The sequence below is a fragment of the Gossypium raimondii genome, chromosome 5, assembly GCF_025698545.1.
Source record: "Gossypium raimondii isolate GPD5lz chromosome 5, ASM2569854v1, whole genome shotgun sequence".
Classification (NCBI taxonomy): Eukaryota; Viridiplantae; Streptophyta; class Magnoliopsida; order Malvales; family Malvaceae; genus Gossypium; species Gossypium raimondii.
The window spans coordinates 34639897-34711985 of NC_068569.1; the positions used below are offsets into that span (position 1 = coordinate 34639897).

Consider the following 72089-nt stretch of genomic DNA (forward strand, 5'->3'; position numbering starts at 1 on the left):
TTTCCATAGATTTATATCACAATGAAGACAAACCGAATCAGGAGATTAGAGGATGCGATTGTAAGATTCACAAGTATAGAGAATGAGATAGAGGCTATTGCTCAGAATTATTTCGAAAATCTCTTTTCTTATAAATGAGAGGGAAACATGGAACATATTTTATTGGGGGTGGAGTGAAGAATTACGGACGACATGAATCAAAAGCTTTTAGCCAAGTATTCTACTGATCTAAAAGGGATGGGTCCAACAAAAACAATTGGGAATGACAGTTTTCCAGCGATTTTTTACTAGCAGTTCTAACATATTATCGGACTTGATGTGGGTGAATTCTATCTCAAAATTTTGACTAAAGGCATGTCATTAGAACCCTTAAATTCTACAAACATAGTGTTGATTCCAAAAGTTTCACAGCCTACGAATCTAACTAATTTTAAACTTATATGTCTTTGTAATGTGCTCTATAAAATTGTTTCTAAAACTGTTGCAAATCGTCTTCAGCATGTTTTGGATATTTGTATAGATAAGGCCCAGAGTGCTTTTGTATCGGGCAGGCTGATTATAGACAACGTACTTCTTGCTTAGAAGGTCCTTCATGCATATAACCAAAAGAGATTAGGACGAAAGGGTTTTCTGGCGTTGAAGCTAAATATGAGTGGATTTTACCTCACCGTATTAATTCAGTGTCTTATTCAATTTTCATAAATAGGAGAGAAAGGAAGCAGTTTAGTCCATCAAGAGGATTGAAACAGTGAGACACGTTGAACCCTTATTTATTTCTAGTGTGTAAAGAAGGGCTTTCGATGTTGATGCGATTGTCCAATGTGGAAAGGTTAATTGGAGGAGTTAAAGTAATTCGCAAAGGACAACAAATTTCCCATCTCCTGTTTACCGATGATTGCGTTATATTTGGGGAGGCTACTCTAAGGGGGCAAAATTAATTAAAAGGATATTAAAGGAATACGAAGAGGCATTTGGTCAATTATGAGAAAATATATAACTTTTTATAACTCTAACACGACTGATTAGATGAGAGAGTTGGTAACGCAAGTATTGAGCGTACAACTTAACCAAATTTATCAACACACAACATGACATTATCATAAATGTACAACTTAACCAATAATAGCCAACATCAATAGTCTTATACAAAATGAACTATCAAATAACATAGGCCAACATTTTAGGTCAAATCAATTAAGACACATAACTAAATAGCCAAGTCCTCTATACATGCCATAATTCATAATTTCTTTCAAAATACCAAAAGAGTGTTGATAGTGGATGGATCTGCAACGATCTTCGTACCCCGAGCTAGCTTGGTGACACTAAAACTGTAATAGCCCGATTTCGACTCTAATTGGACATAGTGGTTTCGAGACCACAAGTCCGAGTCAAAAAATATTTTAATATTATTTTGTGTGTTTATTATGTGTGAATTTAATTGTGTGAAATTTTCGTGTTTTAATTTCGTCATTTGAGTGTCCGATTAAATAAAAGGATTAAATCGCGTAAAATAAAAATTTAATGGTTAAATATGAAAGTGTCTATTTGTTGTTGTCTTTTTAAGTGAGAGGTCTAAAGGTGTAATTAGACCAAAATATAGTTAGTGGGTGACATATGACAACATTGTCCTTTATATATATGTTTTATATATTTATTATATAAGGTTAATTTAGTAATTTATTAAATTATGTCATATAATTAAAATAAGTAAAGAAAGCATAAAAAAAAACAACAAAACATTCTTACCTTGGCCGAATGTCTTGGGAGAATTCATCAATGGCTTTTAGGGTTTCGACAATTCCCATTGAAAATTAAGGTGTGTTTTAGTTTCGGTTTTTGATAATTTTTATGTTTTTGAGATCGTTGCTTTGTATACTACAAGACTCATGCTTGAATTTTTGAAATTGTTGATTATTTTGTGTTTTTCCATTGATGATAACTTGTGATATGTGATGTTAGTTGATGAAATATGAAATATAGGTGTTAGATTAAAATGTTTTGTCTTTGAATTTTTAGTGAAATTGAGTAAATAGGGCTAAATTTTGAAATTAAATTTTTGGGGGACTAAAATGTGAAATAAATGAAATGTGTGGACTTGTATGAGAACCATGAATATTCGGCCCTTGTGTGGTATGGGCAAATTTTGTGTAATTTGTGTTTTATGCAATAGGGAGTAAATTGCAAAAAGTGTAAATATTAGGGGCAAAATAGTAATTTTCCAAATTATGTGTTTTTGGACTAAATTGAATGTGTTAATAAATAAATTATCTCATTTTGAATATATTTAGATCGAGAACCAAAGAAATCGGAGTTAGATCGGGGAAAAGCCAAAATAGTCGAATAATCGTCCGACTTCAATTTTCCATCGTCCGAGGTAAGTCTACTAGCTTATAAATAGAACTAAATTAGTATATAAATGTGTGTACGAATCTATATTGAATTATTATTGATTTATAATCAAGTATACTTTGGTTGAATAGATTTGAAATATGGATAGAAATTGTGTATAAGCTATGTCCTATAAATGGATATATGCCTATATAAGTTTTGGAATTTAATATAATTACTGAATGGTATATAGATAAATATATATATATACATTTTTGAATATTTAAATATATATCTATATCTATATGTTTATGTTTTTATTTGAAAATATTTGATGATATGAGAAATGTAAATGTAAACATAAGATTCAACATATACATGTACATTCATGTATAACTTTTGGGATGGATTAAAAGTGTGTATATTGCATATGCATAGGTAAATTTCGAATAAGTGTTTAAATGTGAGTTGAAACATATATGTATACATTCGAATAGGTCTTAAACATATCTCAAGATATGGATGTTAAGTTTACATACATATATATATGGGTAGTATTGAATACGCATAAATATATATGTATAGTTAGTTTCGAATAGGTGAATATATATATATGTAAAATTCTTGTATTGAAATTAGTTAAGTAGTAAGGTATATGAATATATGTAAAGCATACAATTTTAGAAATTTGAATTGAATTGAAGATAGGATTTTATAAATTCTCTTAGGTTTGAATATGATCTTTTACAATTATGTGTTTTATTTAATGAATTACTTTAGGAGTATTTTGTATATGTGAAATTGAAATTTTAGGTTTAAAACCTAGCAGTGCTTAAGGTAGGTGAAATAATTCAGACTTTAAGTCTAGCAGGCTAAGTCTTTGGTGATCTGAATCAAAGTTATAAACCTAGCGGTGCTAAGTGCTAGTGATCCTAATCAAAGTTATAAACCTAGCAGGCTAAGCGCATGAATGGAATCAGGCTATAAGCCTAGCAGGCTAAATGCCAGTGAATATGTTAAATTAACAGATTATATGCATTTGATATATATATATAAATGATTATGGGATATATATAATGAATAATTACATGAGCATTTGTTTATATGTGTTTGAAGGATCATATATATGCATTCGTTGAAATGCAAATGATAAGTATATTAGAAATTAGTATATGCAATTAATGATTATGTCTGTAATTTGATTATAAGCATATAATTTTTATACATATGTTCGTTTATATGTATTTTAGATATGTTATAAACTTATTAAGCTATAAAAGCTTATTTCGATTGTTTTATCCATTTGTTTTATAGATAAAAACCAAGCTGTAGACTCGGGGATCGTTAGTGAAGATCATCACTCTATCTACTATCTCGGTATTAAAACGTTTAAATTTTAACTTATGGCATGTATAGGCTAGATAATATTTTGGGAGTCGTACTTTAATATCTTTCATATATATATATATATATATATAATTAATAGCCATACTAAATTAGCTTATTTTTCTTATGGTTTAACTGAACTGAAATGTTATGTTTTGTTATAAAAATCTAAATTAAAATTATTAAAGTAGAATTTATAATTATACTTACTTCATATTTAACTAATTTAACATAGATGTAAAATTTTTGAATTCTACTGAATGTCTGTGTTAAGTTGCGTTTTGTCCGATAACGCCTCGTAACCCTAATTTATTTACATATACTGGTTAGGGGTGCTACATTTTATTGGTATCAGAGCTACGGCTTAGTCGATTCTAGGACTAACGTAGCGTGTATGAGTCTAGCTATACATGCCATAAATTTATACTGAGATAGTGTGATGATTTCTGACATCTATAAAAATGTGTTTTCGTATAGTAATGGATCCCGATCGAGCCGTAGCTGATGATGTTGAGAGTATAGCGCCTACTCCCGCACAAGGGACAGAGCCGGTAGATTCTCGACCGACCTCGAGTAACCAGGAGGGAGAGGCTAAACAAACCTTTTACCAAATGATGAATGACTATTTTACTCAATATGTCTGACCTAATCCGATTGCACAACAACCTCCACCCCCGACTAATCCATATTCGGTTCCTGTTATACCTCAAGTAAGTGATCTGATGAGATTACTTAAGCCTCCTGTTGATAAAATTCGAAAACACGGGGCCGAAGAGTTCAGAGCTACTGATGATGATGCTAAACGAGCTGAATTCTGGCTCGATAATACTATTCGAGTATTTGATGAGTTATCTTGCACCCCTGATGAGTGCTTGAAATGTGCCATATCTTTGCTACGGGACATTGCATATCACTGGTGGAATACACTAGTATTGGTGGTTCCGAAAGAGCGAGTGACCTGGGAATTCTTTCAGACTGAGTTCCGTAAGAAATACATCAGTCAGAGATTCATTGATCAGAAACGCAAGGAATTTCTTGAATTGAAACAGGGTCAGATGACAGTGACAGAATATGAACGGAAATTTGTGAGACTCAATAGATATGCTCGAGAGTGTGTTTCGACTGAAGCTATTATGTGTAAAAGATTTGAAGATGGACTGAATGAAGATATTAAACTGTTAGTTGGCATACTTGAGATAAAAGAGTTCGTAGTACTTTTTGAACGAGCTTGTAAAGTCGAGGAGCTCGGGAAAGAGAAGAGGAAAGCTGACTATGAAGCTTGAGATTCCCGTAAAATATCATTTAGTAAATCGTTCCAGTCGGCCTCAAGGAAATCCAGAGAGGATCATAGCTGATCTAAAGCTACTAAGGGTTTCCTAAACATGATCGAGATCGACCCCCTGTGAGTTCACGGGCTACTTCTGTTGCTAGCGTTGGTAGTGCTCGACAAAATAGATCAGAGTGCAAGCATTGTGGGAAATGGCATCTTGGAGATTGCAGATTTCATGATCGGTCTTGCTTTAAGTGTGGTTCAAAGGATCATTTCATTCGAGACTGTCCGATGGTAGCTGAGCAAAATACTGTACAGAGTACCAGACCGAGTAATGTGTCAGTACGAGGTAGACCACCCAGGCATACGAGTAATGTTAGTGGTAGTCAGAGAGGGACAAAGGACACAACAGTTCGATTTGAGGCTGTGCACCTGCCAGAGCATATGCCATCCGTGCTCGAGAGGAGGCTTCTTCTCCAGATGTTATTACTGGTACTTTCACTTTTTATGATACTAATGTTATTGCATTGATTGATCCTGGTTCGACTCATTCTTATGTGTGTGAGACTTTAGTATTCAGTAAGACTTTGCCTATTGAGTCTACTGAGTTTGTAATTAAAGTATCGAACCCCCTGAGCCAGTGTGTTTTGGTTGACAAAGTGTGCAAGAATTGTCTGTTGATGATTCGAGATTTATGTTTTCCCGTTGATTTGATGTTGTTGCCATTCAACAAGTTTAATATAATTCTAGGTATGGATTGGTTAACTCTGCATGATGCTATTATAAACTGCAAACGGAAAACTATTGATCTACGGTGTCGGGATGATGAGATTATTCGGATTGAATCTAATGATCTGAATGGTTTACCAGCAATAATATCCTCGATGTCGGCTCAGAAGTATGTGAGAAAAGGTTGTGGAGCTTATCTTGCATTTGTTCTTGATAATAAAGTGATCGAAAAGAAGATTGAATCCGTGCCAGTAGTGTGTGAGTATTCAGACGTGTCTCCCGAAGAATTACCGGGTTTGCCACCTATTCGAGAGGTAGAGTTTGGTATTGAGTTAGTACCAGGGGTGACTCCAATTTCGATAGCTCCGTACCGTATGGCACCGACCGAATTAAAAGATTTGAAAGTACAGTAACAAGAGTTGACTGATAAAGGTTTCGCACGACCGAGTTTCTCTCCTTGGGGTGCACCAGTTCTATTTGTAAGAAAGAAAGACGGAACGATGAGAATGTGTATTGATTACCGGCAGCTCAATAAGGTGACTATAAAGAATAAATATCCGTTGCCACGTATTGATGATTTGTTCGATCAGCTAAAAGGGGCTTCAGTGTTTTCGAAAATAGATTTGAGATCGGGCTACTATCGGTTGCGAGTTAAAGACTCTGATGTGCCAAAAACAGCTTTCCGAATGAGGTACGGACATTACGAGTTCCTGGTTATGCCTTTCGGACTTACTAATGCACGTGTTGTTTTCATGGATTTGATGAATCGGATCTTTAGACCGTATCTGGATCGGTTTGTGGTAGTATTTATAGATGAAATTTTGATCTACTCTCATGATGAAACTGAGCATGTCGAACATCTGAGACTTGTGTTACAAACTTTGTGAGATAAACAGTTGTATGCAAAGTTTAGTAAATGTGAGTTCTGGTTACATGAAGTCAGTTTTTTGGGCCATGTTGTGTCAGCATCGGGTATTCGGGTTGATCCGAGTAAAATTTTAGCTATACTTGATTGGAAACCTCCGAGAAATGTCTCAGAAGTTCGAAGCTTTCTGGGGCTCGCTGGTTATTATAGACGGTTCGTGAAAGGGTTCTCTATGATTGCGACCCCGATGACAAAGTTACTACAAAATGACGTTAAGTTCGAGTGGTCAGAAAAGTGTCAGAAAAGTTTTGATCAGTTGAAAGTTCTTTTGACCGAAGCTCCAGTCTTAGTTCAGCCAGAATCGGGTAAAGAGTTTGTTATTTATAGCGATGCATCCTTAAATGGTTTGGGCTATGTTTTGATGCAGGAAGGCAAAGTTGTAGCCTATGCCTCAAGACAGTTAAAGCCGCACGAAAAGAACTATCCGACTCACGATCTGGAATTGGCCGCTATTGTATTTGCGTTGAAAATATGGCGCCAGTATCTGTTTGGCGAAAAATGTCATGTTTATTCCGATCACAAAAGCCTGAAGTATTTGATGACTCAGAAAGATTTGAATTTGAGACAGCGCCGATGGTTAGAATTACTAAAAGATTACGCTTGTGATTGACTATCATCCGGGAAAGGCTAATGTTGTTGCTAATGCCTTAAGTCAAAAATCATTGTTTGCTTTGCGTGCAATGAACGCGCATATGGCTATGTCTAATGATGGTACGATAGTAGCTGAGTTGAAAGCAAAACCGTTATTTGTTCAACAGATTTGTGAAGCTCAGAAAGCCGATGATGATTTAATTACAAAACGAATTCAGTGTGACTTAAAATGTGGATTCAGAGTTTCTAGAAGATGCTGAGGATTGTTTGAGATTCAGAAACCGATTATGTGTTCTGAAAAATCCAGAGTTAATTTAGATGATTTTGAATGAAGCCCATAATAGTCTATTTTCTGTTCATCCGGGTAGCACGAAAATGTATAACGATCTGAAACAACACTATTGGTGGCATGGTATAAAACGAGACATTTCTGACTTTGTTTCGAAATGTTTAATATGTCAGCAAGTAAAAGCCGAGCATCAGGTACCTTCTGGATTGCTTCAGCCGATCATGATACCTGAATGGAAATGGGATAGAGTTACGATGGATTTTGTATCCGGTTTACCGTTGACACCGAGCAAGAAAGATGCAATTTGGGTTATTGTTGATAGGTTGACAAAATCGGCACTCTTTATTCCGATTCGCACAGATTTCCCGCTCGATAAACTTGCTGAATTGTACGTTTCTCAAATTGTGAGATTGCATGGTGTGCCTATTTCTATTGTTTCGGATAGAGACCCGAGATTCACATCACGATTTTGGAAGAAACTACAATATGCTTTAGGTACGAAACTACATTTTAGCACAGCTTTTCATCCACAAACAGATGGTCAATCCAAGAGAATCATTCAGATACTTGAGGATATGTTGAGATGTTGCATTCTCGAGTTTGGAGGTACGTGGGAACGATACTTACCTTTGATTGAATTTGCTTATAATAATAGCTTTCAATCTAGTATCAAAATGGCACCTTACGAGGCTTTGTACGGTCGTAAATGTCGTACACCATTGTATTGGACTGAACTCAGTGAAAATAAGATACACGGGGTTGAATTGATTAAAGAGACTGAACAGAAGGTGAAAGTGATTTGGGATAGTCTAAAATCAGCATCGGACCGTCAGAAATCTTATGCGGATTTGAAAAGAAAGAATATAGAATTTCAGATCGGGGATAAAGTGTTTTTGAAAGTCTCACTGTGGAAGAAAATACTCAGATTTGGTCGTAAAGGCAAATTGAGTCCGAGATTCATTGGACCGTATGAGATTATAGACCGTGTTGGACCGGTTGCTTATAGATTGATTTTACCGCCTGAGTTAGAAAAGATTCATAATGTATTCCATGTTTCGATGCTCCGTAGATACCGATCTGATCCTTCACATGTGATTAGTCCGACGGAGATTGAAATTAACTCTGATATGACATATGAAGAAGAACCGATTAGCATTTTGGCTCGTGAGATCAAAGAATTACGAAATAAGAAAATTTCGTTAGTTAAAGTATTGTGGCATAAACACGGAGTCGAAGAAACAACTTGGGAGTCAGAAGATATGATGAAAGAGCGTTATCCAGACCTATTCACCGGTAAGATTTTCGGGGACGAAAATCCCTAAAGGGGGGAGAGTTGTAACAGCCCGATTTCGAATCTAATTGGACATAGTGGTTTCGGGACCACAAGTCTGAGTCAAAAAAATATTTTAATATTATTTTGTGTGTTTATTATGTGTGAATTTAATTGTGTGAAATTTTCGTGTTTTAATTTCGTCGTTTGAGTGTCCGATTAAATAAAAGGATTAAATCACGCAAAATAAAAATTTAATGGTTAAATATGAAAATGTCTATTTGTTGTTGTCTTTTTAAGTGAGAGGTCTAAAGGTGTAATTAGACCAAAATATAGTTAGTGGGTGACATATGACAACATTGTCCTTTATATATATGTTTTATATATTTATTATATAAGGTTAATTTAGTAATTTATTAAATTATGTCATATAATTAAAATAAGTAAAGAAAGCATAAAAAAAACAACAAAACATTCTTACCTTGGCCGAATGTTAAGCTTGGGAGAATTTATCAATGGCTTTTAGGGTTTCGGCAATTCCCATTGAAAATTAAGGTGTGTTTTAGTTTCGGTTTTTGATAATTTTTATGTTTTTGATATCGTTGCTTTGTATACTACAAGACCCATGCTTGAATTTTTGAAATTGTTGATTATTTTGTGTTTTTCCATTGATGATAACTTGTGATATGTGATGTTAGTTGATGAAATATGAAATATAGGTGTTAGATTAAAATGTTTTGTCTTTGAATTTTTAGTGAAATTGAGTAAATAGGGCTAAATTGTGAAATTAAATTTTTGGGGGACTAAAATGTGAAATAAATGAAATGTGTGGACTTGTATGAGAACCATGAATATCCGGCCCTTGTGTGGTATGGTCAAATTTTGTGTAATTTGTGTTTTATGCAATAGAGTAAATTGCAAAAAGTGTAAATATTATGGGCAAAATAGTAATTTTCCAAATTATGCGTTTTTGGACTAAATTGAATGTGTTAATAAATAAATTATCTCATTTTGAATATATTTAGATCGAGAACCAAAGAAATCGGAGTTAGATCGGGGAAAAGCCAAAATAGTCGAATAATCGTCCGACTTCGATTTTCCATCGTCCGAGGTAAGTCTACTAGCTTATAAATAGAACTAAATTAGTATATAAATGTGTGTAAGAATCTATATTGAATTATTATTGATTTATAATAAGTATACTTTGGTTGAATAGATTTGAAATATGGATAGAAATTGTGTATAAGCTAGGTCCGACTAAATGGATATATGCCTATATAAGTTTTGGAATTTAATATAGTTACTGAATGGTATATAGATAAATATATATATACATTGTTTGAATATTTAAATATATATCTATATGTTTATGTTTTTATTTGAAAATATTTGATGATATGAAAATGTAAATGTAAACATAAGATTCGAACATATACATGTACATTCATGTATAACTTTTGGGATGGATTAAAAGTGTGTATATTGCATATGCATAGGTAAATTTCGAATAAGTGTTTAAATGTGAGTTGAAACATATATGTATACATTCGAATAGGTCTTAAACATATCTCAAGATATGGATGTTAAGTTTACATACATATATATATGGGTAGTATTGAATACGTACAAATATATATGTATAGTTAGTTTCGAATAGGTGAATATATATATGTAAAATTCTTGTATTGAAATTAGTTAAGTAGTAAGGTATATGAATATATGTGTGCACATACAATTTTTAGAAATTTGAATTGAATTGAAGATAGGATTTTATAAATTCTCTTAGGTTTGAATATGATCTTTTACAATTATGTGTTTTATATAATGAATTACTTGAGGAGTATTTTGTATATGTGAAATTGAAATTTTCAGGTTTAAAACCTAGCAGGCTTAAGGCCGGTGAAATAATTCGGACTTTAAGTCTAGCAGGCTAAGTGCCGGTGATCTGAATCAGGTTATAACCTAGCAGGCTAAGTGCCGGTGATCTGAATCAGGTTATAAACCTAGCAGACTAAGTGCCGGTGATCTGAATCAGGTTATAAACCTTGCAGGCTAAGTGTCGGTGATTGGAATCAGGCTATAAGCCTAGCAGGCTAAGTGCCGGTGATATGTTAAATTAAGTGATTATATGCATTTGATATATATATATATAAATGATTATGGGATATATATAATGAATAATTACATGAGCATTTGTTTATATGTGTTTGAAGGATCATATATATGCATTCGTTGAAATGCAAATGATAAGTATATTAGAAATCAGTATATGCAATTAATGATTATGTCTGTAATTTGATTATAAGCATATAATGTTTATACATATGTTCGTTTATATGTATTTTAGATATGTTATAAACTTATTAAGCTATAAAAAGCTTATTTCGATTGTTTTTATCCTTTTGTTTTATAGATAAAAACCAAGCTGCAGACTCGGGGATCGTTAGCGAAGATCATCACTCTATCTACTATCTCGGTATTAAAACGTTTAAGTTTTAACTTATGGCATGTATAGGCTAGATAATATTTTGGGAGTCGTACTTTAATATGCTGTATATATATATATATAATTAATAGCCATACTAAATTAGCTTATTTTTCTTATGGTTTAACTGAATTGAAATGTTATGTTTTGTTATAAAAATCTAAATTAAAATTATTAAAGTAGAATTTATAATTATACTTACTTCATATTTGACTAATTTAACATAGATGTAAAATTTTTGAATTCTACTGAATGTCTGTGTTAAGTTGCGTTTTGTCCGATAACCCCTCGTAACCCTAATTTATTTACGTATACGGGTTAGGGGTGTTACAAAAAGACAAGGGAAAGAAAAGGGAGTAAGCATATAGCTTAGCAAGTTGGTATGTAAATAATAAACAATTTATTAACATGCTTTTATTAATCCTCATAATGTGTTTTCAAGATAATACAACCACATTTGCACATAGTTGTCAACGCGAGTCATAGTCATTAAATCATTTATATCTTGAGCTACGAAACTTCGAATTAAGATCTGCTAAATTTCTCTCAAATTATACTCACATATCTTCCTACCATAAAATTTTCATAATTTATGGTTTAGCCAATAAGTACAGTTTACTCATTAAAGTATCCCTATTTTGCTATCTACAAGTTTCGACCCTTCTTCACTAAAATTAATTATCTCTTCAATGCGAGATTTGGATGATGTTCCTATTTGTTTTTATTGAAAATAGACTCATTAAGAATTTTAAAATATAAATTCTAACCCATAATTATTTTTATACAATTTTAATGATTTTCCAAAGTCAAAATAGGGATTTCAAAATCACTCGACCTGTCTCATAAAAATTCAAATATCTCATAATATGAAATTGTCTTGCTTACACTATTTCTCTATGTAAAACTAGACTCAATAAAATTTAATTTCATATCTTATTCTACCTCTAATTCAATTTTCACAATTTTTGGTGATTTTTCAAAGTTATACAACGGCTGCTGTCCAAAACTATTTTATTACAATTATACTCTTTCATTTTTTTTTTGTATTAACTTCCATTTACACACAAATAACACCAAGCATGTCCATAGCCAACCATTCCAATAGCTAGTAATTATCATATTTACAAGTCTTCATAGTCGTACTTACTCCACATCAACCTTACCAAAATTCGATCACATATCAAGAACACTGCTCATGAATATATATGTACACACATGTACCTGCACTCATTCATCACATAATCACAATCATTTACACTTAGTCATTTCCCGTTGAATACATCGGAATATTGCACATAGTGCCACACTTGTAGCCAAAGCTACTACACATCACTTATCACACATAAGCTCGTTCTTGAGCTATTCATATTTGCAGGTTTGCGCCTTTAACCCGGTCAGGGTCAATTTCTCGTCTTTCTTAATCTATAATAATACATTTAACTCATTTAGTACACACATTTTCAATTTAGTCCTAAAAACACCTTATGAAAAAATGTAAAATTATATTTTTGCCCCTAACTTTTCACATATTTTCACTCCTACAGTAGCCTACAATTTTCACTAAATCATATATTTTTACACATATTTTACAAATAGGTCCTTTTGTGCAATTTCACTAAAAATCACTTAGTAAAATTTGTTTATTACACTTTAAACTTTCATATTCTACCAAAAAACAACAAAACACATTCAAGTCATCCATGGGTAAATTTTTAAATACAAACTCTAGCTCAAAATAATGGTAGAAATAGCTAAATCGAGCTACGAGGGTCTCAAAAATGTAAAGAACATTAAAAACGGGGCTAAAACAAACTTACAATCGAGCTTGAAAGCTTGAAAAACCCTAGCTATGTCTTCCTCATGTGAAATTCGGTAGTTACATTTAGTGGTATCAAAGTAATGGTTTAGTCGGTTCTCGGACTAACATAGCGTGTGTGAGAGTCTAGCTATACATGCCATAAATATACTGTGATAGTGTGATGGCTCCTGACAATTTAAATTGTGTTTTTATATAGTAAATGGATCCCGACCGAGCTATAGCTGATGACGTAGAGAGTAACGCGTTGGCTCCCGCGCAAGGGACCGTGCCAGTTGAAAGTAAATTTAAAACACAGTCAGAGAGATAGGGCTCAGGAAGCCTTCCTCCATATGATTAATAATTGGTACACAGAATTTATTCGGGTGAATTTGAACGCCCAACCTCCTCTACCTCCTCCTATTCCTCAACCGGTTCTTGTAGTTCCTCAAGGTTGTTAAGATCCGAAAGGAAGGGGCTGAAGAGTTCAGGGCTAATATAGATAATGATCTTGAGAAAGCAGAGTTTTAGCTTTAGAATTCTATTCGGGTATTTGATGATCCCGGAGGCTTAGTCAGTCTTACCATTTTTGTACCTTGAGGAACTACAGGAATCAGTTGGGGAATAGGAGGGGGTGGAGGAGGTTGGGCATTTGGATTCACCCAAATAAATTCTATGTACCAATTATTCATCATATGGAGGAAGGCTTCCCGAGCCCCATCTCCCTAACTATGTGTTTCAGATCTACTTTCAACTGGCACAGTCCCTTACGAGGGAGCCGGCGTGTTACTTTCTACGCCATCAGTAACAGCTCGGTCGGAATCCATTTACTATATAAAAAAAGAATTTAAATTGTCAAGAGCCATCACACTATCACAGTATATTTATGGCATGTATAACTAGACTCACACACACGCTATGTTAGTCCTAGAATCGACTAAACCATGACTTTGATACCACTAAATGTAATGGCCAAATTTCACATGAGGAAGACATAGCTAGGGTTTTTCAAGCTTCCAAGCTCGATTGTAAGCCTGTTTTAGCCCCGTTTTTAATGTTCTTTACATTTTTGAGATCATCGTAGCTCGGTTTAGTTATTTCTATCATTATTTTGAGATAGGGTTTGTGTTTAAAAACCCATGGATGACTTGAATGTGTTTTGATGATTTATGGTAGAATATAAAAGTTTAAAGTGTAATAAACAACTTTTACTAAGTGATTTTTAGTAAAATTGCACAAAAGGACCTATTTGTAAAAGTTGTAAAATATATATAAAAATATATGATTTAGTGAAAATTGTGGGCTACTGTAAGAGGGAATATTAATCTGCTAGGCTTGGGTAATGAGAAAAATGAATATTTCTCATTTTACGAGCCCAAGAGCAAAATTGTAAATATGTGAAAAGTTAGGGGCAAAAATGTAATTTTACATTTTTTCCATAAGGTGTTTTTAGGACTGAATTGAAAATATGTGTATTAAATGAGTTAAATGTGTTATTATAGATCAAGAAAGACGAGAAATTGACCTTGATCGGGGAAAAGACAAGGTTGTGGACTAAAACGCAAACATTTGATATTTTGGACCGAGGTAGGTTTGTATGTAAATAATGCATCGTTTTTACTTACGCTTTCATGTTTTGATATATTTTGTGAAATGTGGACAAATATTTGATGTATTTGACAAAATATCGACAAGTGAGAAATTTCCCGGTTGAACCTTAAGAAAAAAATAGAATACAAGTGACATGTCACTAGGAACCTATGTGAAATTGTGACTAAGTGAATCCGGGTGCTGGTCTTATAAGTTCTACAAGTGACTGGGTAATCCGACATGTGTTGCGGATACCTGACAGCTTGTGTGAGCAACACTGAGTAGTTACGAATGACCGACAGCTTGTGTGAGCAGACCTGCAAATGTGAATAGCTCAAGAACGAGCCTATGTGTGATAAGTGATGTGAAGTAGCTTTGGCTACAAGTGTGGCACTATGTGCAATATTCCGATATATTTAACGACAAATGACTAAGTGTAAATGATTATGATTATGTGATGAATGAGTGCAGGTACATCTGTATATATATTAATGAGCAGTGTGCTTAATATGTTATCGAATTTTGGTAAGGTTGATGTGGAGTAAGTATGACTATGAAGACTTGTAAATAGGATAATGACTAGCTATTAGAATGACTAGCTATAGACATGCTTGGTGTTATATGTGTGTAAATGGAAGTTAATATAAAAAAAACATGAAAGAGTAAAATTGTAATAAAACAGTTTTAGACAGCAGCCGTTATATAACTTTGAAAAATCACCAAAAATTGTGAAAATTGAATTAGAGGTTGAATAAGATATGAAATTAAATTTTATTGAGTCTAGTTTTACATAGAAGAAACAGTGTAAGCAAGACAATTTCATATTATGAGCTATTTGAATTTTTATGAGACAAGGTCAGAGTGATTTCGAAATCTCCTATTTTGAATTTGGAAAATCATTAAAATTTGTAAAAAAAAAAATTATGTGTTAGAATTTATATGTTTAAAATTCTTAATGAGTTTATTTTCAATAGAAACAAACGGGAATATCATCCGAATCCCGTATGAAGAGATAATTAATTTTTAGTGAAGAAGGGTCGAAACTATCAGATAGCAAAACAGGTATGACTTTAATGAATAAACTGTACTTACTGGCAAAACCATAAATTCTGAAAATTTTATGTTAAGAAGATATGTTAGTCTAGTTTCAGAGAAATTTAGTGGATCTTAATTCGGAGTTCCGTATCTCAAGATATAAATGATTTAATGACTATAACTCGCGTAGACAACTTGATATGAACATGAGTGAATGGTGAAACTATATACAAATATGATTGTATTATCTTGAGAACACATTATGAGGATTGATAAAAGCATGTTAATAAATTGTTTATTATTTACATACCAACTTACTAAGTTATATGCTTACTCCCTTTTCTTTCCCTTGTCTTTTAGTGTCACCAAGCTAACTCGGGATACAGAGATCGTCAGAGATCCATCTACACTATCAACACTCTTTTGGTATTTTGAAAGCAATATTATGAATTATGGCATGTATAGAAGACTTTGTTATTTTGTTATGTGTCATAATTGATTTAGCCTAAAATGTTGGCCTATGTTATTTGATAGTTCATTTTGTATAAGGTAATTGATGTTGATTATTATTGGTTAAGTTGTACGTTTATGATAATGTCATGTTGTGTGTTGATAAATTTGGTATAAGTGTGTAAATGTTTGGATGGAAAAAGGCTTGGTAAATAGCCTAACTTTCATCCACACGGCTGACCAAATGGTCATGTGCTCAGGGCGTGTGCCCCTGTTTTTCAAAAAAAAAATTTTAAGTTTTCAAAAGTTCTCAGTTTGGTCTCGAACCACTTTCAAAGTATGTATTGGGTCTCGTAAGCCCATATTGGTACTTTATGATGAAATATGAAAAGTTTTAATTTGGATGAAATTTCATGACTCGGTTTTGTATGATTGGTTATGTTTAAGTCCAGCATTTTATTCAAATATATATATATATATATATTAAAAATGGGAGATTGGTATAAAGATTGGATTTGGTTTCTATTAGAGTATTAGATCAGTAGAGTTGGTAAGATGGTTAAGGTTTTGTTAAGATGGTTATTATCATTAGTTGACTTTATTTGCATGCATAAAAACCCTAGTTGCATTCATACGAGATGAGTTTTATTTTTAACAGTATTACTTTCAATGCATATATTACTCTTGCTTTGATTCTTTGCTATAGTTTAACAGTTTACATCCTATTTCAGAATAATTTGGACACGTTCTTTCATACCCAATAATTCTTTTTAACTAAGCAAAAAAAAAAAAAAAAACACCGAGTTTTGACATTCCATTCATATTCGTTGGCCAAAATTAGTCAAAGAAACAAGCTTAAAGCAACCTAGGTGTGATCTCTTTATATGAATCTCCTAAAATAATAATTATTAATTAAATTACTAGTATTTTGTGTTGAAATTCAAACTTTTGTTGAAATTTTTGTCAAAATAAATTACAAACAAAAAGGATTAGAGACCACCCAATAAAAAAAAGTTTAAGGATTTTTTCTTAATTTTAATAGATTGAAAGAGTTTTAATCACATATATTTAAGTTTTAGTAAAGAAATCGTTGAAACTAATAGAGTAAACATAAAATTAAAAGATTAAAAAATAACTAAATTAAAATTAAGGACTTATTAGGTAAAATATAATAGTTTAAAACTTATTTAACTACAAAAATAAATATAAAAGCTTGTTTAAACATAGTATTGTATTCGAGGGATTTTTATATATATATTATTATTTGAGAATAAACCTTTATTTTACATTAAATTAATGTTTTGAGGTTAAAAACCTAAAATTTATCATTTCTTTTTTTAGCGTAAAAAATATTGAACTATCTGAGATTTGAATCGAAATTGAAAAGATTGGTTCCACTTCTGGTACTATTTGCTAACTTTGAGAAGATTAAAGTTGGATTCACAACAAATTTTATGATCAACGTGGATTAGGCTTCTCATTTGATTATGATTAGTGGGTCTCATCTTCATCATCCCACAATACCTACATTTCCTGACCATATTTTATTTCTGTTAAATCCTTTTAATGAAATTAAATTTGTTCAAGAATTGATTTTCTTGTCAAAGCCATAACATCTGTCTTGGGTAAAAATAAAAAATTCAAAAAAAATTAATAGAAAAATAAAATTATTTAAAATATGGGTTAAATTGAGTTTAAATATTTAAGGGTTAAATTTAACCCGACTTGACTCATGTTCTATGTTTATAATATATTATGTTATTTTATATATTATATAATTTATAACACTTAAAATTAAATATATATAATGTAAACATTAAAAAAAATTTAATTGTCTATGTAAAAAGATTTAATGAATGACAATATATAGACAATTATTAAATAATAAGGGCAAGCTAAAATAAGTTTGGATTAGTCATTTATTAATATAATTAAACCTAAAATGAGTTTGAATTAGCCATTTACAAATATAGTTTGAGATGGATGATTGACCTTGTGCTTGGGGTTTGCCAATATCATAGTTAAATTTAAATAAATTGAATTGGGATCGAGCCACCCATGCACATGTTTACTTCAGTGCGCTCGATATCAGATTTGTTCCGTCTACATATAAACCAATAACCCTCTTTTTCCCTTCTCTTATCCTCTCCACCTTTTAAATAATTTTACTTCATTAACCCACAATAGGGAGGTATGTAATTCATTTGTGAATTGTAACATAAATTTAGTCATTTTATTATACTATGGTCTTCCAAATGCAGAATCAAAGTCCTGAAATAAACTTACAAGAGCTATATACAATATCCCCGCATTCAACTTACAGTATGGTTCTTTCCTCTCTACTATTAACCAAAAAAAAAAACTAGTTATGAAGAACAGAATCAAGTAAGAGTATCAATCGACAGCATGGATCGGACAATTAACAAAAGTCAATGCAGTATGTCAAATGTGATCAAACGGCAATCGTAAGTACAATATATATATATATATCATTTCTTTCTCAAAATCAAAACCATGTTAAATATTATAGCACCAAAACAATATTTCAGGATGAGCTTCATGAAAGAACAGAACTGTTAAAGAATGGGACCTCAAGTGGGACTGTTGATAAAGGGCTGAAACCGGATTTCTTCTTCAAGCTCGAGCTCATCAGACCAGGCATCTTAAAGGTTGTATATTTTCTGTTGTCTAAGTAAATCTTAGTTCCAGCTCCTCCTTGGCCTGAAAAGTGGTGCAAATGAGAATGTTACAATTCTAAGCATCAAAGCTACAACTGTTCCGTACCATTTTAGCCCTTTCTAATGCTTATAATACGATATGAAAGTACTTGTATCATCATATGTTCTTTAAATAGTATGGTTGATGGTAATACTTTCTACTCTTCTGCCGTGACCGCCAGTAGCAAGCAAGTGCTCCGAACATACAGCTAGCAATGGCAATAGCAAATGCAGCCCCGATAGGCACCACAACTGCGTTCGTTGAGGTCACCAAATCATCCAGGGTAGCATTGGTCCTACCATCAGCAAGAACGCCCTTTCCTTTGTACAAAGATATAAGTGTATTTCCATAATAACTCATTAAGAACTTGAACACTTCATTCTGGTCCCAATCAATCTGATTGGTTCCTTTATCTTTGGGACCTACCAAGTGATAACATGAAGGACAAAGTTGCTTTGGAGGCCAAATTATCTTAGGGAACTTTGGATCTCCGGTTTTTAGAGATGCTTCTTCCTTCATTAATCTCTCATTAACCTCATTATGAGCACTCCACAACCAAAGGGCAAAATCACGTGATTTCTTGAAAGGACTAGTAACTCTGCAAATCGGATGTTTGCAAATCAGATGAAGTAAACTTGGAGTGCTCAAGAAAATAACCTGCTCTGAAGTCGAAGTTACCTTGAACACATTTCATAAAAATGTTGACGGCACTCCTCACAGATAAAGAAGTTGTGAATAAAATCACATATTGATGTAAACGCAAACTGGCTTTCTCCATCCTCAATCCTCACTGAAAGTGAATGCATCAAAACCCACAATCCACAACTGTAAAGAAATATGAGTAATTATTGGCATCTGATCAGATCAATTAGAAGAGAAGGCATCTCTTTTATGATTGACCTTGTGTGTGTTAAATTTTAGAATGGATATCCAATCTAAAACCAGTTGACAATAGGCTCTGGAGAGGGTCTTTTCATATTACGTGCCTAGGTTGTCCCAATTTAACAAATATGAGATTTACTTCATTTCAGCTTCACTACTCCCCCCCATAGCCCAATCACGGATGAGCTAACAAAGGGGACAAAGCTTGCTTTGACACCATGTTAGATTTTAGAATAGACTATCATAAAACCAATTGGCAATAAGTGGAGAGGTCCTTGTTCTATTTATACCTGGGTTGCCCCTGACTCAACAAATGGGGATTAACTATATCTCCAGTTTAATAGTATGGGAGAAGGTTTAACAAAGGAAAATAATTTTGATAACATGGTTATCATTTTTTTTTTTGACTGAATCAAGAATGCCCCTGATTAAATGAGTCAAAATTTTTGTTCAAAAATGTATGAGCTAAAAATTAAGGATTCCCCATCATTACCTAAAGCCCCTGGTTTCGTTCCTGCTGCCACGACAAAACATCTGCAAAAATGAACATCCAAGTGCAATAAGCAACCAATAAAAAGGAAAACTTCAAATAATATTACCAAAAGAATATTGGACGAAAAACAAAAGGGGATAAATATTTTATAGAGCTTAAGCTAGAAGGAAGAGCAATCAACTGACAATCTCACAGCTGAAAAATATCAGTCAAAAATTGATCCTTTTTTAGGAGCTAAACGGAAAGGCATCAAATCAAATGAAATAGGTGTAGCCTATGTTGCTCTGACACTTTATTTTTCTTTAAGCATACATGTCTGATACTGCTAGACACATATGCAGACATGGGTAAGGGGATACAACCTTCCAAGTACCCTCCAAATACATCAAAAAACTAAGGGGGGAAAAATTAAACACACCCTTGTCTGATGCTCAAGTCTGAGTAACATAGGGAGTAGCAACTACTTATATGGAACTAACAATCATCAAGTGTAATATTAGAGATTCGAGGTAACAGCAAGCAATTGAACTAATGCCAGCCATCAAGAAGTTTCATCTAATACAAATAAACGACATTAAGCCCAGCCTACATGATAATATTTGATGTTAACATTTTCAAATATATGCATGGAAAGAAAATAAAAAACCAACTTTTCCTTTTAGTACCTACCCAATATCCACGGGGAACTTCCTTTCCACAAATCTGGAAATCATGTAGCACCTCTTTCAGGTTACTGGTGGGAACATCATGTTTATCAGATGACCACATATCTAACGGGCAGAACTCATCAAAGTTCACAAGTACTTCTGCACTTCCTTTTCGGCACCTAATACAAAAATACTAATAGCACAATGAAGGAAACACCATATAAATCGAAACCAAGGTCATAATGAAAAGTAGCATTTTTACCTCTGGGAAGGATGATGAGCGACTAAAAGCTGAAGAAATTTTATAAGTGAAGCTCGAGTTTTTGATTTAATCATCTGCAGGATATCATATTTAGCAACTTTAAGAAGACATGGGAAGAAAACACATTCCTAGCTTCAGAAACATAAACATACACATTTGAGCATAGAGGAAAAATCTACATTAGAGATCCCTACCTTCTGTTCTAAAATGATGTCAAATGCAATTGCGGTTGCCTCCTCCACATCAAAAATGGCTTGAGCAGTCTTTCACAAGTCAAATTACAAAGAAGTTAAAATCCTAAGCAAATTGGAAATCTCAAATACACATTGTTCAAGAAGCAAACTAGAAATGCACAAAAATACCTGTCCAGGATCTGATTTATTGGATGGAAGTTGCTCGTTTTCAAACTTTTCATCATCCAAGCCATATGAACTGAAAGGGAATAATGCATACATGACCAAAGCTGATGTAAAAGTTTAATAGATAAGTGCAATTCTTTGGCATTAACTTCAGCTGCAGATCAATCAAGCACCCTCTTTTTTACAAGTACATGTGAAAACAGGAACATACACACTCCAAAACCTCCCCACTACCAATAGCTGTCATACCCCACCTCCAAAAGGTGGTCTAAAGTTCCACAATGATTGCCATTTTCTAGAACTAACATAATAATCGATTCCATCAGGTGTGATAGCAAAAGCATCAACAATCACTTTGCATTTTTTACCCATAAATTATAAGTCTTAACTGTTCAGAAATCGGGTAGAGGTTTGAGTCCCATAAATGCATCCCATACACAAGAATGAATTCTAAAATTAATCTTATATTCTGTTAACTATCAGAACATCCTTCTGCATGTCATGTCATTAGTTATTAAGAAGATTCTTATATATATAAAATTCTTTTACCAAACGATTATTGAGCAATTCCCAAATGTACCAATACACATAAACAATTTTTGTGGAAAATCTTAGCCTCGTTCAGAATTATGGATAGTAAATGCCTCATAATTGCATGTAGTTTAGAATTCTATAATTTCAAGAGATCACTAGTTCAGACTATAAAGATGTTGTATATCAAATAAGTGGTTGATGAAGATACCTCATACCTGCCTATTTGCTTATTGATCCAATTAAGCAAGAGTTCTGCTGTTCGCCAATTATCAATTTCACGTATTTCACTTTTTTCTTGATTGGGTTTCCAGCCAGTGGAAAACTTTGTAGGAGGACCCCAAAACAGCATAGGATAGTGACTAACAGAAAACTTATCACAAAGACCGGTATTTATCTGTGCTGCCAAAGAAATCAAAGATCCAAATTTACATTAACAAGACAGTTTTTCAACAACTGAAAACAAGAGTAAGAAAGAAGTGAATCTCAAAAGGAATGCAATATTTTGTATAGTGGTTACTTAGAAGAACAAGGCTAAATAAGTAAACCAAATTACATGGACTAAAAAGAACAACCATGTTACATGGAAACATTCCAACTCTTCAAAACTCATAAAATAATTGAAAACAGAAAACTAATAAAGTGCTACTTCTATTTAATTTTTATATTAACAACTTTACGCTTAACTGGAGAAGGCCAGAAAGCCAGATAAAATTTTCAACGGCATCTTAAATTCCAGAATTATGCTAGCGATACAAATATATGCCATTACAGGGGTTTTAAAAGTACTATTTCTAAGAAGCTGCAATTTGAAGGTATTCAGAAGGAAAAATAAATACCTTTAATGCACAGTCAACCCTGGTCATCAATATGATACCAGGATGCACTGCATCAGGTCCATTGAAAAGCCTAGCAACTTTTTCATAGTGGGGCTGCAAAAATCATAAGAAAGTGAAGACATGAAAAATGCTGAGTGCAAAATAGACTGCGGTATACCTTGTAATTTCTGCAAGCAGGACACCTGAAAAGCAATAATCACACAAAAGAGAGTCGTTTAACAACTGGCATGAAGCATGCAACTAACTTTTTAGCTATGTAAAACTTAACCTAGGCAGCATGGCAGTTCTATGGAAACAAGCAAGTTCACTGCATGCAAGCACATGCACTTGAGCATAAAATGTCCCATTTTCATGAGAAAGGAAAAGCTTTTGCAGTTAAAAATTACATAAAATTGAGCAAAAACGGAAACTATTAGGAAATAAATTATATTAAGGGTAACTGGATTCTGGATATGTTCATTAGTGAATCAAAGCAATACATCAATCTAGCTATGAAATATGAACAACCGTGATCATTCATTGGTTTGCCAACTCATTTCCTATTTGGATGGACAAAACATACCCTCATATTTACGTTTATCAGAAAGTGTCAAATTTCAAAACAATTCAGGAAGGTTAGGAGGGGAAATGGCACAAGTTTGTTATAGAAATAAACAAAAAGAACCAGTGTTGAATTCTGAAAAGTCATTCCTCATATCTCACGCATTATGATATTTAAGAAAACGAACATGAACTTTAAAACACCAATTCTCTATCTAGTATAAAAATGTGAAAAGCCATCCCTCTAATTCTTAAATTCCAGCAATTATATATTATAATACAAATGCATTCAATTATATACAAAGAAAACTGAAAAAGGTTAAAATAACCGACTTTGTTCGGTGAACTAAAAGGGACATTCAATTTCCTACAAAGTGATCCATCTTATTCTTAAAATCCAGCAATTATACGTTATAATATGATGCATTCAATTATATGGAAAGGAAACTCATAAAGATTCAATATATCCATGTCTACACTTTTAAACGTTTATTAACTTAAAAAAAGTCCTCAATTTTAGGGTGTACTTGGTTGGGTGGAGAAGTGGAGGAATGGAAGCATGGAGTGGAAAAGTGAAAAGAATATAAATTTTGAGTGTACTTAGCAGGAAAGAAAATAGGAGAGATGATCATTTCTATCCTAATGGATAATACCCAATCCTTCCAAATTGGAATGTGATGAGAGAAAATGAGAGCAGGTGTATGTTAGTTCAAAATTATACATTTTTCAAATATTTTATTTTCTTTTCATGGAAAGAATTCTTTCAAATTTTCCTTTACTATTCCTTTCGTAACAATCACACTTATGGAAAGAAATATTATATTTTCTATCTTTCTATTTTTTCTACTCTTCAATTTCTCATCTTTCCAATTTTCTTTACATCCTAACAGGCAAAATCTTAGGAACCAAACCAAAATCCATTTATAATGAACCTAGCCAAACTGAACCAAACTGCAATTGTTTGGATCGGCTTGATTCATCTTTTTCCAAAATTTTAAAAATTGCATTAAATTTTATTTTCCACTAACTTAAAAATAAAATAAAATATTCAATAAAAAATTGAATTAGGCTTTGAGTACGTTTTTGTTTTTTACTTTCGAAACTAAGACGAACTTAACCGAATAGGTTTAAATTAGTATCTGAACGAAATCGAATGGAACTAATAAAAGCCAAACCAAAACTGTTCCTAACACTACGGTTCAAAATCGGTTTCGGTTTGTTTGCTCATGCTCAGCTGTACCGGTCTTCACCACGACAACCAAATTTCAGGCTAATTTTCATCATATTAAGTTTTGATCAAGTAAATAAATAAAATAATAAAAAAAATTTCTTCCACAGTCAACACGGTCAACTACAAAGAACTATGAAAATTGAGCATATTCTTCGTTTCTAAAAGCTCAAGATTTAGAACAGTTGGTTAGCTAAGAATGGATGATTACTAAAAAAAGTACCAACCAGTGAGCGAAGAATTCGACTATGGCATAAGTAGCAGGAGTGTCCTTGAGAACTCCATCGAAATTCGTGGCGTTCAGTTCAACGCCATAATCCTTCGGATCACTACCGCCGCTGCCAATCTCTCGAAGCACCGTCCTCGACCCCGGTTGCAACGACGTCGCTTTTAAGATCCAAAGGTTCAAAATCAGAATCCAATATACATGAGACATCACAAATAGGGAGAAAAAGAAAAGTGAATATGTTGTATGTTTTCTTTCCCTTATTAGTTTTTAAAGCTTCATCTGAATCGAAATGAAAAGCCCTTTCTTTACGACGTTTTTGACCTTTTTGTAGGATATAAGCTATAAATGTGTTCCACTCCCTGTACTATTATGCCTCTTGAAAATTAGTCTCTTTAATTTTAATTCCAAATATTTAACCTGAAGTCCAATTTATCAATTATACTTTAATTTTAAATTTAATTAAAATTTTAAGATAAAAAAAAACAAATAAGGAAAGATCTAAGTTGAAGAGTTCGGTGTTTAGGAGATAAGGTACGGTTGAGCTGAATTAAATTTTTGTAGGTAATTTGTTTTTTTTCGTAATTCAATTAACTGGATAATATAATTTCTGCCCCTAAACTTGGCAACTAAGTCCATTTTGGTATTTATACTTTTTTAGTCAACTTTTGTCTTTGAACTTAACAACTAGATCCATTTTGATCCATAAACTTGGATTCTGTCAAAATTTGATGATGTTACTAGTGTTATCAGATCAGATGGATAGAGAACTAACCGATGTAATGATCCCAACAAAGGGGTTGAACCGATTGACTTGGAAACTGCTTGAAATTGATAAAATTTAAAAGTTGTGTATGAGTATTGAATTTTTTATTTAATTATTGTTGATCTCACATTCAAACCGTTCAAACTGGTTGAATTGGGAACCAGTTGTTTGATCTATTCGATGATCAGTCCGGTTGTTAAAACACTAAATGTAGCGTTCAGATTGTACCACATCATCACTTGATCATCAAAACTTTTATATTTTTCAAATTTAGAGATCAAAACTAACCTAATTGTCAAGTTTAAATGCCAAAGTGGACAAAAAAAGTACAGGCACCAGAGTGAACTTAGTTGCCAAGTTCAAGAGCCAAAGATTATATTATCCTTTAATATATCTTTTTGTTGAAACTCGTGCTTAGTTAATAAAAAAAGATAAATTATACCATTAGTCAATTAATTATGGGTAAGTTTTCATTTCGATCAATTAACTTTGAAAAATTACAATTTGGTCACTAATGTTTTCAAATTTTTTGTCACCCAGCTATTATATTAAGTGATTAATGATGACACTTTTTAGTTGGTATAATAACAATTTTAGTCCTCGACTTTGATACTTTCTATCAATTCTATATAAAATGATAAAATTGAAATTGTTTTAAAATTTTGAAAAATTCTAAAATTAAATAAAAATATATATATAAATGAGGGAAATTGTTTTTCATTATAAGAAAAGAAAAAGAAAAATATTTGAAATATAAATTGTTTCGTACAATTTAGGTTTTGAAAATAATTAAATGAATTAAAATTTTGAATTGAATTTGAAAATGGAATTTTGTGGTATATTTTTATTTTTTATTAAAAGTTGATATCAGAATCAATCTCATAAGTCTCTATAATATTAATCCTAGAAATTCTTTAACAACAAGGAATTCGACTTGAAAATAATACTAGGTAGTGTGTTTACCGGTGTGATGCACCATAAGATTATGTATATCAAATAAAATATATTAAAATATTTTTAGATTGAAGCATTTTGCTTAGAATTGTATAAAATAAAAATTATAATAACATAAAAGCTTCGTTAGTTAGTTTGGATATATTATATTAAAATGATTTTAAAAATAAATATAAATTCATAAAAATATGTTATTGATACAAGCATGGATAATACACGCATAAATTCTAAACCCAAACACTAAATCAAAATATTAGGTAAAAATATATTAATGAAATATAAACATATTACGCGTCTAAAAATAAAATAAAATAAAATAATATATATCATAAATAATAATGAAAATTATGTTTAGTTAATTAACAAATGTTTAATAAAGTAATTTTGAAGACATATTAAATTTTTACCTTCCTGAAATATTATTTTCATATTTATTATAATAGTTATTATTAAAGTCAAATATAATTTCAAGTAGATTAATAAAATGTGTAATTCAGATTTGCACATGTCAATTCTTTTGAAATGTGAATACAAATGTTTATTACCTAATCCTATATATATGGTTTGAATGTTTCCTTACTTGCATATAGAGGTGCTCATGGTCTGGTCGACCGGGTTGAATTTAAACATAATATTAACATATTTTATATTTACTCAAGTTTGGCCTAATTCGAAATCTGGGTCTAAAGTTTTATCCAAAACTATCCATATTTGTAAAAAATTAACCCAATCCATTTTAGGTCCGCCCATATTATTGTTCAATTTTTTTTAAAATATTTATATTACTTTATTTTAATATTTAATAATTTAGTATATTTTTTATTTATTAAAATTTTTTATATAGTCATCTTAACATTACATTAGAGTAATATTATATACTTAGTATAAGTTTATTTTTTTAATGTGTTTTAAATTACATAATATATAAAAATAATATAATATAAAATATTACAAACTTAAAACGGGTCGGGTCTTGAATGTTCAAGCCCGAGCCCAGCTCATATTTTAAACGGGCCTAATTTTTTTTCTAAGCCCATTTTTCGGGCTTAATATTTTTTCCAAAACCCTCCCAAATTTCAGATGGGCCTTCGGGCCAAGGTGGGTAACCCGACCCATGAACAGGTCTACTTGCATACCCATATAATGTACAATTTATAATACTTAATATCTAAAATATATTTAATAAATTCATATTTGTTTATATAAAAAAATTTACACATAATATAATTTTGAAATGAAAAACAATAATTGATAACTAAGATTTTAAAGAAATAAAAATTTCATAATTTTTTAATAATATTTAAAATTATTTTAATTTTTATGTTAAACAAATTTAATTTAGTAGGAAATATATTTATTTTTATATTATATTTTAAAAATATTTTTACAAAAAATTAATTTAAATGTTCATTTTTATATTTTTTAATTTTAATTTTGAAACAATTTTTTAAATTTTACTTTTAATTTTGATTGCAAAGAGTGTAATTTGGTTAATATTTACCAATTTGAATTTTAAAAGAGTATTACAATTTAAAACAAATATAAAATATTAGTATTTAAAATAATTTTAATATTTAAACATTATAGAAATAATGTTTTTAACATTTTGTTTTGGAAAATAGTTTTTAATTTTTTAATATTTTAAATAGTTTTTAAAATACATTTAAATGATAATTAAATGTTTTATTAAAATTTTAATTTCAAAGATATTGTAATTATTTAAAATATATAATCGAAATAATATAATTAACTATTTTATTTAAAAAACTGTACTAAAGATTACATTGAGTTATAGTCAATAAATTTCACCGTTTTCAATCAACATTAAACAATTTTAATGGGCTAATGGTAAATAAAACATAAAGTCTAGTATTAAATGGAGGTGTCCATAAGTCAAGTAGTCTATCAAGACAGCTTTCAGTTAGGCTTAGGTTTGGTATTTTCATCATTTGGATTCAACTCAATTTACTATTTAATAATTAAAAATATATAATATTTTATATTAATATTTATAATTAAATTTAAATAAAAAAATATTTTTACTATTTTAGTCGAGCTTTTCGTTAGCTCATTCAACAACTTATATGCCATTTAGGACTTATTTGCTAACTTTTTAAACTTCAAGGACAAATAACATTTTATCTCAAATATTTTATAATGTACAAAACTAGATCCAAAGAAGTCAAGTATCGATGTCCTCTATATGGTATTGGTACCTGGACTCGAGTATCAATATCCCTTCCTAGTATCAATACCAGTTTAAGCTTCAATGTTTAGAATTTAATCATAAGTATCGATACCCTGCTTGAAGTACCGATACCTTCCTCAAAGTATCGATACTATGCCCCTGATATCGATACCAAAATATGGTTTGATGTTTTGATTTTAAGAGAAAATTCATTTTAGGCCAATTTGCATCTTACACTCTTAACTTCTCATAATTATTACAATTAATCCAATATAAATTAAATTTGTTATCAAAGTCATTACTCATTAACTTATTTTTTAAACATATTATATTGTCTTAAAGAATCCTGTGTACAGCTTATATCAAAGTTTATAAAATTATCACAATAATTAAAGTTTTACAAATAAGTCTATTAGTAGATTCGCACTTTACAAAAATAGTTTACTCTTTCTACATATTGTCACTATTGCCAACCTTTACCAATCAATTTATCAATTAGGTCTCTCTTAATGTATTTTATAACAATCACTCACTTAGTATTTCAACAATTCATTTGAGATTCATTCATGTATTAATAAACCCGTCATTTGCAACAATTTCTTAATGTTATAACTCTTCTATTTTTTTCTCCTCCTTCTCCTCTCCATTCCACATCCTATATAAACATGTATTTATATAAAATCTTTGACTTTTAGTAACATTAATTATTCTGTCATTATTTACATATATACTTTAACAAAGTTGTCTTCTTGAGTAGCAATTACTAAATCATTTATATCTTGACCTCAGAATTCAAATTGAGATCTGCTTTTAAAACTAGACTCAATGAGGTTTTTACCATAAAAATTTCAAAATTTCTAAATAAGCCAATAAATACAATTTTTTCTTCAAATTTTCTCATGTTCTGCTGCTAGGAAGCTTCAATTCTTCTTCACTAAAAATTAATTATATTTCCATACAAGACTCATAATATATTTCCATTTGTTTACATTGAAAATAGAATTATCAAGCTTTTAGTCATATAAATTTCATCACCTAAATATTTTTGTACAATTTATAATGATTTTTCAAAATTAGAACAGGGGACCCAAAATTATTCTGACCTTGTCTCACAAAAATTATTATATCTCACAATCTACAATTCCATTTCTTGCACCATTTCTTCAATGCAAAATTAGACTCTTTAAACTTTAATTCCGTGTTTTTTTCAACCTTTTACTCAATTTCTATAATTTTTGATAAATTTTCAAATTCAAGTCACTATTGCTGTCCAGAAATTGTTTTAGTTGAAACATTTCCTTTCCCATGGTTCTTTTGCACTAACTTCAATCTAATCACATATATTTGTTATACTTTTATTATTATTAAATTTAATCCCTAAATCTCACATACCATTAATATATAGTTTTACCATAATTTCTCTTATTTCAATTATAAATTTCATAACATTACAATTTAATCCTTAGCATCATGAAAGTTCATCATTTAATATAATTTCATTTAATATCACTTTGTAATTTATCCTCTAACACCTAACATGTAATAGCCCGATTTTCAGTGATGTCGGAAACAGTGGTTCAAGGCCACCAAATTCGGTGAGTAAGCTCGTAAATTTTATTATTTAATATTAACGAGTCAAATATGGTTTAAATTTTTTTTGAATTAGTAATTTATGTCTTATAATGAATTATTAGATTCGAGTGATAAAACCCTAGTTCAAGTGGTTTTAGAAAACGAGGTATCGGGACTTTGTTTCTATAAACTAAGCCGTAAATATTTTTATAAATATTTACGGAGTGTCATTAAGGTAGTACTAAAGTTTCATTGAAAAATTTTAACGTTTTGACAGTTAATGAATTTAAAAGGACTAACTGAAAAAGGTGCAAAACTTGCTAATTATAATAATAAAGTGACTAAATGGCTTGATTAATAAATAAAGAACGACCTAAATAGAAATTATGCCTAAATGAAAAGATGAGGCGTCATAACATGAAAAAAATAATAAAATAAAGCCATTAATGACAAAATTGTAATAAATTGAAATTAAAATAAAATAAAAGTGAAATTAGAAAGCTTCTAGGCAATTCTTTATTCTTCTCCCAATTTTTAGTTCAAAAACCAACATGGGAGAGCTCCTTGAGCTGGCTCTTCAATTTTACTTCATGTGAGTTCAATTCTTACTTGTTTCTTGTAATTTTTATATTTTTGAGATTGTTACAATTAGATCCAATTAAATCTTACTCTAGTTTTTTATTTTGTTAAAGATTTTAAATGTTTCCATTGATGAATATATATAATTTTAGTTATTAAATGATGAGTTTGAGATGTTGGTTGATATTTAAAAGTATTTTATTAAGTAATTTTGATGAATTTTTGATTATGGACTAATTTGTTGAAATAGTAAAAATATAAGGGTTTGTTGTGAAATTATTGCAAAATTGGGCTGTATTGAATGCCATGAATATTCTAATAGCATGTGTTTCCATTAAAAATGGTTAATGTGCATGATTTGGGCTCAGGGACTAAATTGAACAAAAGTAAAATTTTAAGGGTAATTTTGTAAAAATGTCAAAAATGACCAAATTGCATGAAATGAATTGTTTTATTATTTAAATCAATAAATTGAATGAAATATTAATTTAGATCAAGATTAGGTGGAAAATCAAGGGAAATGGAAAATTACCAAAATGCTCCTATATCTTGGTATTTCTGCAATTTAGCCTGGTAAGTTCGTACGAATTATATTATATATACTTTTGATTAAAGTGACTGTTATTTGGAGATGGATTTTATATATATGTGTGTGTGTGTGTGTGTGTGTGTGTGTGTGTGTGTGTGTGTGTGTGTGTGTGTGTGTTCTATTGTTAGAATTGAATTATTATTGGAAATATATTATCGAATTTAATATTCAGTTCGGATTAAACGCGGGATTGAGTACAATCATTCTCTGGCAAAGGATGAATTGACGAATAAGACCATAACTGGGTTATGGCACTATGAATGTATGACCATGGTTGGACCATGACAGTGTTTATATGTAAGACCATAGTTAGGCTATGGCATTCTGATGATAAGACCATAACTGGGTTATGGCACTATGAACGTAAGACCATGGTTGGACCATGACAGTGTTTATATGTAAGACCATAGCTGGGCTATGGCATTCTGATGATAAGGCCATAATTGGGTTATGGCACTACGAATGTAAAGGATGAAAAGACAGAAAATGTAAAGAATGAATTGACGGTAAATTACCCAAGTAAACTGAGGTTCAACATTTGTTGCGAACTTTCGTGTTTACTTTCTGTTTAGCTCTCATTAGCTTCTGTTCAGCCTTTAGGCTTCTAAAAATGATGTACTCATATCCGTAAGTCGTTCTTTGAATGGTAAAATAACAGGAGTTATTTTGGATGATATATGTATATGAAGAAACAGTAAGAGAATGATATGTGTCATGATATGTATATATATCAATATCTTGATATGTTGATACATGGAAATTATGTAAGTTGTGATGAGTAATAAACTCAAGTGTGATATGTTGAATTTATATGAAATATGTTCAAGTATGCTAACAAGTGTTGTTGTTGACGCTTAGACAAGTGCCAAGTTACTAGTTAAATGGTAATATGTTTATTATATGATGAGTTGAAAAGGTCAGTGCTCAAATAAAAATATACTTGTGCTCATGAAAGAGTGGTAAGTTTTTAGTTATGCAATTTCTTATAAAATGAGTTATCGTGTGATTAATTCAAAAAAAGGTCTATGTTTAAATGCACTAGCTTGTATCTATGGTTGAATGATATGCTTATGACTGGTGTGTTATGCATATGGAATGAGTGTGGAAAGTAAAGAAGCGAAAATGAAAATAAAGAAATTTTGGAAGAGTTAAAGTTGTTTAAAATCCTACTATGCTAGGAATATTATGTATAAGTGATACTGTAGATTTATTCACTTAGTGAGTTGTTAAATATAACTTTATGAGAATGGTGGTAGCAACATTAGATTATTCTTGATAAGTATAAATTTCATATTTGAAAAAGAAGTATTATGATTAAAGTTTATACGAGCTTACTAAGCATTCATTGCTTATATATTTGGTTTCTTCTACTTTTCAGATTATCGAAAGCTCGATTGGGTTGGAAGCTTATCGGAGATATATCACACTATCTTTTGGTTCTAACAGTATTTTCGAATGTTTTGATTTTGGTTATAATGACATGTAAATGTATTTTGTTTAACGATGGCTTATATGTAATGTGTTGAGTTTAGCCACTTATTTTGGCTTGTTTTGAATGTCTAATTATGGCTTGTTGATATATGTAATGTAGATTTTAGATAGACACAAAATTGGGTGAGAAATATGGCTTGTAAAATAGCCTATTTTCGTTCACACGGGCAGTGACACAGGCATGTGTTCCCTACTTCTAAGAAAATTTTTAAAAATTTGGGAAAAATTCCTGAGTACCCGGTTTAGTCCTGATTCACTTCTAAGGTGAATATTGGGCCTCGAAGGTCCATTTAAGGGACAATATGAGTGTTATATAATTGATTCCTGATATGTGTAACAAAAGTTGGGAAATGTCCATATTTAATTCGTAGAGTTTGGTAATGCTCCATAACACCCTATTCTGGTAATGGATGAGGGTTAGGGGTATTACATAACATGTCATTTAAACTCTTTATCATAATACTTTATTTAAAACATAAACTTTTGTACACTTTAAAATTTAGTCCTTATTTTCACAAATGCAAGTAACTTGGAAATTTCATCACACCATCACTTTTGGTGTAATCACTATATCATCACACTTTATTTATATTCTCTTTTCAACATTCCATTCCACATTTCTTATTTTTTTTTTACTTTACAATTTAGTCATTTTTATACTATTTTCATGTACTAATATAATTTCATTCATTATATTTGCACATTCATAATTAATTCAACTATTTACACCTAGACTAAAACTAAATAAAGTAAAATCCTTAAAGTACACACCTTGTCTCTTTAATCTCTTCACTTTCTTCTCAAATTTTTTCACCTCCAACTCCAATTTCTTACTTCCAAGATGGTATCCTAACTCTCTAGTATCTCTACTTCACTTCTCTTTTTGGGTGGCTATGAAAATTATCAAGGAATTTGTAAGAAAAAGTGGGATTTTATGATAAGGACCAAATTGTAAGAAAATAAAAACCCCTTTATCCTTATATAGCCAACGTGAGATAAATGGAAGGATTTCAAGAATTTTCAACATTCTTCTTCTTCTTCTTTTTTATTTAACCTATTCTGCAACTTTTTTTCAATTGAAAAAAAATAAAATAATTTAGAAAAGAAAAAAAAAACCCTAAGAAACAAAGACCAACCTCGAGTCCAAAAGCAATCAAAAGTAAAACCCTAAGCCCAACTCCTAAAGGAACAAAATGAAATCGTAACACAATTAAAAAACCCTAATCTTAAAATTTCTGCAGCCAGATACTCCGTTTTGGTGCCTCTATGCCTTCTCTTCAAACAGATCATTATTTCGGTACTCCGAAGGATGCCAAATCCTTCTGTATGTTTTCAAAGAATATTACCCCTTCAGATAAGTTTTTTAACTTGCAATTTCCAGATCCTAGCAACAAGATCCCGTGAATCTGAGGTATCTATCTACTCCATTTGATTCATTTACTAGTTCTTATGTACTCTTATGCTCTATTTTCATATCAGCATTCTCTAGTTTTTCCAAACTCACATCAGATTTCGTGGGTGCAAGACAAGACCTATACGCTCCCTACTGTCTCACAATTTCATTCTTCCGTGATGATCTGTACCATAGTATTTGAGGAGTCCAAACCCAGAAAATTCTCATTCCTATCTTTAAGCCCTTCCTTGGCCAAGGTATGCGCTTCTGTATTTGCTTGTCATCCTATATGTTTGAAACGACATGAGACAAAATACTTTTGTAGTCTTTTTTCATCTATAATGTAAGCCTGTAATTCATATTTGTCTTCTTCTTGGTTTTGAAGCTTTTTGATAATAGTTAGAGCATCACCTTCAATTTCAACCTTTAAGAAATCAGATTATGCCCCAAATCTAATCATCTGGACGCAGGCAAGAGCCTCCGCTGCAAATGGTATTGGGATGTGGGTATTGATGAAAATTTTAGATTTTGAAACAGTACCTATCTAGTCTTGAATTATAATTCTAAAGCATGATGTCATACACTGTTTGTCAAATGTAACATCAAAATATATATTCACTAAGGTATCTCTTGGGGAGTTCCAACATTCTTCACATGCTACGCCGACAGGTCTTTTTCCTCTTACTCCTTCAATTTCCCGAATGTAATTTTTGACAAATTGGACTAAATCAGTAGCATGTTGAATTTTTCTTTCATGCACCAGTTTATTAGGCGTCGTCCATAATCCCCAAAAATTACCCATAACTAATCTAATATGTTGGCTTGATTCTTTCTTAAATAGCATCATCACCCATTCTTCAATTTGTAATTGATTTTGCTCTAGGGTCCATCTAATGCCTAATCTGGTCCAAACATCAACAGCAAAAGGCCAATCCCTAAAGGCATGTTTAGAGGTTTCTGAGAATTAGTTCAATTAAGTGTCATTGTTTGAATTTGGATAATGCATACTCATTTTTCTACATAATGTTTTGGTTTTAAACATGTGAAACAGGTTATTTGATTAAATATGAGTAGACGAATTAGAGCCGTTATTTATTACGAGGGTCAAATTTATGACACCAAAATTGAGGTCATTTTTGCATCAACCAAATATACAAAATTAGATTTCAACCAAAGCATAAAATTGCACGAGCTTTAGTAAAAAATTAGAAGGAAAGTGGCGAGTTCAAGCTGGAGAAGAATTTTGAGTTTGAAATATAGATATCTAACATCACTAAACTCTATTAGATATGATATATTTGAGCTCACAGGCGATGTGGAGGCCAATACAATGCTTTATTCGTATTTCTCTAGTGGATCAACTATACCAGAATTATATGTCCAATTTTTCCAGGTCAATGAAGGTGCTCCGAGTTTAACAATAGTTCCAATTAATGACTATCAGGAATAAGAAACAGATAGTTGAACCACGTGGTTGTATGGTGGGTTCATAGCATTGTTACAAAGCTCCTATTAGGAAATGCAAAAATCATCAATGGGAACACATTCATCAATTTCAATCCTCGATTTCAACTTTGGCGCACATTCCATCCAACAGTAGAGGTTAGTTGGTAACTTAAACTTCAACACCCCGGTATGACATTCTGTGAGTGCTTTTGATTTCAACTTTCGAACGCCAATATTCTATGCTAGAAACACTTATACGGGTATGCTAGTAAGTTATATTGTGGGTAATCCAAAAGTTATTTTGGTTTTAATGTAGGGTTTACAAGTTATTACAACCAGCATCGGTGAAGGGACATCCAACCCTGGACATGCAACTGGGTTGATAACAAACAAAGAGCTGAGAATGAAGATGGATCTGAAATCGGTAATGATCCAATTTGAGAGTCCAGGCTAGATGGCTCGAAGATTTCATTATTTTTTGAACTAGAGGTTGTTCCTACAGAACCAGAAGAGAATGGCTCTAATGGTGAAGGCCCAAACAATGCTAGAGGAATCCATCCGGATTTCATGACATATGCACCTCCACCCTACATGGTTAATGTTGACCTTCAAGCTGAAGGTGGTTTAGAATTTTCAAAACTTCCTCATAGAAGACTAGGCCATGTAAGTTCTTCATTAAATGTCAGCTATTTACAAGTTGGAATGGAGTTTTTCTCGAAAGATGCTTTTGTTGTTGTAATGAAGCGGTATAACATAAAGCATGGGGTCAACTTCCTTGTTACAAAATCACGATAAAAAAATTTGAGGCCAAGTGCACAATGCGTGACAACAAATGTCCATGAAAAATCATGACATCTATAAGAAAAAAGACGAGGTTTTGGACAATTAAGAAATATAACACTCCACATACTTGTGTTGTTGTAGGTATGACATAAGATCATCTGAAATTGAATTCTGACCGAATCTTTAACATGATTTTACTTATTTTGAAATACTTGTGTTGTTGCAGGTATGTCATAGGATCATCCTATGGTGAAAGCGAGTCCTAGGATTCCTCATACCAGTTTTGATTTCCAATATTTGTAGCCAGTATGATTACACCATGTCGTGCTACAAGGCATAGGTTGCAAAATAAAAAGCTATGGAAAAGATACATAATGAGTGGGATAAATCATATAATAATTCATAGCAATGGTGTCATGTACTGAATTAGTACGTCCAGGTACCGTAATCAATCTGCAAACAGAACCTGCGTATAATGGTGATCAATTGGTCCAAAGGAAAAGAGTTTTCCATAGTTTTTTTTGGACATTCAAGCAAAGCTTTGAAACATCTTGGTACTGTGAGGCATTAGTCCAAATTGACAACACATTCATATACGGGAGATACAAGTATTGGTTGTTGTTAGCCGTTGCATAGGATGGTAACCGAAAAATCCAGCCAATAGTGATAATTGCCAAAAGTAACATATTTTAGCCTCATTCTTAGTGTATTTTTGGGTGATTATGTGGTATTAATTATGAATTATATACTCATAATCTTTTATATTTATGTTTTGATACTTAATAAAGCACTTGGGAGCAATAGGAGTGAAAAATGAGTAGAAATTAGAATACTAGAGCATTCCGAAAGTTGCACACATACAACAGAGTTTCACACGAGTACACCACACATCCATATGATTCACACGGGCGTGTGGATTTCAGGAACCATGTGTACTAATAGCTTAAAGTTGCAATTTTTAGGATTTTTGACACTACAATAAAGTATAAATAAGGAAATAAAAGAGTAAGGAAGTAACCGTCATAGGATAGTACGAAAATTACTTAAAGAACACCATTGAAGCCAATTTCCAAGAAATTTTCCATCAAGATTCCAGAGTCCAAGCTTATTTCCAATGGAGTCATCACAACTCCCCCATACTTAAACTATTGATCGTCCCTGAGCAATCAAGTCGAAAAGAATCAAGAAGGCTTTCAAGAAATCAAGTTTTAATCAAGAGCTGTTGCATCGTTCATGCTTGGGATGAATTTTTGAAATCAACAGTCCTAGATTTCGGTTTATCAAAGAAAGGAAAATCTGTTAAAAAATCCACACGAATTCAAAATTAATCAAAATTTACGAATGCTTCTTTTGATCAATCCTCACTGAAGGAAGAGAAAATGATTAACACTCACCACTCAATGTGTTTAGGCTAGTATGTTGCTCTTAAATTGAAATCGACAGTAATTAACCACCATAGGTTTGCTTGTCCACCTTATCTATAACATAACACATAAAATTCCATAAATATAATCGAGGCTAAATAAAGGTTGTAATGGGGCCAAGGTACTGTTTGGCGGACGGAAGGAATTTATTTAAATTTTGGAGCTAGTTCTCTTAGGCTAGTATCATCGTTCGGAAGTCATCAATCTCTCTTATTTCTTTCTTCTTCTCTTTTTTTTTCAAGAATGGATTCAATCAGCCTTTCATCGCCTCCATTTTCGTCCCATTTGATTTGGTCGATCCACTTCATTGTGATCACATAATACTTCATTCATTTAGTTTAATAGAAAGGCTGCAACTTACTGATTTTTCCTCAAGAAAATCAGCCCCTAATTTCCAACTAAAAAATCACCCCAAATCGGCCAACATATGTCGAAATTAAGATGAACTTCCAAACTTAATTAGCTAGCCTAAGAAGGTGAGTTGATTCAGGCTTTGGTTCAATTTCTAGGGGTACATAAAAATTGGGAAATTAAGGCTTCAAATTGGCTACTAATTGGAATAATGTCAAGGTCGGCTTTTAAAGATAATTCCTAATGCCTCCTAAATCATATTAATCTAAATCAAATGTATTACTAGACTTAATAAGATCTAAAGCAAGTTCTAGAGTAATTGACAGTCGATAACAAGAATCACACATGAATGAATAATAACCTCTCAAGTTGGCATGGATGTCCCAACTTTACTCTGTAGGCTCAAATTCCTCACAAGGACCACATGATTGATCAATTAAACAGACTAAATTTGATCCATTTCCGATTTTAAATTTTTTTTTTATTTTCTAAACCAAAATCAGTCAATTGAAAACAAAATTTAACCCAACCAATCGGCATACAACAATCATAATCAACTTGAATTCATAAAATAAACCTTCACTCTTTTAATTCAATAATTTCCTCAAGAAATTTAACAAAATTTATTCATAAAATTTGCTAAAAACAAGCATCAAACATGTGATAAAATCAATGAATTGATTCTCCCCCATACTTAATGTTTGCATTGTCCCTAATGAAAAGGAAAATTAAAAATTACTAATGGAAGGAAACAATAATAATGTAAAAGATAAAAGAAAGAAAAAAAAAACTTCCCTGAATAAGTGGGTTGCCTCCCACAAGCGCCTTTGTTTGAAGTCGTTGGCTCGACATCGCAAATCCTCAAGATTAATCTCCTTCAACCAAGCTGCTTGCACCCCTTCAGAAAAATGTTTCAACCTATGACCATTCACCTTAAAAATTTTATTAGTTTTGAGGCTCCTAATTTCGATTTCCCCATGATGATGCACCTCGGTTATTATAAATGGTCCAAGCCACCTTGATTTTAACTTACCAGGAAACAGTTTAAGCTTAGAATTAAATAGCAATACCTTTTCCCCCACCTTAAATTCCTTGCGAATCAACTTTGAGTCACGAAATGCCTTCGACTTACCTTTGTAAATGACTAAATTGTCATATGCCTTTAAGCGCAACTCCTCCAATTCTTGCAACTTCAACTTGTGCTCTTCACCTGCCAAACTATAGTCCAAATTGCATTGCTTAACAGCCCAAAATGACTTATGTTCTAGCTCTACGGGAAGATGACATGCCTTTCCAAAAACAACCCTATAAGGTGACATCCCTATTGGCGTTTTGTAAGCTGTTCGAACAACCCACAATGCTTCATCTAACCTTTGGCTCCAATCTTTCCTATTGGGTTTAACAATTTTCTCTAAAATTCCCTTAATTTCCTTGTTACTACACTCGGCTTGCCCATTGGTTTGAGGGTGATAAGCTGTCGATACTTTGTGGGTGACACCAAATTGTGCAAATAAGGCTCTCAAGGTTCTATTACAGAAATGTGTTCCCTTGTCACTAATTATAGCCCTTGGTACTCCATATCTATTTACAATGTTGGTCTTAAGACATTTCACCACAGTTTTAGCATCATCTGCTCTAGTTGGAAATGCTTCAACCCATTTCGACAAGTAATCAACACACACAAGAATGTATAGATAACCGAAAGAAGAAGGAAAAGGCCCCATTAAAATCAATACCCCATACATCAAATATATCACAAACATAAAAATTATGTAATGGCATTTGATTTCTACTACTTAAGTTGCCGGTTTTTTGACATGAGGCACAATTCTTGCAAAATACGTAGAGTCCTTATGAATGGTCGGCCAAAATAACCCACACTCAAGTACCTTATGAGATGTTCTCTTAGGCCCAAAATGTCCCCCACCTTCTCGAGAATGATAAAAATTAAGCACCGATTCTATCTCACTATCGTCGACACAACGCCTAATTATTTGGTCACTACAAAATCGCCAAAGGTATGGCTCTTCCCATAAGTAAAATCGGGCTTGACTTCTAATTTTTTCTCTCAAATGCCTAGGTGCATTCGTGGGAAACTCTTTAGTCACCATGTAGTTCACTATGTCAGCATACCATGGCAAAAAACTAAACATACTATAAAGTCTCTCATCGGGAAATAAATCGCTCGGCTCATTCCTTAAAACTCCAGTCTCTATCCTACTCAAGTGATCTGCCACAAGGTTCTCTTTACCCTTCTTATCTTTAATTTCTAAGTCTAATTCTTATAACAAAAAAATCCACCTAATCAATCTAGGCTTTGCTTCTTTTTTATGCAACAAATATTTAAGAGCACTATGATCAGAAAATACAACGACTTTGACTCCTAACAAATATGCTCTAAATTTTTCTAAGGCAAAGACTATGGCATAAAATTCTTTCTCGGTTGTGGTGTAATTGCACTGAGTTGGGTTCAATAGCTCACTAGCACACCTAATAATATAAGACTCCTTACCATTTATTTGTCCTAATGCCGCACCAACAGCCTTATCACTAGCGTCACATAAAATCTCGAAGGGTAGTGCATAATTTGGTCCTTGAATGATTGGTGTCGTGATCAACTTTTTTTTCAATTTATCAAAAGATTTCTTACAATTCTCATTAAATTTGAATGTGACATCCTTACCTAGCAATGCACATAAAGATGAATATATTTGTGAAAAATTCTTGATGAACCGACGGTAAAAACCTACATGCCCCAAGAAGGATCGAATTCCTTTCACAGTACTTGGATAAGGTAAGTTCTTAATCACCTCAACTTTAGCTTGGTCGACTTCTAATCCTCTCGCTGAGACGACATGCCCCAATACCACACCTTTCTCAACCATAAGATGACATTTGTCAAAATTCAATATCAGATTAGTCGCAATGCAACGCCTAAGCACCAACACAAGATGATGCAAACACTGATCAAATGAATCACCATAAACAGTAAAGTCATCCATAAACACTTCCATTAAATATGAAATAAAATCTGAAAAAATACTCGTTATACCTCGTTGGAACATGGCTGGTGCATTGCACAATCCGAAAGGCATTCTCTTGTAGGCATAAGTTCCAAATGGGCAAGTGAAAGTGGTCTTCTCTTGATCCTCAGGTGCGATGGGTACCTGTAAATAACCTGAATAGCCATCTAAGAAACAAAAATGTGAGTGACCAGCTAGCCTTTCCAACATTTGATCCATGAATGGAAGAGGGTAGTGGTCTTTTTTAGTGGCTTTGTTCAGCTTCCTATAGTCTATACAAACCCGCCAACCATTCTGCACTCTCGTAGGAATTCCTAACACTTCTTCGTTGGTGACTATTATGGTTCCTCCTTTCTTAGGGACAACATGAATCGGACTTACCCATTTTGAATCAGCTATGGGATAAATAACATCAGCTTCTAACCATTTTAAAATTTCAGTTTTAACCACCTCCATCATTGGTGGATTCAATCGGTGTTAGGGGTCTCTTTTAGGAACTGAGTTTGGTTCTAAGGCTATCTTGTGACTGCATAAAGTCATACTAAGTCCCCTAATATTGGCTAGTGTCCAACCGAAGGCTTCTCTATGTTTCCTAAGAACTCTAAGTAGCTTGGATTCTTGGATTTCGGTTAAGGCATTCGGCACTACTAATGGCAAAGTTTGATTTGCACCTAAAAAGATGTACTTTAAATTTTTGAGCAGCTCTTTTAACTCTAATTTAGGTGGTGAAATCAGTGAAGGAACTTGCTTATCAGTCACCGTAAGGCTAGGGAGGATCGGCTTAAAGCATGTCAATTTAGGCGAGTCTAATGCACAAACCGAATTAATTAAAGAATCAGAAATGATAAATTCATGCTCATCGACATCAAAAATGCTTTTAGCTAGAACACTTTTTAACTCATCATCCTCCCCTAATTCATAAAAATTTTAAACAAAATTATCAATTACATCAAGGGTAAACACAGAATTAATATCAGTAGGGTATCGCATAGCATCAAATATATTAAATTTTATTATCTCACCATCAAATTCCATAGTTAAATTCCCTTTATGTACATTAATTTTCGTTCTAGCGGTCTTAAGGAAAGGTCTCCCTAAAAGTAAGGGTACATCAATCGAATTATCATTAGGTCCCATGTCTAAAACATAGAAATCAGCTGGAAAGACTAACTCATTTACTTGTACTAAAACATCTTCTAAGACGCCATCAGGGTAGGCATTACTTCTATCCGCAAGTTGAATTATCAGTCCTGTTTCTTTTAATAAACCTAATTGTACTCTGTCGTAGATACTTCTAGGCATGACATTTATAGAAGCTCCTAAATCAAGCATAGCTCTATCAAGTTTAAGGTCTTCTATTTTACAAGGTATCAAAAAAATTCCCGGATCTTTGCATTTAGGTGGGAGTTTCTTTTGAAATATCACAGATACATTTTCGCCTAAGCTAATCTTCTCATTTCCAATTAATTTCCTTTTAGATGTGCATAATTATTTCAAAAACTTAGCATATCGAGGAACTTGTTTAATTGCATCAATTAATGGAATATTAACTTGTACCTTGCGGAAAGTCTCCAGAATTTCAGCATTGACGTCGTCTGACTTTTCCTTCCTCAAGCACTGTGGAAACGGAGCTCTCGGTGCACAAGATCGCTGCTGGTCATTAGCATTCGAATGTTTTTCCTCGTGAGGATCGAACCCTTGCGTTTTCTGTTCAGAACTTGCTACCTCACGCGAAATAGTGGGCTACTGTAAGTGCGATTTTTCTGTCTCCCTTGGGGCTGTTCTCGACAGTTGTGAATCGGCCTTTGGCATGACTAAATTCTCCTCTGTTCTATCATTGAATCGGACTTTTTGCACCTCAGTCTCACTCTCTTCATCGCTGTTTTGAACTTTTTTCAATATAGGTCTTAATTCCTTCCCGCTTCGCAAAGTTACGGACTAACATTATCCCTTGGATTCGCCACTGGCTGAGATGGCAATCGGTTATTAACTTGTGCTTGTAAATTCCCAAGGTTAACATCGGTTGATGAGGCTCTAGTTTGCAATTGCTTCACGGCTGATTCTAAAGCTGGGAATCTTTCGTCTGTTTCCTTCTTTTGGTTGGTCATCATCTTCATCTTGTTCAAGCATGGTATGGGTCTTAGTTTCGGCACTAAGGTTTTGATGGGGTTGTTGTGACACATTATATGGTCGGGAATTTTGCTGCTCCAATCTCGGGGTTGTGGCTCAGTTTTGATATCTAAAATTAGGGTGGTCTCTCTATCCCTCGTTATAAGTAGCTGAGTATGGGTCATACCTTCTCTGATTTGGAAAAACGACATTAGCTTCTCCTTCCTGTAATGTCGAACACATATCTGTGGTATGTCCTTCCAAACAAAAAATGCCACATAGTGAAGCTTTCGAATTACTTCGAGTCATCAACTTGCTTACCATAGCTGTTAAATTAGCTAATTGAGCTTCCATCATGCTCGATTGACCCTCATCCATTCGTTTACCCAAGTCGGACCTCCTGAGACCGAATTGCTGTGTATTTTATGCCATGTTAGCTATCAAATTTCGAGCTTGCTCAGGTGTTTTATCAACCAGTACACCTCCACTCGCTGCATCAATCATTCCTCGATCTTGTGGCGTCAACCCCTCATAAAAGTATTGCACTAAAAACTGCTCACTAATCTGATGCTGCGGATAGCTCGCACGTAACCGTTTAAATCTTTCCCAATACTCATATAATGATTCACCTACCAACTGCTTAATTCCACAAATTTCTTTCCTAATTGACCCTATCCTTGATGCCGGAAAGAACTTCTCAAGAAAAGCTTTATGTAACCCTGTCCAAGTCGTGAATGAACCCGGCGACATATAATATAACCAATCCTTTGCCAAACCTTGTAATAAGAAAGGGAAGGCTCGGGGCTTGATTTGTTCTTCTTCAATGCTATCTGGCTGCATAGTTAAACAAGTAATTATAAATTCATTAATATGTCGGTAAGGGTTCTCACCTGGTAATCCATTGAATTTTGGCAACAAATTCAGAAATCCAGAATTGAGTTTTAATGGCCTATCAAGGGCGGGATAAGTAATAGATGGTGGTTGTGCGGCCAATTGCTTCAAAGTCTGGTTGGCCATGTTGATGTCCTCTAAACCATTAGGCTCAACGTGAAGGTTGTGAGATTCAGCTTGCTGATCGATGATGTTAACAGGGAACTTCCATGTTCGCCGTCCGCTCCTTAATAACATATACTAAAAGAATTAATCTATATGCATAAACAAAAACAAGGAAACAAAATAAGTTCTGAAAATCAAATAGATTTGACTATGTCGCTTCCCCGGCAACGGCGCCAAAATTTGGTAGCTGTCGTTATAACCCTAAAATTTAAATCCATTATTCAACCAACATTAACTGGTAATATAGGGTGAACAAGGAATCGACCCACGAAGAAGCTCACGTAAAATCTATTTGAAGGAAGTTAAAATGCATGCAAGACAGAAAAATGGGGGGGTTTATGCTTCTACGTTTGTAAATAAAAATAATCTAAAGTATCGAGCAAGTTTAGACTAAATTATGAATGCTGAAATATTATCAAAATAAAGAGAAAGAATGCTTAGTTATTGACTCCTTAATCTGCCAAGCACAAGTTCTCTGCGAGCTTAAATCATCCTAGTAGACTAATTCGGTAGCAAGGCTGAAAAATCACTTACGAAGCGACTTCCTATCCCCAGAAAATTTTATTCAATTAGAGAACATTCATAATTGGAGACATATCTTTAATTATCTCTTAGTTGATTAATTAAAGGTGCATTAAATATTTTAGAGACTTCACCTAGCATTAACCAAAGAAAATCCTCCAGCGGTTTCTAAAATTAAATCCGAAGTTGTTTTAATTAGCTGTAGGCCAATTAATCATCACCAATTCTAAGTGTAATTAAGAAATTCGATTACTCAATTTGCACTCAAATGATTATAAGAAAATTCATAAATTAAATAGGTGATCAATCCAATTGATTTAGAAAAAATTCCTTCAGCGTTAAAACAAACAATTCAGGAATGCCGAATTTTGAATTTAAAACAAAATAAATCTTCAAATCCCTTGTGCTCGGTTTCATAAGTGTCTAACTAAGCTTAAGTAAATTAGCCACTCATAGCAAGTAAAACAAGACAAAAATCAATTGTAAACATCATGAATTACAAATTGAATTTTGGAAAAGAAAACTTCTCAAATTGTCGAGCTTCCCTCATCTCGACTAGCTGAAATTTTGGCCTACTATTCCAGCTGCTTGTTCGGCCCTTGCTGGTGCAATTAGAGAACTTTTTTTTTTTGCTTGGGTGCCACGCCCCTTTGCTATATATTTCTCTATTTTTTGACTCCCCTTTTAAAGCTGCTGACCGCTTCTTTTTATGGAAAAACTAACAACCTCCAGCAAATTCAAAAATTGAAATCTGATCTGCTCCCTTTTCTTATCCCGTCGCACAAAAATAGCTCCAGCTCACTAGAGTTTCACTTCAATTTTACTTCTCAAGGCTGAAACAGGGTCCCCTTGATTTAATTAGAGTCGGTCACCACTCTAAAAAGAAGAAATTAAATAATTCCCCTGCTTGTTTTGTCGCACATTCAGCCTGCTACACCTCTAATTGGACCAACTTCCTTCATGAAAATTAGATTCCAAATTGAGCTCATTCGACATCCAAATGTCCCTAACCTGCGCATGGCTTAAAATTAACATTAAATTGTTGATTTGGAGCGAAAATAAATTATTTCAGCATGAGATATACTTAATGTAATTTAGGCTGAATTATAATTCAATTGATCAAAGATTAATCAAAAATTTAGATAATTTAATTTAATAAGTTAAGCTCAAAATTGAACTTAACAGTTATCATGAATTTCTTTTATTTAGTGGTTATATTGTATTTTTGGTGTTTATTCTTGCAAGTATGAACTAATTCTCTTAATACCTAGGGGAGATAAACCCTGGATGGATTCTATTGTTTGATTTCTATTTTTATACAATAAAACCTTAGTCTCATTGTTTTCAATTATAAATTTTTAATTATTCTTGGGTTAATAATTTTAGAGTGTTAATCCATATTTGATGTGCATAAGTCTGAGGTTGAATAGACCCTTATTGTGATTAGATCTTGCATAATTGAATGGAGTTGCATGCAGTCCTAGAAATATGACAACATAAATCTACTAGATTAGAGTCAAATCTAATAGGGGGATCCATAGAGCGAATTAATGCAATAATAGGGGTTCTAATTAGAAAGAAATTTTAACCAATCAACCTAGAGTTAGTTTCTCTTATGCTTAAAAGAGATATTAGCACAAATTAGGAATTTCTACGGATCAAAGAGCTAAGAAAATAAATTGCATAAATTAGATTAAGAACTATAGATGAAATCTAGGTAGATTCGTACCTAGGTATTGTTTTGTCACTTGGTTGATATTTGACTATTTTTGTGTTTTATTAGTGCATTCATTAGTTAATTTAAATAGTTTATTTTAAATTTTAATCAACCCTTTGAATTGTTAGGTTAAATAGGTAAGTGATAATTACTAGTAATTGTAGTCTTCGAGGGAACAATATTTGTGCTCACCATAGCTAGACTATTAATTGATTGGTGCACTTGCCTTAATCAATTTATTAGTTAGTTTAGTGGACATAAAGTTTTTGGCGTCGTTGCCAAAGACTAAAATATTAAGAAATTCTTATTTCTGTTAATTTAACCATTATTTTATTTTATGTTATTTTGTTTTTAGTTTAATTTTGATATAATGATTCACTTTTATTTGGTTTTTGATAGGTTCTTTTGGTTTATGACTAGAGAAAACCTAGTGGAACCAATGATTTTTTATAGTGAGATTGAAAGAACTACTCGCAGAAATCGAAGAGAGGTTAGAGAAGAAGCAATGTAATACCCCCTACCCGTATTCGTTGCCGAAATAGAGTATAAGGCATTACCAGATTTTACCAAATTTTTTTTCAAGATAGATTTATCATATTCATAAGATAATTTCATCACATACCAAAACCAAAATTTGTTAGCCATACCAATGGCTAACCATACATTCATTTCACATTAACATCTAATTTACTAGCTTATACATGCCATTGATTTCCAAAATAAAGTTCCTTTATGTACCGAGATCTCGAGATTGATAGTGTGATGTGTCTCCGACCAAATCCGACCTCCGAGCTCTTAACTCTACAAACAGGGGAAAAAGAAACAGGATAAGCACTTTGTTCTTAGTAAGTTCATGCAACAGGAATTATACTTACCATACTTATACATCCATCATTTAATAACGCAAGCACACATCCAATTCACATAAACATATACCTATCACATACAAACTCAACCTCATACTAATTCATTACAAAGATAAATGATTGATGAGCTCATCAATTCCATGATTTTCATTTCCTTGTTATTTTTCCATATTTATCCCGTTGAACTACTTGGAATTTCGGTGGATATTCAAGGGTACACCTAAGTGTACAAACCGGTCCGTCAATTCATATTCATGTGCGCACATTTCCATTTCGAGAGCACACTCCATGAACCTCATCCTTACAATGGATTACTAGTCCAGCTAAATCCTCAGAATATAAACTCATAGAGTATTGTCGGGATTACCACCAAAGCTAAATCCCTTGCAACGACAATTACTCTAATGAGCTTGGATCTGAATTACCACCCAAAGCTAAATTCAGACCTAATTCGGATTACCCGTCCGGCTAAATCCATTTTCCACATATTCTTCAGAGGGCTATATCAGATAGGATCACCCGTCCGGCTAGATCCTTTTACCGTCAATTCTTTTCAGAGATCCATCAATTTTCCTTTCATTCAACCGGATTTATTTCTCTTTCATCCGAATATCAATACTTCATCGCTTATCATACAATAAACATCCAAATCATATTCACATCATTAACAAACATTTCAAGCATTTATGAATATAATTCAAGTTACACGAACTTACCTCGACAATTGTTCGTAAACAAAAATCTACTAATCCTGAACTTTTTCTTTTCCTCGATCTTGCTTCGTATTTGAATTTTCTGGATCTAAATAAATAAATTTAATCATTAATCTAATACATTTCATGTTCATATGTAACTTTCTCTACAATTCCATTATTATTTATAGTGCATTCAAAGCTGCCTCACTGAGTCACAGTCACTAAATTATTTATAGCTTGAGCTACAGAACTCCAAATTAAGATCCGTTAATTTTCCCTGAAACTATACTCACATATCTTCTTACCATAAAAATTTCATAATTTTTTGTTTAGCCAATAAGTACAGTTTATTCTTTAAAGTTTCCCCTGTTTCACTATATGACAGTTCTGACCCCTCTTCACTAAAAATTAATTATCTCACTGTATAGAATTAGAATGATGCTTCCCTTTATTTCTTAAAAAATAGACTTATTAAGGATTCTAATAATATAAATTATAACTCATAATCATTTTTGTACAATTTTAATGATTTTCCAAAGTCAGAACAGGGGAACCCGAATTCTTTCTGACATTGTCTCACAAAATCTATTATATCTCATGATTTACAATTCCATTGCTTACACCGTTTCTTTTATAAGAAACTAGACTCAATAAGATTTAATTTCATATTTTATTCATCCTCTAATTCGATCTCTACAATTTTTGGTGATTTTTCAAAGTTAGAGTACTGCTGCTGTCCAAAGCTGTTTTAGTGCATGGTGTTAATTACCATTTTTCCCTTAAACTTTCAACAATGATAATTTCGTCCCTGCTCAATTAACCTCTCAATTGAGCTAATTTTTCTCAATCAACACTTTATTATATCACTTTAAACTACCTTATAACCTTTGGAAATCAGAATTTCAGCACTAAACTTTAATTCCAAACTTTTTCACAATTAGGTCCTACAAATCAATTTCTATTGGAATTACCTAATAAAATCATCTCATAAACAAATTAAAGCATCAATTTCATCCTATTTCCTCATAAACTTCCAGCACATATTTATATCAACTTTCAATATCATTCATAAAATCAAAAACTAATGAATTTAGAAACACAAAATTACAAGAAAAGGCAAGAATTAACTCACTTGGTGCAAAAATTATGAAAACCAGCTTGAAGAAACCCTTAGGACGTTTTTGTCTGATGAGAGTGCAGAAAATAAAGAGAAGTCTAGATAATTCCACTTTAGTCCTAACTTTTAAAGCAAATTTTGTAATATTCCAATTTTACCCTTATTTCTTCAATTCTCCGATTTTCTCAACAGATGCCGCCCAAAATATCTCCTTTTGGGGTTATTTGCAATTTATGTCCCTCCTCGTTTCACAATTGAGCTATTTAATCCCTCTAGTAACTTTTACACCTTTTTCAATTTAGTCCTTTTACTTAATTGACTATCTAACATTAAAATTTTCTAACTAAATTTTAATACCATATTACTAACACTTCATAAATATTTATAAAAATATTTTTGACTCGGTTTTATGAGATCGAAGTCTCGATATCTTATTTTTGTACCTAATTTCTTCAATAATTTCTTTTTCTAACTAACCGCTTAATCAGTAAAATTTTTCTATCGATATTTTCATACGATTTTTTCCTATCATATCAATATTCATGCAAAAATATTAAAATAAATTTCTCTTTAAATTGGATTTGTGGTTACGAAACCACTATTCCGATAATTTTGAATTTGGGCCATTACAAGCAAGGCAAGATCAACATCAAATTTTCATAGATAATCAAGAGATAGGAGACATTATTGAATAAATGGATCCTCTGCCATTGACTATGTATGATTACGCCAAGCCAACTCTGACTGGGGCTGAGTCTAGTATCATTAGATCGACTATTGTTGCAAATAATTTTGAGATCAAGAAGAATACAATTCAAATGGTGCAGTAGTATGTTCAGTTTGATGGGTTTCAAGATAAAGATTCAAATGTATATCTAGCAAATTTCTTAGAGATATGTGATACTTTCAAGATTAATGGTGCTTTTGATGATGCCATATACTTGAGTTTGTTCCCATTTTCTTTAAGGAATAAAGTGAAGTAGTGGTTGAATTCACTTCCACGGGGTTCTATCACTACTTGGGCTCAAATGAAAGAGAAGTTCTTATTGAAGTATTTTTCACCAGCCAAAATAACTAAGTTGAGGAATGATATTTCTTCTTTTGCCCAATTTAAGCTTGAAACTAGTGTGAATCTCTCAACTAGGAAAATGGTTGATGCAATAGCTGGGGGAACACTGAATAATAAAACATCTGAAGCGGCTCAAGAGTTTAATTAGGAGATGACAGTAAATAATTATCAGGGGCAAGTTACGATAGTGAAGCCTACCAAGGAACTGGTGTTTATGATGTAGATGTAGTTACTACGTTGGCAAGTCAGGTTGAAGCCCTTGGCGAGAAATAGATGGTTTGAGTTTTAGGAAGCATGTGACTCCTGTGATGCAATCTAATGTGACTGGAGCGGGTATGATTTGTTAGGAATGCTTACCTTTGAAGTCTAACATGGAAAATGAGCAAGTCGAGTTTATGGGTAATAATTTCAGAACTCAGAATAACCCTTATAACAATAATTATAACCCAAGATGGAGGAATCATCCAAGCTTCTCTTTGGTTGGTCAAGGGAATTAAAGATTATAACCCCTTCCAAGCTTTCAGCAGCCTTCCCAGCAAGAGAATAAGCCAAATCTTGAAGAGATGTTGGTTAAATTCATTTCAGTTTTCGAAACTATATTTCAGAACACTGAATCAGATTTAAGGAATCAACAAACATCTATTCAGGGTTTCGAGAATCAGATTGGTCAACTTGCTAAATTGGTTTCAGAGAGACTACAAGGTAGTTACTCGGTAGCATTGAAACCAACCCAAAAGAGCAAGTCAACAAAATTACTTTAAGAAGTGGAAAGGTGTTAACGAGCCTGAAGAGAAGCTAAAACAAGAAGTTGTTGAGAAAGATGATGGGGTTGATGATAGCAAGAAAGAGCAAAAAGTCAGTGCTTAGAGAATACAAGCACCAATCCCATACCAAGCAAAGTTGAAGAAAGACCGTATGGATGATCAATTTGGTAAATTTCTTGAAATTTTTAAATAACAACATATTAACTTACCTTCGTTGAAACTTTTTCGCAGATTCTCAAGTATGAAAAATTATTAAAGGAGCTTTTGACAAATAAAAGGAAGTTAGAGGAGTTGTCCACTGTGGAGCTTAATGAGGAATGTTTAGCCATTATCCATAACAAGCTACATGCCAAGCTTAAGGATCCAGAGATTTTCGCTATCCCTTGTTTTATTGGTAGTTTATCTATTGAGAAAGCTTTAGTTGATTTAAGTGCTAGCATCAATTTAATGCCTTATAAAATGTTTAAACAACTTGGTCTAAGGGAACTAAAACCTACTAGGATGAGCATTCAACTAGTTGACAAATCAATTAAGTATCCTAAGGGTATTGTTGAGGATATGCTTGTTAAAGTAGATAAATTTATATTCCCTGTTGACTTTGTGATACTGGACATGGGTGAGGACGTTGAGGTACCTTTGATTTTAGGCAGACCCTTTTTAGCCACTACTAGAGTTGTTATTGATGTTGGTAATGGTAAACTTGTGCTAAAGGTAGGTGATGAAGAGGTTACTCTTCAAACATGTGATGTTATCCGAGTATCTAGTGAGTAAGATGATACTTGTTATTTTGTTGATTCTATTGATCATGTAGCTCAACATTCTTTACAACAAATTACTCATAAAGACACGTCAGAACTGTATCTTGTTCAAGGTGATAGATGCTATAGGACAAATGAAAAGAGAACGTTGTAGCTCGATGAGTTAGATGAATGACGATAAAATGCTTATGAAAACTTAACAATATACAAGGAAGTGACAAAGCAACACCATGATACTCATTTAAAAAGGACAAAGCAATTCATAGTTGGAGATAAAGTGTTGTTATACAATTCAGGGTTATAAATGTTCCATGGAAAGCTTAAGCTAAGATGGTCGAGCCCACTTGTGGTAAAACACATGTTTCCATCTAGACAAATTGAGGTAACACATCCTAAATATGACACATTTAAGGTAAATGATCACCGTCTCAAACTCTATCTTGGTAGTGATGTTGATAATGAAAAAGAGGAGTTCCAACTCCAAGATCTCGATTGATCATGTTTTCCATAGGGAAGTCAAGCTTAAACATGCGCTTCTTGGGAGTCAACCTGAGTATTTATCTTTTATTTTATTTTATTTATTACATGTGCTACATATTTTAATTTTATGTTGATTTTCTTTTTCTTCATTTTAGTTCTTTATGTTAAAAAAAATGAGGTTACTTGAACCACATGGGCTGGAGACATGACCATGTGACCCACACAGGCTGACGACACAGTCGTGTGAATACTGGAGCATAATTTTATCTTAGCAAAAACCATATGGGCTGAAGACATGGATGTGTGATCCACACGGGCCAACGACATGGCCATGTGGAGACTAGGGACCATTTCTTTCCTTCACTAGATCCTTTTTCATTTTTCTTTTTATTTAGCTTTCTTTTTACCTTTTTATTTTATTTTGATTTCTTTTGATTGTTGCAAGGATAACTTCACTTAACTTCGAATCTATAATGCTTCAAGATTTCACACTCTCCATCCATTCATCCCAATTTAAGGCAATTTCAGTTCTTTCCTTATTTTATTATTTTATTTTGTATATTGTGTTTACCTTTGTTCGTACATTAAGAGAAATGTACATATTAAGTGTGGAGAGGATTTTATACTTTCATTCAACTTAATCCTTAAATTATTGCATGTTTTCTTAAGCAATTTTCTTAATTTTTGCATGAGAGTTATCTTTTCTAAACCTATATATTTTTTGTTACTTCGCTTTGTGATAATTTGTACATTTTTATGCATTTTTATTTATACTTTAATGCACAAGAGAGTCAAACATGATAAGCTATTTTTAGAAAAATTATTTTAGGATTTCTCCTTGAATTTTATAACTTTCTTGAATTATAACTTTATAAGTTTTGACATCAAAACCATAACTTTGTGAGCTTTTAAGCCTTTAGAGCATCCATCCTTTTATGCTCATGTTATTTTTTGGTTTTGAATGTGTCTGTTATTCTAGAACTTGCTTTTGTCATGTATGTCAAGTCTTTGTAATTCAATATTTTATTCTTTTGGTTTGGTAACTCAACAATTTTGGTTTGGTAACTCAACAATTCAACTCTCGACTGTAATCACCTTGTATACCTTTCCATACCCTTAACCTTAGCTCCATTACAACCTTTGTAAAGACCTCTTGATATTTGTGTCATCTCATATTTGTAGTGGTGGGGATTTGATTCTTAAGCAAGCTTATGGTAATAACATTCCTCGTTTGACTACTGAGTGCATATTAATTAATTAGCATTTAAACACTTTGAGTGTTTTAAGTGAATCTTAAGGAGGATGTTAAACCTTGTTGAGTTTATATTTCAAGTAATTATTAAGGTAGAGGAGACTCTTATGTTTTATGCATTAACATTTTTTCTTGGATTGCTTATGTTAAATCTTTAATGCATGATAATCTATTAATTATCTTAAGACATTAATTATTAATACAATATAAATTAAAATTTAACAAAGTAAATGATACATGAAAATAATTTAAAAAATTCATCAACGTCGCTGACCCGAATGTGTGCCACAACCCGGTGGTTGTCGGTTGCGAGGAGAATTTCTTTGTAGTTGGGGTTTAAGCTCCTCATTTTCTTCATCTTTACCTCCACCTCCATCTTCATCTTCATCTTGTTCCTCCATGCTTGAGTGTCATGTCGTCCTAGGTTCCTATTGTATATTGTCCCTCATATTAACAAGTGGTTGTGAAGATGATCCACCTCAATAGAATAGTGATGCTAGGGGTATTTGCGACACTATCAGTGGATAAGTGTATGGTGTTGCATAACTCGATTATGGATAGAATGTTGGAAATATCGACAATGGCGGACACATCGGTGTTGTTGTCGACATTGGCATGTAATATGGTCCTCGGGATGGAGGTGGTGCAAAAAATATACCTAAAGAAGGTGTTAATGCATGATATGATGGTGTATAATGTGGTGCTTGTGTTAAAAAAAATGGGGTTAGTGAAAGCACCAGAAAAATATGGACCATACCAACTGGGAGGTTGTGCACCCATTGGTGCCTCATGTGGGGTTGGAGCTAATGATGACTCGAGACATGTACTCTCAACCTAAGATTCATGTGGGGTCTACTTGGCCTCCTACAACCACGTTGCCTACTTCTTTCCTCCTCCGATAGTAGATATGGCTTACCGTAAAGTTTAAACCATCTCATGTAATCCGAAGAGGTTGTCAAATCTGGTGGGAGAATTGGTTCGTGCATAGGTATGAAATCGTACCTATGCTTTCAAATGTAAATATATTTGGCATAAAATTTACGCCAATCTTTATCGATTCTCCCCTACAAGTCGATCTTGTGCAGTTCATTGAGCTTCTAGGGTGACAACGGCATACTTTACCTAAACTCAAATTGATGCACCACTTGATTGTATTTGTGCATCTCAACCGTTGAAAAATTATTAATGGCACATTGACGTGCCAGATATTACAATTCGCCAAAAATTCAACCGAGATGCACTCTTGAATTCTCGGATCAATGTATGACATCCAATCAAACTACACTACGAAATTATAAATTTTATTATGTACCTAATATTAAATTTCAAATGCTTATGTAAATATTATATAATTTAAAATTTCAATAACTAACCTTATCTTCCGATCGTTGATCTAACAATAGCCGGATATCTTCGAGCTCATCCGATATACCCATATGACTTACGTCATTATTCTATCTATTCAAATAATATGTTATTTAAAAAATATAATAATGAAAAAATATTATGATAACTATATTATCAAATGAATTTTACCTTATTACGAATGAGAATACATAAGGTACGTTTACTTGGGGATGTAAAAATGGTAGCCGATACCATGCCCATGACTAAAGAAGGAGTATGGAACCACCGATTTTAATTTTTTGTGGTTCCATCGCCCAACACATCTCTTGGTATAATATCACCAACATAATTGATCCCAAACTGAGTCGCCTCGCTTCTTTCAAGTCGACTAGTTGTAGTAGCCACCTTAAATGTACTAGATTTCGAGATTTATCTGGCATTAGAAGACCCCCAATTAACCTCAGGATGAATGCTCGCGTGTATTGTTCGCTTTCAATGGCAATAGTGGAGAGGCCAATATAATTGAAATTGTCTTCTAGCCATTTCATCTATATCCAGCTACCATTAAACTTGTCTAACACACTGCCTAATAGTTGCTTGCAAATTGTGCTCCAATTTCAATGCCCATTAACCCCATAACGACTACCACATTCGTCGGTAAACCAAGTTGTAAAGTGACATCATCGAGTGTAATTGTACACTCACCGCACGGAAGATGGCTGTGTCTCGGGTCTCCATCTTTCCACCAAAGTGTTGATAAGTGTGGGATCCAATTTAGTCCCACAAAGCATATGAGACACGTACAAGATGCAGCCTCTTGCAAGTGTTATTCAATAACATGTGATACCCTCGCACTTAAATTATATATGTACGTCTCTATAATTCGATCTTCGGTCTAATTATATAAGCATAAAAAAGTTATAAAATTAATAATGTTAATCCCCTTGTCTGACATTTAGAGCAATACACAATTAAAAAGGATAAAATGATCTATTATTGTCCTTTTATTCTAACAACAATAACAAGTTAACATAGTCTAAGTGGATGAGCCATTGGGTTATGCTATAAGAGTGAACAATCTAATTTAAATAACTAGGCGGTTGAGCTTATTATAGAGTCGAGATTTTTTAGATTACAAAGATGTCAGTGGATTAAAATAAAATTATTCTTCTACTTTTGAACATTTATCTTTAATGTGTATAATATTTATTTTTAAATATTCTAAAAATCATATAATGTCTTTCTTTTATAATAATCAATATTATTTTAGAATTATAATTTGTTTTACTAAACATGACATAAAAAATTAATATGTCGAACACGTAAAAAGCTTTATAGTTCCTTCTAATTACAAGATAATGTAATTACTATTCTAATAATTACACTTTTTTACAATTAATTTCGGTTTCCAAATAAATCAATACAAAATTAATTTATAATTAATTTGACCATTTTATTCTATGTTTCATTTATTTAAATTGGCTTAAAATATAGATCCCCTTGAATTTGGCAACTTTCTCAAATTGGCCCTAGACTTTTTTTGTATTGTACTGGTCCCTAATGTTGACATCTGTTACACAAATTGGTCCTATGGTTAACACAGTTAATTTTAGAACAATTTGGTGACTTGGCCAAAAACGGAGGTGACATGCAAACAAGGGAATGGCATGTGTTTTCCTCATTAATTATTTTTAAAATTCAAAAAATATCAAAATAAAAAATAAACAAATTTTTAAAATATAAGAAATATGCATTATAAAATTCAAAATATTGAATATATATAATCCAAAAAGTAAAATTAAAAAAGTACAAATCAATAATTCAAAAATATGTTGAAAATTTAAAATAAACAATATTTAAAATTTTAGAGAATACAAAAAATTGAAAATATAAAAATAAAAAATAATTTGAATTTTAAAAGTTATAAAATTAAAAAAAATTATCAACATTGACTGGACGCTGATCCAATGTTGATCAATGTTGACCATTTATTGACATTGATTGAATGTTGATAGATCAATTTTTGTTTTGCTTTGTTTTTTTTTCTATTTTCTCTAATTTTAACAATTCTTTTATTTTTTTGGAATTATCAAAATACTTTTTGAATTTTTTAATTCTATATATGAATGTCTTGAATTTTTATAATTTATATATTTGTCATATTTTTCTAAAAATTTTAAAGTTTTTCTAGAATAATTAAAGAGGAAAACACATGTCACATTCTAATTTGACCTAGTCGTAACAACCTTAATTTCATTGGCGTAAGAAAAACCTGGTTGAAGATTGAATTCTTAAAGATTTCAAATTTGAGATTGAATTCTTAATTTCTTCCTTTGTGCATGTCCTTGAGAATAAATATTCCTAAATTAAAATCAAGCTAGTGGCCATAGGATTCCACTTATGTAATTATATTATGACGAGAGCCATTGATTTTAAGGTAATTTTTAATTAAACATTTATGTTAGCGTGATCATATTAGTGGAAAGAAAGTGAAGAAAACTTAATACTCTTCTTCTCCATTCGGTTAAAACAAAAACAAAGGAAAGAAAAACATCTCCTTCAAGCTCTCACCATTCCTGTCACCACTATAGCTGCTCTCAACATTGTTGTGACCACTATAGCTATTTAGTAGGTTTCCTTTTAAATTTTAGTTGAGATTTTAATGAATAATGCTAGATCATGAAAGCCCATATAATAAATCTAAGAATTAATAAGTTTTAAGTTGGATTTCATTCTTAAAAAGCTCTAAAACATTTGATTAAGGTAGCTTAAATTAGGTAAGATCATGCTATAAGTATGATAGATGGTAGTGAAACAAACTAAAATGAAATATTAGGGATCTAATTGAATAAATTAAAAGTTGTTAGAAATTTATTTAATAAAGTGGAAGGTAGAGGTCCCTGTACTATATTAATTAAGTAGGATCTAAATTTGATCGGATAGATTGTGCAATATGGATGTTTCGAATATTAGGGTTGTAAAGGACTAAATTGAATAGAATGCATTCATGTTTGATTTCTTTAAAATTATGTGATTAATGACGTTTCTATAATTGTATTATTGAACATAGCCAAAGACGACACAAGAATGTCAAAACTAAAAAAAGAGAGGAAAAGACGGACATCGTATAACTTTTGTGATTTGTGTTTCTATAATTCAATTTCAATAATACGCTCTTGCTCTAGTAAGTCATTATAAAATAATATGTAATAAATGCCGATGTAAACATATTTTTCCCAAAAACTTTGAGAGGATGAATTTGATTTTATGATTCTTGAATCAAGTATGAATGGGCATAATAATAATTATATATATACATAAAAGAATTGTGATCTATATATATACATATATGTTTGATATAATTGTATATATAATATTGAGACTTCAATATTATATTGAGTTGTGTTATGATGGGCATAATAATAATTATGTCCCATTAGATGATGTTAGACGTAGTTTGGATATAGTTGGCATTTCATAGGGTCACCGTTATCGATAGTTTATTATTAGCCTCAATGCTCAAAAGGTTGTGAGCAGTCCCAATTCTTAGAAGGTCGTAGACAAATACTAAAAGTCATTGTTATCAGGCAACTTGGGGTGGCAAAATAAAACAGTTCCAATTCCTAGAGAGTCGTGGTCTTACTTGTTATATAAAGATCTGAGTATCCTTTCTAATGTCTATCGTCGGTCAATAGGGAGCCAAAATGAGTATGCAATGAAATTGATATTGAAATGAGAAATGAATAATAAAATGAGAAAATGATGTGATGAGTTAAAGTAGTATATAATAATGTATTTGATATTATTTCTATATATTTGCTTTAGTTTAATCTTATTACATTGTAATTGAATTATATTAGCACTACTGAGTATTCAATATTTAGTACGAGTATGTTTGTTTCCGTGCATATCTCTCGAACATGAATGGATGTACACTTAAAGTTTATTTCTGTGCGCATCTCTTGGACGTGGGTAGACGTAGACTTAAAGTGGTCAAGAATTCAACTCAACAACTCAGTTCAGAATCCACCTGATTACCTCTTTTGTATGTATATATGAGTTTGAGTTATATGGTATATACCTAGAATATTTATGGATTGGAATTGAATGTGCATATATACCTTGGCCTTAATGGTTTATAAAGTTAGAATCTCATCATTTAAGTTAATTAATATGAGTTTGGATATGATAATTGGTGGCTTAGGTATTGGTGTATGAATTTCTATGATTAGATGTTTGTTGGTGTTATACATGTCAAATTGAGGATTTAAGATTAAGGTAAAATTTAGGTATGATACAGTTACAATCTGGTATGTTTTGAATATTTAAAATTGAACATTTTGGGTTATTTTACCATTAAGTTACGAGATAGGAAGAACATGTCTTGAGACCTCAAGAGTAAAATAGTACTATTTGAAATGTTGAGAATGATCTATGTCTTGAGACTATTTTTTCACGTCTCAAGACAATTGGATCTAAGTCCTGAGATAGAATGGCATATGTCTCGAGACAAGGAAATATCGAATCTAAATAAAATTTGCCCTATTCTAGGTCTCAAGACAAACAAACATTGAAGCAAAAATAGGAAAGCAAGGGAGGTTTGTCTCAAGACATAACATATAAGTTTAGAAAATTGAGTTTGGGTTCGAGCCCTAACTCTGAAATTAACTCGTATAATCATGTAAATTGATGAAATGAGATCAATGAGTGTATAAATGCATTCATATGAATTATTTTGATTATTGAATTTAATGTGTTTGTGTTATAGTAGCTTGTGTTGCTTCACCAACGTAATGTGATATCACACATTCGGATCAGGTGATTAGGTCGGTGTGGGGTGTTACACATGTCATGCAATTGTTCAAAAACTAATGATAGCTAATCATAAAGATCAATTTGAGAAATAGATGCCAACCTTAAGGACTAATATGATTAAAAAATAATGCCTGGAGGCCAAATGGAGAAAAATATCAGAGTCGCGTGTGATCAATTTTTCAAAAAAATTAAAAATAACTAATAAATTATTAGATTTAGTCTATCAGTGGCACATGCCATTGACGTGGATGAGAGAGGACGTGGAAAAGTGAACTGTTTTTGAGAACGATTATTAAAAAAAAAAAAATATGACTTTCAACATATTAAATACGATAAGTAGAAGACAGAGGATTTCACAATTTAATATTGAACTTAAATTTGACTTAAGAATTTCCATGTTCACCATATAAGCAACAGTCAAATCTAGATGTTTTACCCAACAAGTATTTGCTTGTTTCACTATTTTACCATTATTTTTTCCGAAAAGAGAGAGAAATTGATTAAATAATAATACAACGTAACAATCAAAATGTTTAAACTTTCTTATTCTTCATGCTTGATTATTGGAATCTTCAACTGGATTTTAGTTATAAAGCTCAGGAGCAAGACGAGGTGAGACCAGTGCTTGAAGTGGGGTAGATTTAATGTTGGTCAATCCATCGGTGCCAGTCAAGTCAATCAAACCATTGGATGGCGTTGAGAAATCGAAGGCGTGCAAGAAATTAGACATGGTCAAGTACAACATATGAAGTGCAAACGATGTACCAGGACAGCTCCTCCTACCACTACCAAAGGGCATCAATTCAAAATGCTGACCCTTAACATCGATATCTTTGTGGGTAGTGAGAAACCTCTCGGGCTTAAATTCCGATGGTTCTGGCCATTTTTTAGGATCCCTTTGGATCTTGTGAAGGTTTATAATTAACCGAGTGCCTTTGGGGATGTCATAGCCTCCAATGGAACAACTTTCACTGAGCTCACGGGGCGCTGAAAGGGGTGCAGGTGGATACATTCTTAATGTCTCTTTAACTATGGCTTGGATGTACACCAATTTGCCGATGTCTGTTTCATTCACAAACCTATCCCTGCCAATATGGGTGTCTAGTTCTTCTTGAGCCTTTTTGAGTACATGAGGTTTGTTTAACATTAGGGAAAGACCCCATATTAATGTAACTGTTGTGGTGTCACTGCCTGCTAAAATCATATTCTGCAATGTGCAATTCATAGTTTTTAGAACTTTAGAACTGATTAATGGAGAAATAAAATTTGAAAAAAAAGAAAAGAGGAGAAAGATTATACCAGGGAAGTGGCTTTGTTGATGGTGTCAGCATCATAACCTGCAAGACTTGCACCTTTAAGAACAGAGTTCATTACATCCATGAAATCCTTCTCCTTTTTATTTTCATCCCAATGTCCACCCTTTCTGTGGTCATCTAGCCATCCCCCGGAAATTTCATCCAACGCTTTAGCAGTTTTCTTCATCTTCTTCTCATAGCCGCCAAAATCCAGCCATCGGAGGAAAGGGACTGCATCTCCCAGCACAAACATCCCTGTCAAGTGAAAGAAATCTCGTAAAGCCGTACGATATCTCAACACCTCTTTCTGGTCTTCCTCCGCACCAACGCTGTACCTCTTCCCAGCAACCGTCCTCATAATAACGTTCAAAGTCAAGTCCGAAAAGTGTTTCTTCATCTCAACCAACACCTTACCAGAGCCATTTTTTTTGTCAGCCCACGTATTATATAATAGTTTCATTGAGCCTTCTATCTCCGAGACAAAAACTTTCTTGAGTTGATCGATCCTGTGATTGGATAGCACCTCCAACATTGTTATTTTGCGCATTTCCCGCCAGAATTGTCCGTAAGGAGAGAAGCCAAACATGGCATAATTGTAACCCAAGTGTTCAGCGGCGGCAAATTCGGAACGGGAGGAAACATACATATCATTGACAGTGAAGATTTCCTTGGCTACATCACTCGAATTCACCACCAGGGCTGGATGAACACCGATCCGGATCATGTAAGCAGGTCCATATTTCTCACCCAAGTCTCCCAACGATTCATGAGGGGCCTTGGGTCCCCCTAATAGCGGGAGGTGACCGATTATTGGCCATGCACCGGCTGCTACCGGTGGAGCTTTGCCGCTGCTTCCTGAGCTAGACTTTTTGAGTTTGGTGTACAAAAACAGTAGCGTAATGCCTAAGACTAGTGCATAGCCAAAAATAGAGAGATCAAGAAGATCCATCACTACTTTGATTACAGGGAAGTGAAGAAGTGGATGGGCATGAATTGCTTTTTGCACATATAAATAGAGCTGGGGGGTTGCCTAGTCGGTCAAACTTGTCATTGTGGAAATTGAAGATTTTTTATTCTATTTTCATTAATTAAATAATATGTTTGAACTGCAGTCAAAAAAAGTACAACAATTTTATTTTTGCAATATTTCAATGTTGTTGAAGTGTAAGGATAAGAAAAATAATGTCACCCCCCCAAGTATCATGAAATTTGGAACAAGTTTTCAAAACCTTTATCAATGTATTACTATTAATATTGCACTTGAAATTTGAAGTAAACTGAAATCAAATAATTTAGCCACATACTTAACTTGATTACCCGATTGAGTCTTAGTCCGATTAGTATCGATATTGTTACCAGTGTAAAATAATGTGGGTTTAAGTGCGCTGAAGTGTATTATCTTTTTATTTAAGTGTTGGAAAAAGGTTATGAATAATTTTAAGCATAGTATTAAAAAAAATAATATAAGGGATTAATAGGTGTTCATTCGGTTAACCGACCCGAAATAACATTAACCAAATTAACCGACCTTTCAAAATTTTTAACCGTTAACCGAACCGAAATTTTTTTAAAAAAATTAACCGAACCGAAAATTATATGCTTTTTATTTTCGGTTAAAAATTAACCGAATTACCCGAATTAACCTAATTACTCGAATTATCCTAATTAACCGAATTGAATCACTACATAATTAAATTATTTTTAGACTTTTAGACTTTAGTTTTAGTTTTAGTTTTAGTTTTAGAATTTTATTTTTATTTATTAAATTATTTGTAATTTTTATGATTAGGTTGGGTTGGGTAATTGGGTTGAATACTTGGGTTTGGATTGGGTTTAGGTGAATAGTGGGCCTATTTATATATTATAATTTTATTTATTAAAATTTTCGGTTAAATCGAAAAAATTCGGTTAACCGACCGGTTTCGAATTGAATTAACCGTTAACTGAAAAATTAAAAAATAATTAATCGATCCCCGACCCAAAAAATTCAGTTAACCGACCGATTAACCGAATTCGGTCAAGTCAATCGAATTTTTTAGATTTTAGCTAAATTTGCACACCCTAGTTGAAAACTCATGTGAGGCTAAAATGGTTGTTCCATTAGTTCAATAATGGCAACCAAATTAAAGATAGAAGGGTTTGTTTCTTAGCTCTCTGTCTTCTTCTTTTCTGAATCTTGAATGCATTTGGTTGGTGCGGGCGGGGTCTTCTTTGGCGGCCATTCTTTATTAATTAATTACTACTTGGCGGCCCTTCTTTATTAATTAATTACAATATTTATTTGTACTAATAATTTAAATTTAAAATATAAAATTCGGGTAAATTTATTATCACGGTAAAATTTTTTATTAAATTTATTAGTGTAACATTTAATAAAAATTTATTTGATAGTGGTATAATAAAAAATAAGGTGATTTTTAAAAAAAATCAATTCAATTAAATCATGATGAAATAAATTTTGGGTAAATTATAAAAATAGTCACTAAATTTTGATAAAATTTTTTGTCATTGAACTATAAAAGTTACATTTTGATTACTAAAATTATCAACTTATAACGTTTTGATCACTCGTCTGTTAATGGCTGTTATAGCTTTAACAAAAAGTGAGATGACACATGAATTAAAGGGTTAATATATAATTTGATCTTTAAACTATAGTTAAAACATTCAATTTGGTACTTTTACAATATTTTTAACAATAATTCTGAGAAAAATATTAAAATGTTGTAAAATATCAGGAAAATAATATTTAAAAATATTTAAAAAGTCATTATTTATTTTTTGAAATTATAAAAAAATATTTTTTTAAAATTATAATTGCGTAAAAATATTAAAAAATTCATAAAAATTCTAAAAATTATAATTATGCAGTTCTTGATGCTGGTTTTGCTGGTCTGTCCGTTGTTAGGCATTTTCTCAAGGTATACTCCTTTTGCCTTGTAATTCTAAATCTTCTATAACTACCCACCAATGGGTTTCTTTTGAATTTTCTGATTGATGTCGCCATTTCCTTTTTCCAGGAGAGTCCGAAGGATTTGAACCTACACATTGACTTGTATGATGAAATGGGGATTGGTGGAGGCGCTCCAGGACTCTCTGGAGGACTCCTCCACCCCTATTCTCCTAACGGTTTTTCATCAACTCCTTTCAGTGTATTCTAATCCTTTACGCTTTGGAAAGAACCCAAGTCCTTTTTTCCCATGTTTTGCAACTTTTCTCCCTGTTGAGCTTACCAGCAGTGAATATACTTGGCAGTTAAGCTTCTATGGAGAGGTGCCGAGTGCTGGGAAGAATGTATGAAGGTCTTAAGCATTGCAGAACAAGCCGTTAGTTCCGAGAAAGATTTGGTTTCCTTAAGTGGTGAATTTGATTAAGATTTTGGTGGGATTTTAGACCGGAGATAAGGTTTGTTTTTGTTCTTCATTTCACATATATTACAATTTTTAGAATTTTTATTTCTTTTACATATTATAATTTTAAAAAATATTTTATCATTTCAAAAATAAATAATGAATTTTCAGAATTTTCAAGAATTTTTTTTATATTTTTAGAAAATTTTAATAAATTTTTAGAGTTGTTAAAAATGTTGTAAAAGTACTAAATTGAATGTTTTAGCTATAGTTAAGGGACCAAATTAGACTTAACACTTCGATTAATGTGCCACCTCACTTTTTCATCAAGGCTGTAACGACCATTAACGGACGAGTGACCAAAATATAACTTTTCATAGTTTAGTGGGAAAAAAACAAATTCATCAAATTTTAATGACAATTTTTGTAATTTACCCATAATTTTTTTGCTAGAATAGTGTTCTTAAGAAAATATGATTACAGCATTATAATTGAAATGGTTAATGATATTAACTATTTAGACAAACTAATAACATTATAAAAGTAGAAAGATCAAATTATTTCAAAAATTAAAGTATATGATTAAATCCAAATTTTAACATAGTATAAGGGCCAAAACTGAAATTTGATCATTGTCAATGAAAAAACACAAACTCAAAAGATGTGTTAGTTTTAGGACATTCAAATTATATATAACCACATTATATTTTAATAGAAAAATTAATTATATTAACTACTTGGACTAGCTAATAACATTGTAAAAATATAGATATAAAATTATGCAAGAAATTAAAGTATAGAGATTAAATTTCAAATTTAAACATAATATAAGGACTAAAACTAAAATTTAACATTTTCCTATAATATAAAGAAAAGAAAGAATTATACAAATATCAACAGAAGGAAAGACTTCCATTTATATATATATATAGTTTATATAGATTAATATATTTTAAATTAGTTTGCATACTCGTGCACCTTATTAACTATATTTTCCAATATGAAGACGCATGGGTAATTTTATCAATTTTATAACATACATCATGAAGAAGTGTAACTAGAAAATTATAATGCCATACTTATACGTTGATTATATTTTAATTCAAAATTAAATTATATATTATTTGAAACACCTCTACCATTATAAAACCAATATATTTATTGATTTTCAATTAACTAGTTAATTCATATTAAAGTTGTAATTTTATTATGATATTTTTTTAATAAAAACTTATAAATTTACTGCAAATTATTTTTTTTTAAAATAAAATATTAATTATTGTTATACCCTTCCGCCACTAAAACATGTGTCAACTTCAGATGCATCATTGACTTTCGCGTTGACTCTATCTAAAGTAATGCCTCGACTAGCCACCCGTCCTCAACACCTTTGGGTAAAGACCACATGTTCCTTTCAGAGGGAGTTATCCACCCGCGTTTAGGTACGAACACACTCTTGTTATGATAAGGAGTCCATTTAGGCATAATAACTTCGTACTGATAAGGTCCCCTGACATACACCCATGAATATCCTATACGCATTTGGTGGGATTAAATGCTTATCTGGTCACATAAAGAAATGATAGATCTTCCTACACCAAAGTTACTCTGAGCAATTGTCTTCATAATCAGCCTGTTCTCTTGTCCCTGTTCTGGCTCTCAACTTCTTTAGGTGAACCAACCTCCATTGCACCACCTTAATCTCTTCCCTTATTGTACACTGTATCAACAATTGGTGCGGTGAGCGTGGACCGAAAATGTTTCAAAATCAGAATGATGCTAATGATAACCCCATTAACAAAAACAACGATGCCAACCCTGCCAATTCCTCCACTTTAATGAATGACAATGATGCCACCAACACCAAATGGTATGAGTTTCAAGGCCCAATTTTAGGCCCATGGGCATGATGGGCTTAGTTTCCCTCAAGGCCTAATCATGAGATCCAAATCCGAACAATTGAATTCAAAACTCAACTTATTTGTTCAAGACCTTATCACGAAGAAATTTCGAGAAGAAAAGTTGAAGATCCAAGGCGATGGACTTTGGAGTTCAATACGGAGCGATGATGAATTAGAAGGGACCAATTTTGTTCGTGGACTTAAAATCTCAATCTATGATGAAAATCCCATGTGGAAGATGTTAACAAGCTTAGGCGTTACACTTCAAGGACCCCAATTAGGCCCACACGTCTAGCCATGTTATAATTAGTTGACTTGCAGTGCATTTTTGGAAGGAATCTACACATTTTTGGGTCAATATGTCTCTTATTGATCGAACATCAGTCTCTTAGCTTCGCAATGCACTTTAAATCACTTGATTTTGAGTTTGGGAGATCAAGTTATGACCATTTTAGTGAATATTGCGGGAGTAGAATTTTTGGACGAGATTATTACAGAAATTACGAGTTTTGGGTTTTTAATTTGAGTTTAAATCACATTGAGTTTGATTTTTAGGCTTAATTTTTATTATATAAGAGACCAATATTATATGTATTAGGGTTTATTATTTCATTAGTTATTTATTCCGAATTTTGGATATTTTAAAGTATTTTAAGTTATTTAAGAGTTTTATGTCAACAAGAAAATTTAATTTAAAACTACTTCTTGTTTAGATTAATTAAAGTTCTAGTATACTTAAGAGTTTTATTTGATTTATTTAGCAAACCTATATAAAGGGCTCTTCATTGTACACAATACAATTCATTGTTCAACAACTTTCTCTTTTGAGTTAATAAATTCTCTTTGAGTTTTTCTCTTCAAGAATTTCTCTTGAGTTTTCTTTTAGAAGAGTTTTAACAATTTTTTTTCAGATTGTGGGGGATCACCATCAGGCTTTTTCTTGTTAGATATTCTTTCTTGAAGGGAAAATTAGAGCTGTTTGAAGGGGTTGTGGATTCATCTTGTTTCTAAGGCTTCTTAGGACTTCTACATGTCACTTTTTGTCTTTTCCATCTATCTTCTTTATTTTCGTCTTTATTCTATTTTCTTCTTATTTAATTATTTGTCAAAATCAAAGTTTCTTTCGATCGTTTGGAGCTCTAAGTCAAATTCATGACTTGGACAAACTTGCAATATTGTTCCATTTGTTCTTATCAATTGATATTAGTTTCTTAGACATTTTAGGTTTTCTTTGTATTCTTATAAATTGATTTCCAGCAAACAACCATAAAACAATTTTTTAACCGTAAAATTTTCAAAAAAAGAATATATTTTTTAGTGGGTAAATGTTTTCCAAACGATTTGAAATTTTACATGTTGCTTATTGAAAATATCTTTGAATATAAAAAATATTTTCCACAAAAAAGTGATAAAATGTGAAAAAATAGAAAAATACGAAAAATAAAAGAAACATTTAGTGTGTTGACTTTTGTACCGAAACTTTCCAGATTATATCTTGTAACACCCCTAATCGAACATAGGGTTGAAATTAGGCTGTTACAACTCTCCCTTCTTTAGGGATTTTCGTCGCCGAAAATCTTACCGGTGAATAGGTTTGGGTAACGTTCTTTCATTACATCCTCTGGTTCCCAAGTTGCTTCTTCAACTCCATGTTTATGCCACAATACTTTAACTAACGGAATTATCTTGTTTCGTAACTTTTTAACTTCACGAGCCAGAATACGAATCGGTTCTTCTTTATATGACATATCATATATAATCTCAATCTCTGACGGACTAATCACATGTGAAGGATCCGATCGGTATCTACGAAGCATCGAAACATGAAATACATTGTGAATCTTTTCTAGCTCAGGTGGCAACAACAATCTAAAAGTAATCGGTCCGACACGCTCTATAATTTCATACGGCCCAATGAATCTCAGACTTAATTTACCTTTATGACCAAATCTGAGTATTTTCTTCCACGGTGAGACTTTCAAAAACACTTTGTCCTCGATTTGAAATTCTATATCTTTTCTTTTCAAGTCTGCATACGATTTCTGACAATCTGATGCTGTTTTCAGACTATCTCGAATCACTTTCACTTTTTGTTTAGTCTCTTTAATCAAATCGACCCCGTGTATTTTATTTTCACTGAGCTCCGTCCAATACAATGGTGTACGACATTTATGACCATACAAAGCCTCGTAAGGTGCCATTTTGATGCTAGATTAAAAGTTATTATTATATGCAAATTCAATCAAAGGTAAGTATCGTTCCCATGTACCTTCAAACTCGAGAATACAACATCTCAACATGTCATCAAGTATCTGAATGATTCGCTCGGACTGACCATCTGTTTACGGATGGAAAGCTATGCTAAAGTGTAGTTTCGTACCTAAAGCATCTTTCAGTTTCTTCCAAAATCGCGATGTGAATCTCTGGTCTCTGTTTGAAAATATAAAAATAGGCACACCATGCAACCTCACAATCTGAGTAACATATAACTCTGCTAGCTTATCAAGCGAATAATCTGTGCGAACCGGAAGAAAATGTGCCGATTTAGTCAATCTATCCACTATAACCCAAATTGCATCTTTCTTACTTGGTGTCAACGGTAAACCAGATACAAAATCCATCGTGACTTGGTCCCAACATCGAGGATATCATTGCTGATAACCCATTCAGATCATTAGATTCAATCTGAATAATCTCGTCATTCTGGCATCTTAAATCAATAGTCTTTCTTTTGCAATTAACCACGGCATCGTGTAAAGTCAACCAGTCCATACCCAGAATTATATTGAACTCGTCAAATGGAAACAACATTAAATCAGTTGAAAAACACAAATCTCAAATCATCAACGGATAATTCTTACACATTTTGTCAACCAAAACACACCGACCCAGAGGGTTTGATACTCTAATCACAAACTCAGTAAACTCAACAGAAAAATTCTTACTGGATACTAAAGTCTCTCACACATATGAATGAGTCGAACCAGGATCAATCAATGCAATAACATTAGTATCATAGAGAGTGAAAGTACCAGTAATAACATCTGGGGATGAGGCCTCCTCACGTGCTCGAATGGCATAGGCTCTAGCAGGTGCGCGAGCCTCGGATCTAACAGCTGTATCTTTAGTACCTCTCTGACTGGCGCTCATATTACCCGTGTTTTTGGGGGGTCTACCTCTAGTTGCAGTGTTACCCGATCTAGTATTCTGTACCGGGTTTTGATTCGCCAACTCAGGGCACTCACGAATATAATGATCCTTTGATCTACATTTAAAGCAGGCTTTATCAAGCAATCTACAACTGCCAGGATGTCGTTTACCACAATGTTCACACTCAGGTTGATTTGATCTGACATTGCCCACACTCGCTACTGAAGTAGCTCTCGAACTCACAGGTGGTCTGTCTCTGTCCCGTTGTGAATACCTCGCAGTAGCCTTTGAACGGCTAGTATCATCTCTAAACTTCTTTGAGGTCGACTGAATGACTTATTGAATGATCTTTTACGAGAATCTCTAGCTTCAAAGTCAGCTTTTCTCTTCTCTTTCCTGAGCTCTTCAGCTTTGCGAACTCATTCAACAAGTACCACGAACTCTTTTATCTCAAGTATTCCAACTAACAGTTTAATGTCTTCATTCAGGCCATCTTCAAATCTTTTGCACATAATAGCTTTGGTCGAAACACACTCTCGGGCATACCTATTGAGTATCACAAATTTCCACTCATACTCTATCATTGTCATTCGACTCTATTTCAGTTCAAGAAATTCTTTGTGTTTCTGATCGATAAATCTCTGACTGATGTATTTCTTACGGAACTCAGTCTGAAAGAATTCCTAGGTCACTCGCTCTTTTAGAACCACCGATACTAGTGTACTCCACCAGTGATATGTGGTGTCCCGAAGTAAAGATATAGCATATTTCAAGCACTCATCAGGGGTGTAAGATAACTCATCAAACACTCGAATAGTATTATCGAGCCAGAATTCAGCTCGCTCAGCATCATCATCATCAGTGGCTCTAAACTCTTTAGCCCCGTGTTTTCAGATTTTGTCAACAGAAGGCTTAAGCAATCTTAACGGATCACTCACTTGAGGTATAGCAGGTATCGAAGATGGATTAGTCAGGGGTAGAGATTGTTGTGTAGCCGGATTAGTTCGGATATATTGAGTAAACCGGACATTCATCATTTGGAAAAACGCTTGTCTAGCCTCTCCCTCTTGGTTACTCGAAATAGGTCCAGAATCTACTAGCACTGTCCCTTGCGCGGGAACAGGCGCTATACTCTCTACGTCATCAGATATGGCTCGATTGGGATCCATTACTATACGAAAACATATTTTTAGATGTCAGAAGTCATCACACTATCGTAGTATAAATTATGGCATGTATAGCTAGACTCACATATGCTACGTTAGTCCTAGAACCGACTAAACCGTAGCTTTGATACCAATCAAATGTAACACCCCTAACCCGTATCCGTCGCCGGATTGGGTTGCGAAGCATTACTTAATATTAAGCTTATTTCAAAAATTGAAACACGGGCCTTGAAGATAACTTAGCAACGATTTCAAAAACGTAAAAATTATCAAAAACCGAACAAATTACATACCTTAATTGAGCAAGACAAAGGCCGAATGTAGCTTTTCTTTTCTTTTATTTTCCTTAGCTAATTCCGGCTACTAAAGATGAACATGCATGTGATGTTTTTATTTTATGTTTTATTATATTATCATAATTAATATAATTACCAAAATAAACTTTATAAATCTATATACACATTTTATATACAATATACATAACCGTCCATCAATATAACTCATGGTGTAATTACAACATAAACACCTACCACTAAAAGAACAAATCAATTTAGCACTTTAACAACTAGTTAGCAACTTTTACTATTTACGTGATTAAGTCATTTTTTCTTTACTCGGTCACTTAAACGATAAAATTAAGACACGAAAATTTTACATAATCAAATTTACACATAATAAACACACAAAATAATATTAAAATATTTTTTGACTCGGATTTGTGGTCCCGAAACCACTATGTCCGATTAGGGTCGAAATCAGACTATTACAGATCTACACTATTTGAGGAGGATCTGTTTTAAATTTTGTGATTTTTGGAGATCAGGAATACCTCGAACGAAGTTTGTCAAGTTGCTCTACAATTTTCAGGTTTTCCGATTTCAACGATTTTCATTGACTCTTAGCCTTAGTCATCCACCCGCCTTTAGGTATGAATATCCAGCCATGCCATACTAGTAGGCAATAGAACCTCTCTTATAAATCCCCTTAGGAATGATGAAGAAAAGATTGATCTTCCAGCACCCTAAAGTTACTTTGAGCAGTTGTCTTCATAATCAACATGTTCTCTTATCCTTGTTTGGAGTCTCGGCCTTTTTAGGTGAATCAGTCTTTATTGCACCACCTTAATCTCCTCCCTTGTTGTAAACTGTATAAAAAATTATATAATTATATAAATTTAAAATGTTAAATAAAATTGTTTTTAGTGACAATAGTTGATTTAACCATGTGATT

At 32.6% G+C, this 72089-nt stretch overlaps 4 protein-coding genes across 5 annotated transcripts; 1 reads left to right on the forward strand and 3 right to left on the reverse strand.

Annotated features, from left to right (window-relative positions):
• Positions 1-18532: 18532 nt before the first annotated feature.
• On the reverse strand, positions 18533-25197 carry LOC105765855 (sulfhydryl oxidase 2). Of its 2 annotated transcripts, XM_012585125.2 has the most exons (12): positions 24873-25195; positions 23035-23059; positions 22878-22970; positions 22257-22435; positions 21511-21580; positions 21343-21411; positions 21149-21222; positions 20909-21065; positions 20240-20280; positions 19543-19689; positions 19019-19462; positions 18533-18867 (listed from the first exon to the last, which is right to left on the reverse strand). In XM_012585125.2, the coding sequence occupies exons 1-12, from the start codon at positions 25079-25081 to the stop codon at positions 18846-18848; spliced, it is 1530 nt and encodes a 509-aa protein (XP_012440579.1). In that variant the 5' UTR covers positions 25082-25195; the 3' UTR covers positions 18533-18845. The 2 variants fall into 2 exon arrangements, with proteins under 2 accessions (XP_012440579.1, XP_012440578.1); XM_012585124.2 differs by having other exon boundaries at positions 18533-19462; positions 24873-25197.
• Positions 25198-41907: 16710 nt separating this feature from the next.
• LOC105766989 (uncharacterized) lies at positions 41908-43547 on the reverse strand. The gene is made up of 4 exons (XM_012586523.2): positions 43374-43547; positions 42988-43137; positions 42453-42879; positions 41908-42341 (listed from the first exon to the last, which is right to left on the reverse strand). The coding sequence occupies exons 1-4, from the start codon at positions 43545-43547 to the stop codon at positions 41908-41910; spliced, it is 1185 nt and encodes a 394-aa protein (XP_012441977.2).
• Positions 43548-60348: 16801 nt separating this feature from the next.
• LOC105765858 (cytochrome P450 CYP82D47) lies at positions 60349-62281 on the reverse strand. Its single transcript, XM_012585126.2, has 2 exons — positions 61297-62281; positions 60349-61204 (listed from the first exon to the last, which is right to left on the reverse strand). The coding sequence occupies exons 1-2, from the start codon at positions 62239-62241 to the stop codon at positions 60581-60583; spliced, it is 1569 nt and encodes a 522-aa protein (XP_012440580.1). The 5' UTR covers positions 62242-62281; the 3' UTR covers positions 60349-60580.
• Positions 62282-63870: 1589 nt separating this feature from the next.
• LOC128041041 (uncharacterized) lies at positions 63871-66150 on the forward strand. The gene is made up of 5 exons (XM_052630346.1): positions 63871-63895; positions 64164-64213; positions 64313-64421; positions 64548-64697; positions 65963-66150. Exons 1-4 carry the CDS (start codon positions 63871-63873, stop codon positions 64664-64666), a joined length of 303 nt encoding a protein of 100 aa, XP_052486306.1. The 3' UTR covers positions 64667-64697; positions 65963-66150.
• Positions 66151-72089: the final 5939 nt, after the last annotated feature.

What these genes read in the sequence shown, in the direction of transcription:
- LOC105765855 (XM_012585124.2), bottom strand. Translation starts at nt 25,081, where the DNA reads ATGTCTCATGTATATTGGATTCTGATTTTGAACCTTTGGATCTTAAAA. An exon ending in GGGTTGACTGTGCATTAAAG is followed by an intron (nt 22,436 to 22,877) that starts GTATTTATTTTT and finishes TTGGCAGCACAG; the next exon opens with ATAAATACCGGTCTTTGTGA. An exon ending in ATCAATAAGCAAATAGGCAG is followed by an intron (nt 21,581 to 22,256) that starts GTATGAGGTATC and finishes ATTCCCTTTCAG; the next exon opens with TTCATATGGCTTGGATGATG.
- LOC105766989 (XM_012586523.2), bottom strand. Translation starts at nt 43,547, where the DNA reads ATGAAGATGATGACCAACCAAAAGAAGGAAACAGACGAAAGATTCCCA. An exon ending in TGGCGAATCCAAGGGATAAT is followed by an intron (nt 43,138 to 43,373) that starts GTTAGTCCGTAA and finishes AGTTCTGAACAG; the next exon opens with AAAACGCAAGGGTTCGATCC. An exon ending in TTTAACTATGGAATTTGATG is followed by an intron (nt 42,342 to 42,452) that starts GTGAGATAATAA and finishes TTTATGAATTAG; the next exon opens with GGGAGGATGATGAGTTAAAA.
- LOC105765858 (XM_012585126.2), bottom strand. Translation starts at nt 62,241, where the DNA reads ATGGATCTTCTTGATCTCTCTATTTTTGGCTATGCACTAGTCTTAGGC. An exon ending in TCAACAAAGCCACTTCCCTG is followed by an intron (nt 61,205 to 61,296) that starts GTATAATCTTTC and finishes TGCACATTGCAG; the next exon opens with AATATGATTTTAGCAGGCAG.
- LOC128041041 (XM_052630346.1), top strand. Translation starts at nt 63,871, where the DNA reads ATGGCTGTTATAGCTTTAACAAAAA. An exon ending in TGTTATAGCTTTAACAAAAA is followed by an intron (nt 63,896 to 64,163) that starts GTGAGATGACAC and finishes ATAATTATGCAG; the next exon opens with TTCTTGATGCTGGTTTTGCT. An exon ending in TTGTTAGGCATTTTCTCAAG is followed by an intron (nt 64,214 to 64,312) that starts GTATACTCCTTT and finishes TCCTTTTTCCAG; the next exon opens with GAGAGTCCGAAGGATTTGAA.